Source organism: Taudactylus pleione, unplaced genomic scaffold (assembly GCF_031769625.1).
Source record: "Taudactylus pleione unplaced genomic scaffold, aTauple2 ptg000290l, whole genome shotgun sequence".
Lineage (NCBI taxonomy): Eukaryota > Metazoa > Chordata > Amphibia > Anura > Myobatrachidae > Taudactylus > Taudactylus pleione.
The window spans coordinates 12,243,853-12,315,941 of NW_028284692.1; the positions used below are offsets into that span (position 1 = coordinate 12,243,853).

Genomic DNA, 72,089 nt, shown 5'->3' on the forward strand with positions numbered 1-72,089 from the left:
TATGTCCTATGCTCAAACAGTAAGTTCTATGCTCAAACAGTACGTTCTATGCTCAAACAGTACGCTCTATGTTCAAACAGTACGTTATATGCTCAAACAGTACGTTCTATGCTCAAACAGTATGTCCTATGCTCAAACAGTAAATTCTATGCTCAAACAGTACGCTCTATGTTCAAACAGTATGTTCTATGCTCAAACAGTACATTCTATGCTCAGACAGTACGCTCTATGCTCAAACAGTATGTCCTATGCTCAAACAGTAGACCCTATGCTCAAACAGTAAGTTCTATGCTCAAACAATATGTTCTATGCTCAAACAGTACATTCTATGCTCAGACAGTACGCTCTATGCTCAAACAGTATGTCCTATGCTCAAACAGTATATTCTATGCTCAGACAGTACATTCTATGCTCAGACAGTACGCTCTATGCTCAAACAGTATGTCCTATGCTCAAACAGTACATTCTATGCTCAGACAGTACGCTCTATGCTCAAACAGTATGTTCTATGCTCAAACAGTACATTTTATGCTCAGACAGTACGCTCTATGCTCAAACAGTATGTCCTATGCTCAAACAATACACCCTATGCTCAAACAGTAAGTTCTATGCTCAAACAATATGTTCTATGCTCAAACAGTACATTCTATGCTCAGACAGTACGCTCTATGCTCAAACAGTATGTCCTATGCTCAAACAGTACGCCCTATGCAAACAGTACATTCTATGCTCAGACAGTACGCTCTATGCTCAAACAGTATGTCCTATGCTCAAACAGTACGCCCTATGCTCAAACAGTACATTCTATGCTCAGACAGTACGCTCTATGCTCAAACAGTATGTCCTATGCTCAAACAGTACACCCTATGCTCAAACAGTACACCCTATGCTCAAACAGTACACGCAATGCTCAAACAGTATGTTCTATGCTCAAACAGTACGTCCTATGCTCAAACAGTATGTCCTATGCTCAAACATTATGTCCTATGCTCAAACAGTAGGTTCTATGCTCAAACAGTACTTCCTATACTCAAACAGTACGCCCTATGCTCAAACAGTACGCCCTATGCTCAAACAGTATGTCATATGATCCAACAGTATGTCCTATGCTCAAACAGTATTACGCCCTATGCTCAAACAGTACATCCTATGCTTAAACAATATGTTCTATGCTCTAACAGTACGTCCTATGCTTAAATAGTCATGTACTATTCAAGCAATTGACGATTTTCTAAAAAAATTTCAAACCCTCTTGATTTGTTTCTGTCTTCACATTATTCCTATCTCTTCATCCGCCCCCTATCTATCTCCAGCCAACCTTTTCCTTTCCCCAGTTACCCTGTAAATCTCTCTCAAGATCTGTATTATGTTGAAGTCCCTATGCAATTTTCAGGAAGTCTGTACATCCCTGCTCAAATTATTCTCAACTTATTGGTGTATGCACATTAAAAGTGAAAAGGCTCATATATTTATTTATTTTTGTTATAAACAAGTTAGAGAAAATAATTTAGTGGGGACATGGGTTAATTCATGGCAGGCAGAACAGTAGTGGAGACTTTTCTAGTTTCATGGCAACACAGAGATAATCTGTAATATAATATCACATCCAACACAAAAACATGAACATCAGAGTCTTGTTTAAAAGTTATAATGTAGAAAACATGACCCAATAATGCTTTCAGTTAGATGTAGGCAAGGGTTTGTTAATCTAGACTGTTAAATGCATTTTAAAAATACTTTGAGCCCAAATTCATTTAATACTTAGTTGTGCTTTATGACTGTGCTTATTTGGTTTACTGGAATTTGTGAATTGTTATATCAGAACTATAGATAGAGAGTGAAACATGAATCACACAAAAACAAAATTATGATTAGATTTGATGGTCTGACAAATCACTGCTATGTAAAACAGGGGAAAAAATTGAAAGCTAGTATATAGTTTTAAACACAAAATAATAGTTTACGTGGAAGTAATTACCAAAAATAAAACAAACAATAACATTTCTCTGTGGAACAGTATTATTCCATAGAGTGCTAGGTTCAATTTTCTACCCAAACTGTGCTGGGGAAGAATGCAGACTATCCACACGCTGTTTTTTTGTAAATCTAGTGATGTTGACAAAAGACAGAAACTTCCAAGTTCTTGCAAAGTTCTACATATTTATTTATTACTAGAAATTTAAGATCATTTTGTGACAAAGATTTCACATTATGTGCATTTCTTCATTCACCGTCTGGCTCAGTTGCTCCTTCATTCTTCACTCTTTGAGATCTTGGTGACTTCTCGTGTTTTAGCCCGAAGTTTATTGACCTGAGACTCTGCGATATCGGCCCGCTCTTCAGCTTCCTCCAACTCATGCTGGACTTTGCGATACTTGGTCAGGTTGACATTTGTTTGCTCCTCCTATGTTTTTGAACAAAAACAAAAGTAATATATGTCTAGGTTTCATGACATTATCTAAGCTGCCCCTCTGATCTATCATACAAGGATCTAAAGGTTGTTAGTTTTAATATAAAATTATATATGATCAGAGAACATATTAAATTATAAATGAAACAAAACAGAACATGAGCAATAGCTTCCAAACTATTATACAATTTTAACTAATATTAAAAATATTAAAAGTTACCACAGATAATGAGCATATAAAATCATGAAATTGCAGATTGTTATAAAGGAATAATGAAATAAGTAGTCACTGGAAATAAGTGATGGCAACACTAAGAAGTAGAGATGAGCGGTATAGTTTTTGAGAACAGCGAACACTCCCAAATTTAGGGGTTGCGGGTCGAACCAAGTCCCAGTTCAGAATTACTTTGGAGTTCCGAGAAGAACAGACTACCGACTCAGGTCTTTTCGCAATTCGGAAATCGTATTTTAAAAATCGGATCCAGCATGTTTTGGATTGCATTCAAGTCCCTTCCCTCTGATTTCAGGTGGTCAAAATTGACTGGAAAGGACAACTATTGATGCTAATAATACTATAGGAACAAAAACAGGTCCAAGTTACATGATTTTAGCTGTTTTTAGAAGTTTTTAATGAGAACCAAAACCGAATCTGAACCAAAACACCTGTGGTTTTGGTAAAACCAAAACCTTTTGAGGGTGGTTTTGGCAAAACACAGGGATCCACGCACATCTCTACTAAGAAGTTTATAAAGATATGTTTTATAGATGTTACTGTATATGAACTATAATCATATGAAAGTAATGCTGAAACTGGTTATTTTATTCAACATGATCATAGTGATCATGTTGCCATTTCCAATATGTTTTGTTATATGTGCTACAATGTGTTTAATTGCAAAAGACTACTTACAATCTCCTCAGCCTGCCTCTTGTAGGCCTTCACTTTCAGTTGGAGTTTGTCTACAAGGTCTTGGAGTCTGAAGATATTCTTCTTGTCTTCTTCAGACTATAGATATAATTGATAGACAGAGTCAATGTCATTCACAGTGTATGAATGATTGCAATTGCAAGGGTCTCTGTAAATGCTTTAGGGATTTTAATTAACATTTATAAGAAGACAATATGGCTCATTTATTAACTTTGCATTTAGGTACAAAATTGGCAATAAGCCACAGCAACTAATCAATCAGATACTAGACAGATAAAAGATACATGCTTCATCCAATGTTAGTCAATATATTACTATAGAGAGTGCTCAAAAAAGCTATAATAAGGATGATAGAATTATAATGCAAATCACCAGTAATGCAAGTTTATTATCTATTAAGGGGGAAAAAAATAGAAAATTATGTAATGATTACCTAAAATTGTGACAAGAGGTACAGACCTGATATGTGAGCTCCTTTACACGTCTCTCATATTTACGGACACCCTTAATGGCTTCTGAGCTGCGTTTCTGCTCTGTCTCCATTTCATTTTCAAGTTCCCTCACCTAAATGAAATAAAGGTAAAAATTATATAAAGTTGATGCTTAAGTTGGTTTTGTATGCACAACTTGAGTCAGTTCTTACTACACACCCTGGCCTCCAATTTCTGGATTTGTTTCTTTCCACCCTTAAGGGCCAATTGTTCAGCTTCATCAAGACGAAGCTGAAGATCCTTCACAGTCTGATCAAGGTTCTTCTTCATCCTCTCAAGATGTGCACTGGTGTCTTGCTCTTTCTTTAGCTCTTCAGCCATCATAGCAGCCTAGAAGTTCAAATGACAGGTATTTTAAGAAAGTTCATGTATCAAATTTAATATTTTGAAAGGTGGTGCTGGTCAACCAAAATATTAATGAAAACATTCATAAGTTGTAGATCATTATAGATAAATTAGGACTATGGGCTTTATTTGTAAAAAATATAAAGACCTTTTTAGCAGGAGAAAATACTGTTTGCTATTAAAAGGAGCTGAAGCAGCAAAGAAACTGTGAACTCCACTGTTTTTCTTTGCGCTCTTCAAGAGTACCTGCACTATAGCGAACAATGGGCCCCGGCACTTCCACAATTTAAAACTAAACATAGCGTTATGTTTACTAGTACTGGAGAAGAGCAGGATAAAGTCTTTATGTTCTCTCCTACAGTGAATTGTTCCCCCTGGCTCCCTGGGCTCCTGACACATGCGCTGTTATCATTCTTTGGAACCAGTTCTATGCATGTGCCAAAAGGTGCATGCACAGTGGGCAACACCCAGACAATGCTAGGTCTATCCCAGTAGTCAAAAATATAAATAATGCATCATTTATTAAGTAAAATGCGGTGGTTGTTTTTTATATGATTTTTCACTTTTTATTTTAAGTAGACCCATATGTCTATCACCAAATTAGGCAAAGCGCCTCTGACCACAAGCTGGATAAGGCCTTATATAAAAAGAAAATTCTGTCACTTACGTCAGTGATTGCCTTCTTAGCTTTTTCTTCTGCATTGCGAGCTTCTTGTATGGCTTCCTCCACCTCTGTCTGCAGCTGAGAAATGTCGTTCTCTAGCTTCTTCTTAGTGTTAATCAAGCTTGTGTTCTGTATTGAAATTATGGATTGGTACAAAGTTAACAAACATTCTTAATTTGAGACCTGTTCCAGCCATACATAAGATTAGGTTTATTTTTGTACTGCATTTGTTGGAGTTTTGTTGTGATAATTACCTGTGAGTGTAAGAGTTGGACACGCTCATTTACATCCAGAAGTTCTTGCTCTGCTACCTTCCTGCTCCTGTCTGTTTGTTCTAGAGCTGCCCTGATTTCTTCTATTTCAGACTGCATGAGGTTTGCTCTGCGCTCAAATATAGCCACCTGTTCTTTCAAATCTTCTTGTGTTCTGAGGGAGTCATCTAGGTGTATTTGAACATCCTGTGGGATGTAAACATATAGGAATATGAAATATGGAGACTGGTGATCCCACTAACATCTTACCCCCATCTAAAGACAGTTGTCTACCTTAAGCAAACCCTGGACATTTCTCAGCTGCTTTTGAGACTCTGCGGCCTGGCGGTTTGCATGGCTTAACTGAATCTCCATTTCATTAAGATCTCCCTCCATTTTCTTCTTCAACCTCAGAGCATCATTCCTGCTCCTGATTTCTGCATCCAATGTGCTCTGCATGGACTCAACCACCCTGATATGGTTCCTCTTCAGCTGGTCGATTTCTTCATCTTTCTCTGCAATCTTTCTGTCAATTTCTGATTTCACTTGGTTGAGCTCCAGCTGAATTCTGAGAATCTTTCCTTCCTCATGTTCAAGAGATGCCTATAGAGTAGGGGGAAACCGGGACAAAGTATGGAATATGTTTGATGTTCATTTCCTTCTTGTTTTATGTAACACTGAGATGCTGATTTTTCTTTACCAGGATTGAAATCATACAGCTTATTCTTTTTAACAAATGATTCTATTATATAGTAGTGCACAAAACAAAAAGCCACATACATCTTATAGTCAAAGAAAATGTTCAATTAAAATTCATCAGCCATGAACATACTGTTAACTAAATAAATACCTCAGCTTCTTCAAGTGCTGTCTGAATTTCAATCCTTTCTTGCTCAAGCTGCTTTTTGGCCTTTTCCACTTCATGTAGGGTCTTTGTGCTTTCTGATACCTGCTCAGTAAGGTCGGAAATCTCCTCTGGAGAAAATAAAATAGATGATTTATATTACTGGTAGCAGTTATGTTCATGGTATGTAAACAACGGAAACACTAAAAATTACGCATAAGGCAAGTTTGCACCATCTATTTTTAACATCTGAATATTTAATGGCAGATCATGTGGTTACATTTCCACCCTGTACATAGTGTACACCAATCCAGAGCTTTCCAACTATCGAGAACATTTTAGTTTGTTTACTTGTGGTAAGAGTAGAATATACTGACGCTCACAGTGACCACTGATTTGATGCTTTGGGCAAAGTCACCATGTTTTTTTAGGTGGTCACCTATAGATCACTGGAGCAATGTGTATAAAAATGGTACAGGGTTTATTGCAGGGAACTGTGGCTAAATATTAAAGGCTCCATTTATCAAAGATACCAAATACTAGTGGCATATTTCATTTAGTATCACTGTGATACTTCAGAATATAGCACTGTGTATAAACATCACTTACCTGTCCATCAAGGTCCCGCGGTGTCCAATCCACGGTAGTGTCTCCTGCTTAGTCGCCAGCAGCTTAATGCTGCCTGTGGTAGGTTGCTGAATAATGCTAATCAACAATGACTTTCTGTGCATGTGCCAGTGGGGACTCTGCTAAGCTAGGAAGAGTTAGCTGAAGCGAGAAGGGCTTTTGCTGGGTTCTCCATGCTGGCAATGAGAACCATATCGCTGACATCATCTATAGATTGCATTAGTTTACTGCTGTTTGCTAAATACTGAATGAATGGGATAATTCCTTTAGCTAAAGGGGTTATAACTTGTTGTTAACCACTTAACTGGCGTGGTCGCATGAGATACGACTGAAGTCAGCTGTGCTTCAGCTGACACGGTCGCATACCATTCCACTGCATCCTCTGGCTTTTAAAGTCCTCTGATTTCCTAGGCCCCAGGCAGTAATGACCCTTCTCCCTGCCTGCTCCCCTCTCTCACACCTTGCTCTTACTGATTCCCTCTCTCTATCACCCCCTACAATAGTTAGCCTGCCTCCCTCTGTCTGCCCCTCTCTCTAGTCCCTCTCTCACACCCTCCCCTCTCTCTAATTCCCTCTTACCTGCGCTGCTGGAGCAGAGCCACCGGGATCCTCGGGTCTTCTTCACTGCAGTTTATCAGGCGCCGCTACGAGCCAATGAGAAGCTGCCATTTGGCAGCTTCTCATTGGCTGGCGGCTGCGAGCCCTGCGATTGGCTGGCGGCCGCGAGTCCCGCGATTGGCTGGCGGCTGCGAGTCTCGTGATTGGCTGGCAGCCGCACAGTGCATGGTGCTTACAGTGCAGCCGGGACCAGGTACTTTGTCCCGGCTACATGTCAGCGCCTCCGCTGCCGCGATTGAGATGTGTCCCCTGTGGGACACATCTCTACACATTGCTGCCACTGTTTCAGCGCTGGGATCCCATACTGGATCCCAGCGCTGGTGCATTCTCTAAAATGAAGTGGGGCCGGGAAGTGGCGGTATGTCATACCGCCGTATACCGCCCCACTTCGACCACTGGTTAACTATATAATGTAACCATATCACCTGATTGTCCGGTAGTATGTACACACTGTACGATCTGAGGGGAATCGTTAACGAGATTGACAGATCTTCCTGCATATACAAAAGATCTGAAGGTGCGACACACTTGACGATTTGAATGATTTATTGTTCTGATGCATCGGAATAGGCCAAATAGTTCAAAATATCGTCTAGTGTGTACGTGCCTTTAGAGCAGCATTTGTAACCATAGAGTAGTTTTGTATGCATTAGACATTTAAGTGGTGATTGGTTGCTGTGGTTCAGTGAACATTTTGCACCTAACTTTTTGAGGCCTTCTGATTAGTGTAGCTGTAGTTAGCATGGAATCATGTGACTATGGTGAGCAGTTTGTGTAGTTTTTGCTATTAGAATGGAAGCACATAAAGCTGCAGTCCTGCGTGTTGCTGTACTAAGTATTAGGAATCAGTTCCCCCCTGTAAATGAACAGGGAGAAGGAATCATATAGTTGGCACGACTCCTAAGAACAGAGCAGAGCAGCCATTAGCTATTATTAGTTCATGTAATATTGAGTTTTCTTGTTTGACAACTGAACTGTCATTCAGAGGTTCAGTGCTGAATATTGGCATATATACTTTATGAAACTAAACAATTGCTGCACTGTCATAAATTACTATTTATTAAAGCTATTATTAAGGGAGAGAGCAATTTGCAATTCAGAGGAGGCATCTGGCTTCTATACTTATGGTAACCTGTATTTACATTATAGACATTTCTGCCATGAATCATTCCCATGAGTATTTTTATAAACTGATATAAATTAGCCAAACTGGTGACACTAGTTAATCTAACACAAATGGGACTTAAATTGGACTCTTGTCTGCCTTCTATCTTGTTCAAAGAATACAAATAATCATACAATAGAAAATGTAATAGTTCAAACAATTCTACAGTAGACAAAATAATAAAACTATTCTTAAAAGGAAGAATAAAACTGAGGATGAATTATTATGGGTGAAAACACTGGCCCATTGATCAAAAGAAAGTTATTACGTTGTAGATTTTTGTTCTCCCGCTTGATGGTTTCCAAGTGGTCCATGGATTCTTCATAAGCATTCTTCATCTTGAACAGCTCAGTGCTCATGGAGCGGGACTCCTTCAGGGAAGCCTCCAGCTCAGCTTGTGACTCCTCAAACTTCTGCTTCCACTCTGCCAGAATCTATAGCACACAATGAAAATGAATAGTTTAATAGCAGTCTAAGCACAAAATCACAAAAACAGCAACACAACTAGTCCAGAATAAATGCAGAGTCTCTAAATATAGAAACCGATTAATTATAAACATCTCTATGGGTTTACGGTCTCACCTTGTCAAAGTTCTTCTGCTTCTTGTCCAGAGCAGCACATGCACTGTTTGACCGTTCCACATCAACCATGAGATCCTCAACTTCATTCTGCAGCCTCTGTTTGGTCTTCTCAAGGGAAGAACACTTAGAATTCACAGCCTCGATCTGTTCCTCAGCCTCTTGTAGTCTCTGGGCCAGCTTCTTCCTGGTTTTAAAGAGATATATATATATACATACATATGTAATCTATGCAATTTTGAAATCACCCTCACTTTAAAAACACAATTTTAAACTGGTCAAACATATTATATACACACTGTCCGGCACTCCACATAAAACAAATATATACTTAGCTGGTTGCCTCCACAGGGATAAACAGGATATGGTAAGGGTGCTGCACTCCAAGCAAAAAAATCAAGACTCTCAGATGGCAGGTACTGTATAGTCAACGTTTCAATGCCTTTTTAATAAAGTGGAATTTTCATCAGGATGCTGTGAGTAGAAAATGTGTGTACGAATGTGTGTACGACCGGCCAGAACGCAGCTCATTTTCCACCGATTCCTTGCCACTTCGAAAGCGTGCAAACCAATCGTACACATTTTCTACTCACAGCATCCTGCCCGTACACGTTCACCAACATTTTGTGCATCTCCGTTGCTGATTTACCTAATTTGAAGCAGAACTTAATGTTGTGTCGTTGCTCCATTGCTGTTCGACACACACTGCTCGGGACACTCTGTTTAATGAATGCAATGGCAGTTGGCGGTGGCGGCTTCCTGAAAACCCCGTCTGGGGGCAGGTACAGACATGTCCATGCATGTCAGCACGCATGAGCGACCTTGTTGCATACAGATATATCAGAGCATTCACCGAACTCTTTAGACAGACTTGTGTATATATATAGATATATATATATATATATATACCGTATATATATATATATATATATATATATATACATATATAAATCATAAGGATTTTGAAGGTTACAGTATTAGGGTCAGAGATGACCAGAAGATCCTTATACTTTGTTTAAAGCATACATGCCAACATTTATTTCACTCCCTGATGGTCTTTCTCGGTGGGGGGGGGGTCACGGTGGAAAAGGGGGCGTGGCCCAGTGGCGCCACGTATTTGGGGGCGGAGCATGGGGGCGTGGCATCGCAATCGCGTCATCACGGCTCTGCCCCCCTCTTCACAATGTTAGTAATGGCGTCACAGGCCCCTCCGCTGCCGGGATTTTTACAGTAAGTGCAGTGGGGGGGCGAATGGGTTGCTGTTGCCCGGGAGGCTTGCCTGTCTTTCCGGGGGGCCGGGAGCAGCACCCGATTTTCGGGAGGCTCCCGGCCGAATTGAGAGGGTAGGCAAGTATGGTTTAAAGCAGTGCATTTTCTGTGATGGTCTCAGGGTACACATTACCAGCAGCTTTTAGTTTTGGCCTATTTTCTTTTATTATAACTAGTTCCAGAAACAGGAAGAAATCAGTGAAATAATTTCAGAAATCATTAAAATCAGCATCTGCACACTTATCCAGAATGTGGAAGCTACTATATATTATGTATCAACCTGTAACTTTAGTTGAGTAACTCTACCTTTTTTTCTGAGTATTGTCACTCTTTTTCATATAAATAAAAGTATTGCTTTATTGTACCTAATGGTTTATTTGCATTCCAACCTTTAAGAAGGCAATGCGAATCTGGAGATGTAGGGTTGTTTGAATAATGGTAGCCTACCATCACACATTTTTCTATGCATCTCTATGGAGTGCAATGTAAAAGGTGACTGCGTGGTACAGTGGTTAGTATTGCCACTAACTGAAATGCCCCTTCATTGTCAACTAAGATCTTCTTGATGTGTTTAGTAATTTTCCCACTAATGGCTGCAGACACTGTAAAAAATAAAAATCTACAGTATATGTATAATATATATCCCCAGATAAAGAGATTTATTATGGCAAACCTATACAGTATATATATAGCTGATGTACCTGGTTTCACCAGGGTAGACCTTAGATATTTTAATTTCCTTTATAGCATCTTAACGTAACTTATGTGATTAGTTTATGTTATGCCTCTGATGTAAAGGAGCATGGCGACTCCAATGGTGGAGCTGCAGCGCAGTCCAAAGATCAAACAGGGGAGCCACACCAACTGTCACTCCATATGCTGCCAAACATCACTGGCAGTTGGTGTGGCTCCTCTATTGAATATTAGCAAAGCCACACCTCTTAAGCCACCACTCGACCCAGACAATGTAAATGTTAACGTGCCGCTATACCGCTTCCCGCTTCGCCTCTTTACCGAGGCGAAGCAGGAAGCACTACCGATGAGATGTAAGAACATCTCATCAGTCGGAGAGAGGGAGCGTTAACTCCCCCCTCCGGCGCTACCCGCAAGAGACCACAGCGCATCAGCCTAGTGCTGATGCGCTGTGTCTCTGTCCCGGCCGGCTCCACTGAGCATGTGCGGGATCTCGCAAGTATCGCGTGATCCCCGCGCGCAGCCTGGAGCCGGCAGCAGCCGCAGCAGGGACAGCGCTGTCCCTGTGTGGGGATAGGCTAGTGCCAGGCTGTAGCTGTCGATAACGACAGCTACAGCCGGCCGAATGGTCATGCGATATTACCGTTCGTACATGGCCCTGCTGCTCGGCGCTGCTAGCGGTGATAATGACAGGGGCGGGGAGAAGCGGTATCAGCGCACATAACGTGCGCTGATACCACTCCTGGGCCTCATACATCTACCCCAATGAGCTTACAGTCCCACAACATTTGGGACATGTTGCTTTGCCACCCAATCACCTCGGTCAAGAGGAAACATTTTACCACTTTTCACCCTCTTAAGGGGTCAAATTTTAAAAACTCCCTGCCTAGTGGGTGTTTACATCATTGAAGCAATATACACCTCAATTCTCATGTTTCTAGGTCAAGGGGTTTGGGCAGGGCAATGAGTCAGTCAAGCAGAACATTGCACAGTCGGGGGAAACATTTTAGCCCTTTTCACCCCCTTAACAGACAAATGTTGAAAAATCCCTGTTTAGTGGACACCTACAGTATGTCATAGAAGGCATATACTCCCCAAATTAAATGTTTCTAGGTCTAGGGTTTGGGCTGGGCGTTCAGGAGTCAGTCAGTGATATACAGTATATATACCGACACACACACTGTATATACACTTATGCTGCATATGTCTCTAGCTATCTATATATATATATATGGTAACAGAAACTTGGGCTTGTAAATAATATAACACATACTTGGCTTCTTCCAGCTCCTCAGTGCGCTGGATGGCATCTGTCTCGTATTTTGTTCTCCACTGGGCTACCTCACCATTGGCCTTGGACAGTGCCCGCTGAAGCTCAGCTTTAGCTTCCTGCTCCTCTTCATATTGCTCCCTCAGTAGGTCGCAGTCATGGCGGGCAGACTGCAAGCTGTGTGCGAGGGCATTCTTGGCCTAACAAATAAAGAATTTTTATTATTTTGATTTCACACATATTACAATTAACACAAATAACAGTAATTGACCCTTTGAGCAACAGAGGGTTAATTTGTGCCTTAACATATACTATATGTACAATTCTGATTATTTTCTAATAAACTGCTTGATTTGTCATTTGCAGTGAATTTCAAATTATGGATCTCCTTCAGCTGAGTGGCTTTACAACTGGAGCAGATTTCACTTTCAACTATAAATATCTCAACCTGTAGGTATATTAAATATTACACACCTTAACTTCCTCCTCCAGATGCCTCTTCAGCTCTTCAATTTGCTGAGTGAAAGCCTGTTTGCCTCTGGAAAGCTGAGAGATAAGGGCGTCCCGTTCTTCCAGTTGCCGGGAGTATTCACCTGTTCAAAATATTTATTGGTTGCTCACACAAAGTGAATAACAAAGGATATATAACATTTAATTACTGTAAAAAAACTATCCAGTTGGTGAACTAGACTTTCCCAGCTAGAATTTTGAGATCTGTTGTTATAAATAACCTTTTATAAATAAAAATACAAAAAAAACCTCAGAAATAGTGGCATTTGGGAAGAGCTACTATCACATTATACTTACCATTTTCAGTTTGCAGACGAGCTCTTTGAGCACTGATGTCATTAATCTGTCTTTGATGTTCTTCCTCTTTACTCTTAAGTTCACTCAGCTGATCTTCTAGGGTGCGGCATATTTTCTCAAAGTTGGCCTGTATGTGACATAAAGCACCCAATAAGTCTGTAACACAATTCAATCGCATTTGTTGCAATAATAGTGCTGTATGGCTCTATTTTTAACTGTATTCAAGCTCTAAATGCAAAAATGGTTTCTGCATTTTTAAGAAACTCCTTGGTTATAGCTTCCAACATGTTTCCTAATTAAGAAGAATCATGGTAGTACATGTACTGGCACATCCAATCCGATTGGATCCCTCTCACAGAAGAATGCATAAAGAAGCCCATAAGCTTCTATTGGGCAATTCCAATAGAAGCTTAGATGGCGTTGCACACCGAGTACAAGCTCCAGAAAGTAACTGATTCCGATACTTGGTACATATGCGAAATGCGCCCACAACTCCAAAAACAGCATTTTTCTGATGTTTGTCTGCATTTTCCCTTTAGTACAACCTACCCTTTAACTGAAATAGGAATTATACACTGCACAACTACCAATCACTGTCCTTGTGCTCAGACATCTTTCACCATGTACCATCAATCCCACCTCGTCCTCCTATTAAATTTAGCTGCCAATCCAGGAAGTGCAAACATACGGTATGGTGAACCAATGGGTGACCTAAAATAAATGGAAGGTTAGTACAGAATGTTGCCTAAAGCAACCAAATGTAAACGTTATGGTTGCCTGCTGGAGGTAATGTGCCACTCCTACTACTATTAGTAGCTATGAACCCACCAAGATAAATCACTATTGGTATTGGGGGGACACTATGAAAAGAGACTGTCAGTAGAGGCTGTCATAAAGTGGACAAATACTATAAAAGATAACATAACAATCTTTACACCAACTTTTTTTGCCTCTGCGAAAAAAAAAAGTCTAACATTTTTTAAACACTGCGAATGTCACCACTACAGAATCTCTGACACACCTTTGCTTTGGAAACTGACTCCAAGTTGCTGGCAAGGTCATCAATTTCCATCTTACATTCACTTTTTTCTTTCTCCAGTTTCTGTTTGACCCGCTGAAGGCTTTCAATTTGTTCTCCAAGCTCAGCAGTGCTGTCTGCATGCTTCTTTCGGAGAGCGGCAGCAGTGGCTTCATGTTGTAAGGTGGCCTCTTCCAGGTCACGCCGCATTTTCTGAAATTCAGCCTCACGCTTTTTGTTCATCTCAATCTGAGCAGAGGTTGCTCCACCAGCTTCTTCTAGGCGCTCACTGATCTCTTCAAGTTCCCTGGAGAGATCTGAACGCTGCTTCTCTGCCTTGGCACGAGCTGCACGTTCTGCCTCAATTTCCTCTTCAAGCTCCTCAATCCGAGCCTTGGATTTAACAATATGGCCAATGAGAAAAAAAAATGTTTCATATTAACTGTGCACAACTAATACTATTGAAGTGAATTATACCTGCAGCTCTTTAATTTTCTTTTGTAACTGAGCGCCAAGTATTTGTTCATCCTCAATTCTGCTCAGAAATTGGCTAACTTCAAAATCTTTCCTTCAGAAACATTAGGCATGTGTTAGTTATTTGGAAAGTAGCAAAATACACATAATACTTTTAGGTGTCCATAACGTAAAAGCATTGAATAACAACAGGGATGAATCTATACAATAAGTAACTAACATTCAAAACTGTTTGAGATTGCAGTAAACATTTCTTAGAGTTTAAAAAGAACAATAACAGCTGAACATCCTCAATTTGTATATTTGAAGAAACAAAAAAGCCAAAAACATTTGTAACTCGGACCTACTTTATATACAGTACATATTATTGCAACATTTCTACATCGCCACCATAGAAAATCTAGTATAGTATTGCTGAATTTTACATACTGTATCTATTATAAAAATAATTTCAGAGGCTGCTGAATGATACACAGCTTGCTGGCAATTTTCACTGGCAGCAAAGTAGAGTCTTGTCGCTCTTATAAACCTGTCAGTGAAAACTTTTCCATGTGTTGCCCAATATAACATTTAGGATGTGTCTTCTTTGTGTATGCCTGTACATATACCTACTTTTTAAGTCTCTCTTCCATCTGTTGCTTGTCATTTTCTATATCCATGATGGTCTCCTGGGCTAATTTGAGATCACCCTCAAGTTTCCTCTTAGATCTTTCAAGGTCCATGCGTAGTTTCTTTTCTTGCTCCAGAGATCCCTCAAGCTACAAGCAATATTGGTGAATGTTAATAATCTCACTATAATCTCACTATAGAGCATTAAGTGAATGATTTTAAGTAACATTAATCTACTCACATCATCAACTTGCTGTTCGAGCTTGGTCTTGGCTTTGGTCAGTGTGTTAACTTTGTCTTCTTCGGCCTGAAGGTCATCTAGAGTTTGCTGATGAGCTTCTTGAAGAGCTTTCTTCTCTTTTGTAAGTTTAGCAATGTTCTCATCCAAAACAGCCATCTCCTCTGTGAGGTTTTTAACCTTTTTCAGAAAAGAAACATGAATCATTTTATTGGTCCTTGTAATTGGTGTGTTTTTACTCTACTTAAACAATAATGGTATAAGAGTACTTTAGCTGTTAAAAATATTCTATGTCCATAAACCGTTGAAACTTGTTGAGCTATAATTAAAGTGTCCACCATGTTTTAAGTTACATGTTCTTTCTTCTACAATGTATAAAACTTACTACTCAAATGGGATATGTGTTATTATTAAAAAATAAAAAATAAATGTCATGCCTTATTTTCTGTGGCATGTTTCTCCTTCTCAACCTTGGCCAAAGTCAACTCAAGGTCATCAATATCTTTTTTCAACTCTGAACACTCATCCTCTAGTTTCCTCTTCTTGGCGGTCAGCTCAGCATTTGATTCTTCCTCATCCTCCAGCCTCTCGTTCAGCTCCTTGATCTTTGCCTCCAACTGGATTTTGGTTTTGATCAACTGATCACATCTCTCCTCTGCATCTGTTAAGCTTTCAGATTCCTTGGTGGAAGTGAATAAAAAATGTGTTGGTACGTAAGTGTTTATATTAGGAATGGTAAAAACATAATTACTGTAAACAACATAAGTAAATTATACAGAAAGTATATTAAATTATGCAACTTTGTCAGAAGAAGAAGTGGGAACTCCTTTGGTTTGGCCATTTCATGCATGTGGTCACAAAATCACCAATGCATATTATAATATCTGAATGTATAAGACTCCACAGTCTCATTGAACAGATGCCTATACAAAAAAAATATGATATAACAGATTTCAGAATGCTTATAAATATATGGCTTGCAAATATATCTTTGTAAGACTAATCCCAGGTCCCTTACCTTGTGACATTCATTATGTCTTTTCTAGTCTCTCTTTCCATTATGCACATGGTAAATGGTAAGGGTATGGGATGCCGGTGCTCAAGATTACGGCGCTCAGAATCTCGACGCTGACATCCCGACTGAGTAGGATACAGACACTTGTCGGTAGGTATCCTAACCCTACCCCTACACCTAACCTTTCCTCCCCAGAGCCTAAACCTAACCTCCCCCCCACTGCCTAAATCTAAACCTTCCCCCTATTATTTAACCCTAACCCTTCCCTTAGTGCCTAACCCTAACTCCTAACCCTCCTCCTAAACCCACTACTTACCATTGGGATGCCGGTGGTCAGGATTCTAGCAACGGGATTATGACAGGTATCGGGATTCTGGCACCGGCATTCTGTGCATCGGCATCCCGTGTGCTGGGATTATGACTACATTATGACTACATCTCACTGAAACAAATATGAAGGTAAGACTCACAGACTGGACTAGGAGATGCAGATCATTTTTTTCTTGGACAATTTTAACCATTTTCTCCTCCAGCTCCTTCTTTTTTGCCTCTGACTTAGCCAGAGCCTCCTTTGTCTTTGCAAACTCTTCCTTCATGTTCTGCATTTCTTTTTCTGACTCGGCGCTCTTCAGTAGAGGTTTGATCTTGAAGTAGAGTTTCATCCATGGCCAATGTTTGACGTTCATGAATGCACGAATGTTATATTGGATACTATATATCGCTTCTCTATAAAGGAAGACAAGTGGATTGGTTGTCATGATCATTTTCAAAACCATAATGAGACTTACAATTAGTTTCCCTAAATATTCTTATACTATAAACAAGATATAAATTTTAGAGCTGGTGCAGAATTAAATGCAAGTTGGCTGTAATTGCTTACACATTGCGTGCACAGAACTAAATACAGTATGTATGTTCCACTGTATGAAGAGATTTACACTTCTCTGCAACAGGACCACCCCTATCAGTATACTTGGTTTTCTAGCCATTATCACACCTACACCACCTCTCTACCTGATGTATAAGATCCTTCTAAAAACAGGCATAATTATATCATGTATATGTAATTATACTGTATGTACACAAATGTAATTATATGTACCCACAACTCTATATAAACCGCTGTTCCATTGACACTGCCACTGTGAACTTTGCCTTATGTGCAAATGGCCTGTTACCACCCAGTTATGCCCTGCAGCTATAAGTGGAGATGTGACTGAGTTACGCACGGCTTGTGTACGATCATATCACATGTGCAGCACAAAAACACATAACTGACTTGCATTCAATTCTGCATCAGCCCCTATATGTTTGTTATTGACTACTCTTATTATTAATTGAAAAATACTGGGATAATCTATCGTTTGAAAAACACTGAATGAGATATCACTACTCCACAAAATACAGTATATATGGCTGCCCATTAATACCTCCTTTCCATCATCTTCTTGAATTCCACCCTCATAAGGAATCCCCTGCACATAGCTTGTGTACGAGTGATGATCTGTGCTAGACGGTCATCTCGCATCTCTTCCAGTGTCCCCAACAGACCAGCTTTAAAGAACACCTTAAAATATTGTAGATATAACATTGTTATTAATGACTAGAACAAAGTTATTTATTTGATTACAGTATAAAATATACATATTTGGAGCCACATATATGCACCTTTGTGTGTCCAAATCTGTACTGTGTGTGGTCAATGTCGATAGATCCAAGAAGCTTTTCTGAAGCCTTTTTGCTGTCAATAAATTGGCCTTCTGGGATAGCGCTGGCATTTAAGATTTTGTATCTGGAAAAGCAAATACAAATGTCTGATTATTGAGTTATGTTTGTATTTGCAGAATAACAGTATCTCATAAATAGCAGTTTAGAAAAAAATAAAACATTTTATTTAATTAAAACATATTAGAATTCAGAGGTGAAGCTCGTATACTGATAGATAGAGTACTGTATATCATATTTGTATCTGAGGCACCTCCCAAATGTAGTAAAAGGTTATTGCTTAAGTCTGAATAGCAAGGCCCTTTATATCACAAACCATACTACTAGTATAGCAATCTTCATTTTTCAAACCTTTTAAAATATTACATTCACAATTTTAGTTTCATTCAAAGCCATGCTCACATTACAGTTTGTGAATTTGCAGCTATGATAATGCAGCTAGTATATGCACTAACTATGCTCTATATAATAGATACAACTTCTGTGTTCTCTGTGCCACAATATTTGCTGCAAATTAGTTGCATTTCTACACTTCTTTTATAAAGATCTCCAAAATCTATATTTCTGCACCAGTCCTTGCACCAATCTTTGCACCAGTCCTTGCACCAATCTTTGCACCAGTCCTTGCACGATATATCTGTTTTACTTTTCTTTTTTTTTTTTTTTCCAACATATATTTATTAAGGTATATTAGAATGAAAATACACAAAAAAGAAGCAAGGCATTGCAGACCTCATAACAAATACAGAGTTATAACTTATAGAGTAAGTTAAAAAAAACATATCATCTAGAAGTGTTTCACAATCAGTGTATATAAATATACCAAAATTGTCCAAACTTCTATATATTTAACTAATCGTTACTATAATATAGAGATTTAGAAATTTATAATTATCTCTATTGGATAAAGGCCCTCATTCAGAGCCACTCGCTAGCGGCAGTACGCTCGTTCCGAGCGATGTTCGCACATCTGCGCATGCGTACGGTTTTTAGTACACATGCGCGAACCAGTCAGTGCGGCCGAAAATCGTTGGTACGCAATATAGCGAGGGCCTGCTATTTTGAGTGACAGAATGAGGCGTATGTGGGTGGTAACAGGGGAAGGTGCTTGAAAACGGGGAGTGGAGATCCGAACGCAGGCGTGCTTAAAGGTCAAAACGGGCGTTTTAAGGGAGTGCATAATTAATACAGCAGCGTCATTGACCACGTCACTTGGTTTTTTTTAACTCAGAACTGCTCGCAAAATAGCGGTTGAAAACACCAACCACAGAATAGCGAGCAGTTCATACACTGTACGATGTACTCGATTAATCTAATAAATAGCGGACATGACGTATGGTGCGTGCGGCCAGGGGGCGTTTTTATCAAATAAACGAGCGTATGTTTTGCTCGCTTGTTCAGACTTAGAGGTGGGAACAGACTGCAATTTGCGAACGGATCATTTGAATAGCCACCCCTTGTTTTTGAACGAACGACCACAAATAGCGAACGGCTCTGAATCAGGCCCAATGTTGAAATAAAAATAAAAATGTAACAATTTCAATCTTAACCTGTGCTCATCTACACCCAAGGTCGTCGATCCATCCATGGGATAAAAAGAAAAAAAATAACATGACAGATAGAGAGAGAGAGGGTGGAAAATACAGGTGCTTGGCTGTGATATAGAGAAACAAACAATTTAGGTGGTGATAGGAGTTTGTTTATCCAATAATTGGTAAGAGTACCACGAAGTGAATTGAAAGCACTGTTGTATTGCCAGTTTAGTTGAAGAGGGTAATGTTTGAATATATTTGCCCCAGCACTGAAAAAGCGCAGGGGTTAGAGTTTCCTTATCTAACGATGCCTCCAGCCAATCCATATTAAACAAAATGAGTAGTCTAGAAGTGGCCATACAAACAGTTGGCGGTGAGTTATGAATCCACTGTTGTAGTATGGCCTTCCGACCCACTGCGGATAGATTACTATAAGTTTTTTATCAGATTTGGGAATCTCGGGTTGGTCAGCTAGATGGCCAAATAGACCCCATGACGCAGTACATCTAAAAGGTATGCCTAGCACCTCAGACCCATAATGATGTAACTCACTCCAAAACTTCCTTATGTGTCGGCATTCCCAGAGGCAATGCATGATATCTGCGTCTGTAGATATCTACATATCTACAGATATCTGCATTCCCAGAGGCAATGCATGATATCTGCATTTGGTGCATCTCGACTCATCCGATATACCCATCAAATGGCGTTTTTTGGGCGACAAATATGCCCTATGTAGTAGTTTATATGCCATCTCTTGGTAGGAGCTGGCAGGAATGAGCTTTAAGTTAGTTTGAAAAGTCTCCAAAATTAAATTTGGGGACATAGAGGGGATCTGGGAGGACCATTTACCTAATTCAAAAGTTCGGTTTCTGGATCTATTTCTGTGCGTATACGTGTATATATTGTTGAGCTGGAATATGTAGTGGTGCGTGTGAGAGAGTCTAGGGGGTTTACATAATCCTGTTCATCCAATTGGGGAAGGATAGAACGTAGATAATGGATAGCTTGGTAATAATAGAATTTGTGTTGGGGTCTAAGTCCATATTTTTCCATGGCTTCATTGAAGGTGAGGGGGAGGTGTGAGTCGTTTAAGAGTGTTCGTAAATTTAAGATTCCAGAAGAGCACCAGGCGGAAAAGGGCAATGATATCTCACCTTTCTGAAAGTCTAGATTGGCAATAAACGGTAGTGCTAGGGAGTGGAATTGTTGGAGTTTGAGTAGTTTTCTAGAGGATTGCCATGCCTGAATGGTAGATATGAGGAGAGGGTTATTAAGATTAAGTGACTGCAATCTCGACATCCGCATATGTAGTAAATAACTAAGAGATAGAGGAGCGCATAACTGAGACTCCAACTCAACATCTGTGTATATATTGTTTTCAGTGATCCAATCTATAGCGAAGCGTAGAAGACAGGCTAAATTATACTGTCTAATATTCGGTAAGTTTACACCCCCCCTTGGTATGGTTTGAGACAGTTTCTTTTGGCTAATTCTAGGCCTTTTATTATTCCAGATAAATTTAGAGACAGTGGCGTTGAGTAAAGATAGATCTGATTTTGTAAGTAGAAGAGGAGTCATCTGCAGGATATATAGCAGTTTTGGGAAACAAGCCATTTTAAATAAATTACAGCATCCTAACAGGTTAACAGGTAGATTTTGCCACAGACTAAGTTCGGTTTTCATTTTGCGAATAATTGGATCAATATTTAGGGTATATAAATGGGCTAGATGAGATGGAAGTGCCACCCCTAAATAAGTAAGGTGGTTGTTTGCCCACTGAAAAGGAAATGTATTACTCCATCCCCTCTCCACCTGTCTGAATATGGCCAAAGCTTCTGATTTTTCAAAATTAATGGAAAAGCCTGCAAAGGAGGAGAACCGATTTATTGCCCCAATTAAAAGGGGGATGGATTGTCTGGGGTTGGATGTAAATATGAGGAGGTCATCTGCAAATGCTGTGACACGTATCTCTCGTTCACCAGTTTTAATGCCAGCAAATCCAGGCAACTGTATAATATACTGAATAAAGAGTTCCAAGGCCAGGTTAAAGAGGAGGGGCGAGAGAGGGCACCCCTGTTTTACTTTTCTATATACCAGAACATCTGATGTACCTCTGCTTGAAGTCACCATATTGGATTCTGCTGGGGAAACCTTTTCTGCAAATCCTGATTCCCTCTAGCACACCATTGCACCTCAACTGATGCAATACCAGATCATGTTCCATTGCACCTTTAAGAAAGCATATTACAGTATTTTAGAATACATTTCTAAGGGCCTACTTATCCAGTTTTGCAAATGTTACCATAAACTATTGTACGGTATAATTTCTTATCAGTACATAAAATGTAGCCTATAGAAAGCTATGGGGACTGCTTTTGCAAACTAAAACAGAATGGGCGGGATATACTAAGCATCGAATCCGCGATGCTGTACATCCCACCTCTTATCGAGTACATACCAGGGTTGATTATCGCGGTATGTACTTAGGAATGCGATTAAAATCGCAAAGGACAGCTCTCTATATAAGAGCTGCCCTTTGCGATAGCCTCAGCTGGAGGGACTTCCTGGTTAAACACCCAGAAGTCCCTCTAGTGTCATTCTGCGCATGCGCAGAAGGATGTGCGTGAGCTGGGAGGGATCCGAATGGGATTATATATAGCCAATTACTAAAAAAAATTAGCAAAATGGTCATTTTCACTCAGAGGATTGAATGTAAAACTATTTCAATAAATAGGACTGTTAGCAGGGCCGGACTGGCCAGCTGGCACTTCTGGCAAATGCCTGAAGGGACGGTTGCCTGATTGGCCATTCCGGTTTGAAACGCTGACTGAGCAGCTCCGTCTCCCGGCACACTGCTCAGCAGGGATACTGAAAGAGGGGGGCGTGCAGTAAGGCCATGCCCCTGTATGGCCAAACCACACCCCCGTGACACGGCCACGTCCATCCAATGATGCCACACCCCTTTTTTATGAGCGCACTCTTACAACACGCGCACAGGGACTTTTGCCAGGGCTGTCTTGCAGCCCAAGTCTGTCTCTGGCTCCTAGTAAACTTGTATGTGGCTGAGTCTCTTACCTGGAGTTTTGGTCTCATTGGGAATAAGGCACCGTACAAAGTGAGGATGCGTTGTCCTAAGATTGGACATCAGTTTGTTTAAATTTTCCTGAAACAAATGAGAGCTAAGCATCACTGTTTAGCAAGTATAAGCATGGTCTTTTGAGCTGACTGATCCAACAAGGCAATTCAATTGTCGGCGATTTGCACAAACGCGGAAGAGGAACAGCACAGATTTTCTTGAACATCTCTATGGGAAAATCTGTAATGCTTATGGGGAAATGGTCCAAATACCTACTCATAGACATAGCTTTTAATTGAATTGCCTCCATAGAAACAGTTTCTCCATTACTTTGTGGCCAGTGCTAATTGTATTGCCCCATAGTGACCATGTAATGCTTAGTATTAAGCTGGTAGACAGCTGGAGATGCGATGTAGCTTACATTATACCATGGGGTGTAGTAGGTATTACCGCTGGACGCAGGGCCGGCGGTTCAAATACCGACAGCGGCAGCCCGGCAAGGGTGAAAATCCTGATCATCCCTAAGGTAAGTATCGCTAACCTAATTCCCCCCCTAACCCTAACCCTCCCTTAGGGGTGCCTAACCATAACCTCCCCCCCAAGTGTCTAACCCTAATCCCCCCTCTAAGTGCCTAAACCTAACCCCCCCTTCCCCGCAGCCTAAACCTAACCCTCCCGGGGGGGTGCCTAACCCTAAGTCCCCCCGGGAGCCCTAAACCTAACTCTCCCCCCCTCCCCGCGGCTGTCCACGCCCGGTGCCTGGTTTACCTTCGTTCAGTATGCCGGGCGTCGGTCTTCCGGCATCTGGGTAAGGACAGGCGTCGAGTTTTCGATGCCTGTCATTAGTACCACGCCGGGATTAAAAAGTCTGAAGCTGGCGGTTGGCATTTAGACCGTCGGCTTCCAAACTACATCCCATACCATGTAATAGTGCATTTTACAGTGCTGACTTACCCGGAAAAGGGCAGATACTGTCTGGAAAGAGGAACCCTTCTTTTTGCCACCTTTCTTTCCACCAGAAGCATCTGAAGTATAAATATACATGTTCTATTCTTCTTATTATTATTTATGCTATATCAAATACAGTTTGTTGCATTTAATGGAGACTAGGAAATCTTTCACTTGTTGATCTTAAGGCTTACTTTCCTGTATCACATGTAGTCTGTTAAAATGATGAGAAATGGTTTGCATATGTCTAAAAGGCTGTACTTACATTTCCGCTGCTTAAGAGTTACCGTAGGTTAGGCAGAGTTTTGTAAGTTGGGGGAGGGTGAGGGTTAGGGGGTATAGTATGGTTTGGGTTGTGGGAAAGGAACAGGTGATGTGTGTTCTCCCACAGTATGGTTTGGTATAAGAGTATGGTGATTTATGCAACAATATCTTATGTTTTAAATATTTATGTATTATATGGAATTTTTATTAGGTATAGTTGCAATTCCCGCTTTAATAAAACAAAGACTAGTCGTTCATTCTGTAATTTTTTTGTCATTGATTTCTAGGGGTATATTTATCACAATTCACATTTGAAATGCGTTCCTGGTGTGAGAATTTTGCCCCAACTCGCAATTTGCTAACCTTAAATATACTGCCAGAATGTATCATAATTGAAGTGCCAGACAGAGTTTGTCTGTACCTCTCATGAAGAACACCGCTCTGCGCACCCATAGTCGGCCACATCACAATTGCAAAAGCCTTCAAATAGATGTGTGCCGATCTTACTTCAGTCATACACAGCAGCTCATACCATATGATAATGAGATACACAGGGCTTAAAGTGGTCCTGGAGAGGTGGTCGAACTCATTTCTCCTGCCACCTACTACCCTGCCACGCTAATCTGACAGGCCAAAATAAGTGTGAAAATTGTTCTTTACACACACACACTGTTGTGTATAGGAAACGGTAAAGTGATTGGCTGGGGGCCGCCTAGGCCTCCAGAAGCTTTTGGGGCTATGACAGTGTGAAATACATTTTATATGCTTTTCTTAGCACTCCTGCCATCAGCTGAAACTACAATTTTAGATCACTTAAAAAGAAAAAAAAAGTTCTATATCATCAGTGTTATTTTTCTGCCGTGCATCTGAGTTTTTTATGGGGTCCCCACAAACTAGTCTGTCACTTGGATGTCCAACGGTTTTAGCAACCACTATGTATTGCCCTCGCTTGATTCTTTCCTTACCTACTGTATATGCTGGTTTCTCTGACGAAATTGAGCCTCCCTAGGGAAACAGTGAGTGGCTCTCTGTCTGTGGGACTTCTGTGCAGGGACTTGGTGGAGGTAGAACTAGTTCCACCTACCATTAAAGGTGATGGAACTCAGTTCCACCCCGTTCCTGCCCACTTTAACCCCTGGAGATACATTATATAAATATTGTATATAGGATGATACATTCATTGAAGTATGTGTAGAATGAAATAAAAAAATATGATGCTTATAATCAAACATTAATGTTTAATTGGGCAGCACAGATGGTGTAATGGTTAGCATTACTGCCTCACAGCACTGAGGTCATGGGTTCGATTCCCACCATGGCCCTACCTGTGCGGAGTTTGTATATTCTCCCTGTGCTTACGTGGGTTTCCTCCGGGTACTCCGTTTCCTCCCACATGCTAAAAATATACTTGTAGGTTAATTGGCTCCCAACAAAAATTAACCTTAGTGTGTATGTATGTGTGTGCATGTGATAGGGAACATATATTGTAAGCTCCACTGGGGCAGGGACAGATGTGAGTGGCCAAATATTCTCTGTAAAGCGCTGCGGAATATGATACATCTTGGTGATACTTCATTTTTATGAAAACAATGTGAATACAAAGTATTCCAGCAAAGTATTGGTATGAAATTGAATGATAAATATGTCCCTTGGTGATCCTTTAACCAATAACTATCATAAATAGTTATTTAGAAATTCCATACTGCATCCAATAAAATACTACTTTTAAATCAGTGTAAAGGTCAGTCAATTACTGCTGCAAGTAAGCCTAGCATGACTAGTTCTTTGTCTGTTAGACAGTAAATTGTAGACTATACTCATAGTTAACTGCATGCATATTATTTTAACCTGCATCAGTTGCGGAATAGCTGGAAAAAAGATAGGCCAAGGTTTTCAGGGAAGACTTCTGGTAGAGCCCAATGACTGTTTCATTCAGTGGATCCTTATTCTTGTCAAGCCATCCAGTGATGTTGTAGTCTACTGTCCCAGCATAGTGGACCAGAGAGAAGTGGGCCTCGGCTTTGCCTTTGGCTGGTTTTGGTTTCTGGAAATTGTTGGACTTGCCAAGATGTTGGTCATACAGCTTGTTTTTGAATGAAGTGTCTGTTGCCTTGGGGAACATGCACTCCTCTTCCAGGATGGAGAAGATGCCCATTGGCTGTGTAGAACATAAAATATAGGCTTTATTAATAATACATTCATAACTTGGTCAAATGGAAACAATTTTAATAACATATCTGAGAAGCAATAACAACATTTACAAAGGACAAAATACCTTCTCAATAAGCTCAATGCAGGCAGCCAAGTCCATGCCAAAGTCAATGAACTCCCACTCGATTCCTTCCTTCTTATACTCCTCTTGTTCAAGCACAAACATATGGTGATTGAAGAACTGTTGCAGTTTCTCATTGGTAAAGTTAATACAAAGTTGCTCCAAGCTGTTGAACTGAAGAAACATATGACAGTTAGTTGATAACCAATGACCACCGGTAATCAACTAATACCATTTAACAAGGTGTGACAGACATTGACTGAAAGTAAGGCTGACACAAGCAGGGTTTCCATTGTGTGTTCATATGACTCTGGTTCATTGGATTAATGCAACATAATGATCACTTACATCAAATATTTCAAATCCAGCAATATCCAGGACACCAATGAAAAACTGTCTTGGCTGGTTTGTGTACAATTGTTCATTGATCCTTGTGACCATCCATAAGAACATCTTCTCATAAACTGCTTTTCCCAGGGCACCAACATTGTTGTTTACCTGGTTAGAGATTCAAAAGTTCCATTAACTCCCTTGTCATGATGTAAATACTATAATTTTCTTTCTAGTAGTGCAACATAAAAATATTAGAATTGGTTTTGTATAAATATGCACCGACATTAAAGAAGCATCCTGAGTATTTTTAGTAACAACATTTATTAAATTCATGTTGATGTTTTTTCTTTCTTTTGTTTTGGAAGAATTTATTTAGAGGTCAGCAGATACAAAAAGAAACAATACAACAATAAAAAATAACAATGAAATGCAGGATAAGGTGAAACTATATCCAGTAAAATTACCACTTTTTAATGATAGGAGGAAAGGGAACTAGCATCAACGTTATGGCAGATTGTACAGAAAAGCAGAAAGGAGAGAAGAGATATCGAGAGGACAGTGGGAAAGGAAATTTGTTTTTCTTTTACAGAACCCAACACTATAGCTAGCCACACACACACCAATCTGTTCCTACGGGTCAACTGCTGAAAGACAAGATTTGTGGTCAGTTTCTCCATACTTTAGAAGGTGAAATTGTCAACCAATATACTGTGGTTGTTTCTGTCTTGTTAGCTGATTAACACACACAGATGCAGTAATCAGCTAACAGGATATTTTACTCACTAAAGGTCCTCATACATCTGCTATGGATTGACGCAATATTGCGATGGGATCGGAAATGGCGATCCGCCGGTCAGAAATGCTGACCGGCGGCCATCAATGCTCCGTGATCCGTTGCAGGATCGGTGAAATTTTACATGTTAAATTTCACTGATGTGCCAATCATGATAATTTTTTGATCGTCATCAGCATATCGCAGCGATCCGTCTCTGATGTATGGGGGCCTTAAGTAAAAAATGTCACTATGTCTGATGTTGATTGGAATTGCAAAAATCTTAGATACAGACAGAGAGAGCACATATAGCAATAGGGTCATAAATTCAACACAATTAGGTATGAATTGCTTTGAAACTGTACCAGCAGCAGTTACGTATAATGAAAAGTTTAATAAGGATGGTATTAACCAATTTTAATGTTTCATTTTCATGTGAACAATCGATACGGAGAAAATAAAGAAGGTTTGGTGCTAATCACTGAGAGAGCTTATAGTGGTAAAAGGAACACTTACCTGCTGCACAGTCTGGCCTTTAGTGACATATTCATTTCCAACTTTGACTCTGGGGTAGCAAAGCGCTTTAAGAAGCTCAGAGGAGTTTAAATTCATCAGGTAGGCGATCTTATCAGCGACTGGAAGGAAAATAAACAACTTTGGGCCTGTTTCATCATGGATCGCAATTGCAACAGCGTACGCAGATCGGCCGATGGTGTGTACTGCGCATGTGTATGCACCGCAGTGTGCGTGCGCATGTCAGTATTGCGATCGCACTGCGATCACATACGCAGATACAAAGCCATCGCAGAGTGAGTGGCGGGACGTCAGTGTTTGGGGGTGGTGACAGGGGAGTGGTCAGAGAAACGTAGGCGTGCCTGTCCATTTGAACGCCGTTTCCTGGTCGTGCATAAATTAGCCACTGCGATGGCATACGCAGCTTGTGTACTCACTGCGTGCGACGAGACTTGCAATTTCTGAGACAAGTTAGAGCTGCTGCAATTGTGCGTGAGGGGCCAATGTTACTCGATGTTACCGATGTATACGCAGGACTGCAAGGTATTACAGATGTGAGAAAGCGGTAGTGGGCGTCTCTCAGCTGGCAGTGCTGTTGCAAACATTTGCATATTTTCGCAGCACAACTGCAATAGCGATCTGTGATGAATCAGGTCCTTTATCCACAGTGCAAGAATGATTTACTCAGACCTAATACACAACTTCGCTGAACAAATTACTGATATTTTCTGCTAGATGTTAAAGCCTACAACTAAGATAGACAGACAGACAGACACACACACACACTTCAAAAATGTATAGGATAATCTGCAAGCTTTTATCACATGGGAAAAATGTAAGTGTTTTAACTTCAGAAACATCAAATATATATGGGTAGACAGATATATTATATTCACTTATTCCCCTTACCCTGCCCCTATACTGACTTCAGTACATGTATTTATATTTAAAATAATGCAGTGGACCTCACAAAGAGGACCCCCTCTTCTCTCATACAGACTTTGCTAGATGTGTCCCCCCTGTCCCTCCTATGGGTGGTCCTTCCTCTGGGACATATCCATAGACATGCTAACATGGACATGGAGCTCAGAAAGAAGCAATAGGAAGAGAAAGCTGATGCATTGATTATAACTTGCGGCTTTTAAGATGCAAATAAGGGAAGGTACACATCAGAACGACGTGTATCCCAGCCAACCCGACGGCTGATGGAAGGATATATCACTTGGCCATATACACTGCATCATCCATTGTATGTCCGTTAGATATACCCTTCTATCCTGCATTCACCTGCATGTGGTCGTCAGTGAGGTCAGCCCATCTGACGTGCAGCACATGAAATGGGACAACATAGCTGATGACGCACGTGAACGCACAATTGAGATTACACACTGAGCGATATGGATGGTATATCGTTCCGATCCACATGGGAACGATATATCATCCAATATATCACCTGATGTGTACCCGGCCTAAGATACTAAAGGTGCGTACACACTGGGCGATCAGGAAAGACAGTACGATTATGACATCGTAATCGTACTGCCATTCCTGATCACCTGTAGTGTCTGCACTGAACGATCAGTCGTTCAGTGCAGGCACAGTCCATCATTCCTGAACATGCCAATCTGTCATTATCGGCAGATTGGCCTGCATGTTCAGGCGATGGACAATGTCATAAACGACCAGCGGGAGCGCGCATCGATGGTCGTTTCTGACATAAAAATGCACCATTTGTGCACGATTACTGAGCGATTGCACGATTATGATGTCGTAATCATGCAATCGCTCAGTAATATCGCCCAGTGTGTACGCACCATAAAGGCAAACTTGGGATTGTGTTCTTTGCAAAATCATAGAAAATTCGGTGCTCATGCTGAAAATAGTTACACATCCTTCACCCATGCAACTAATAATGACAAGCGGGGGCGTAGTTAGTGGATGAAGCAGGTATCCCTAAAAATATGTTATTGCACACTGTGGCTCCCCGGCTATTTTGTTTTATCTCAAATCCTAAGTCCATGCTGGGACTTGTAGTTCCACAACAGCTGGGGTGACGTATTATAGGTTACCTACTTCTGTTGTAGAGTAACCAACAGACAAATTAAAATTTTTAAGGTAAAAATACATCCATCCAAATGAAGTCAGGCATGCAACATTGAAAATGTAGTTTTCCCTCATTTTCTATTTTATGTGTACAGTAGTATTACTCCTCCCCTTCCATGGACAAGCTCTTCATATACTCCTCAGTCTATACGCATTCTGCTGGAATCTCCTAACCTTCTGTGCCGTCAGGCTCGGCCTGCTCCTCTCTTTGCTTCTGCTTGAACTTCATGTTACCATAGTGCATTACAGCACCTGTCAGCTTGTAAATGGAGACCTTTTCATCAGAGGAGAATCCCAGGATATCGATGGCACTCTATGGATTAAAATAACATAGCTCACAAACCTAGCCTTGTTCACTTAGAGTCTCTCTGTGGTGAGGTCAAAAGCTACATGCAAAGGGGTGGGAGAGGGTGAAAAAGCAAAAAAATTTAATGCACAATATATTTTGTACAAATGGTGAAAATATAATGTTTAATGCTGTACATTTAGGAAGTTCTTCTCTATCTTGCAATACCTTAGGATACACAGGGAAAAGGGAAGCGTGGAACAGTGATGCACTCAGCGATTTGTATGTGGTCCGCATAGGATAGGAAAAGTTCTGTGTAAAATAGTGTTGGTTGGATTCGAACACCGCAATTTGAGAACTTTAACCTATTCTATCAGTTTACATTTTTATTATGTTCCACTTTCAAACAACTCTGCAATGGGTAGCACGGCTATGGAGGAGATGTATGAAATCTTGGAGGTAGATAAAGTGGAGAGAGAAGTACCAACCAATCAGCTTCTAACTGTCATTTTTTAAATACAGCCTGTAAAATGGCAGTTAGAGATTGATTGATTGGTACATTATTTCTAACCAAGGATTGATACATCTTCCTCTACTGTATATGTCCATACATCGCATTATATAGTAAACTTCGAGATTAGGCTATTAGATGTTATTTGGATTCATTTTGCATTAAATGAGCAAATAGTTTTTGTTGTCTAACTGGGCAATGAAACTAATTTTGTTATGTCTCAATGTCTGTAGTTATTTGGGGAATTACAGTACTGGAAGTTTACATTTATTTTAACACATTTTGCAAGTATCTTGTCAATAAATAAAATAAAACTGTGTTTGAAGTTTAAACTTATGAACATTTCTGAAACTTTTTAGAGCGCATTGTAATACTGTAGCTTTTATTGTTACATTCTACCATAAAAATTTAATTTAATTAAAGATAAAGAAAACAACTTCATCATCAGTGATGGCATCACACTTATTTTAATTACCAACCAAATGCTACATTTTCTAATAACCAAAGTACAGAAATGCTACGAATATAATTTACAGACTCAGACTTACATCAGTAGCTATCAGTTCCTCAGTGTCATCGATGCTAGCCACTGAAATCTCCCCTTGGCTTACAAAGTGGAAGTCGTATGGGTTAGTGGTGATCAGAAGCATTTCTGGAATGACATTAATAATGGAAATAACTTTAGAATAACTTTAGAATTGGTACAAGTGATGCTGGGTTCCTGAGAAATGAAAACACTCTTTTTAATTTTTTAATTCAGGTTTATGAGTAAACACACAAAAACAAGTGGATTTAATGCAAGGTTATATTATTATTATTATTACTATTATTATTACTATTATTATTATCATTATTGTCTTTTATGTATATCATGAAACTAAATGCTGTACATAGAGATTAAACAACACACTTTTCCATTAACACAAGGGATAAAATAAGATAACAAATGACAAAATTATACAAATAAAAGCAAGGCGGGGGGTGCGGAGGAAATGAAGGGTGGGGTATAGGGAATAGAGATGGGGAACAAAGGCAAACTTGTAACAGTGATAATGCTAAGAGGAGGAAATAAAATGGAGAGATCAACAGGCCCCGCCTGTCAGGGCAGTCTAAAAGGTAGGGGTGTAACCAGAAGGGTAAACCGGAAGAGAGAGTAGGTGGGTTGTCATATTGACTGAGTAGGGAGTTATGAGGAGGGTTGATAGGCTTCTATAAAGAGGAGAGTCTTGAAGGTGTGTATACTGGTAGAGAGTATAATAGAGATAAGGAAGGGGCTGTACTGTAAAATATTAAAGAAGGAAAGCGGGATCAGTGATTTTTCATCTTTAATGGCTGTCAGCATCTTCAGAACAATAAAACACAATTACGGTAAGACCCCGTGTTCACAAGAAAATATAAAAATATATAAATTGAGTACAAATATTTTATAATTAGAGATGAACGGTTTGGTTTTAATTCTTGTTTTCGCCAAATTAGTGCAAGTTCAGATTAGTTCAGAATTATCTTATTGGCTATCCAAAACACATGAGAGCCAGTTAGCAAATATAATGCCTTATTTGGGATCCAATCATAAACAAATAAAACCAAACTGCTCATATCTGGCTTTGCACAGATCAAAACTCAAAAATCAATTAATTAATAAATAAAATTTATAATAAATTAATTAATAAATAAAAATTGGTGGTCCTACGAATAGAGAGAATACCTTTCTTAAATAAATAAATAATATTTTTTTCTTTAAATACCCTCTGCTATCACCATCTTGTGCTGGCAATAGCGAATGGAAGACTGCGACCGTCCATCTACTGCCACAGTCCTTGTTAAATAGACTTCTAACGGAGCTATCACTATATGGGGATATGATTTAAAAATGTAGGTTTCCTTCAACTGAGTTTTGATAAAGACTCATTGAAAATGTTCCATACCGATCAATTCTGGCTTCTTGTTGGACATGATCTGGTAGAAGATGTGATAACTCCTCTCAGCCTTCAATTGAAAAGTTACTCTGGATTTCTCAAGAAGATCTGACAAAACAAAATAAGTAATGGGCAACATGAACATTGTACTGAAATACATTTTATTTGAAAAACAATATCTCAGATGTATGTGGAATCGGATACAACAAAGATGCCTGCTAGTAGTAGGCATGTTTGAGAGATACTTTGTTTGCTATTCTTTGTCATCATTATGCCAATATTCTACCGTTTTATATGACCTATAGAAAGCTGCCGCCTATGGTTATATTTTAAATGTAATACAAATATTTACTGAACAGTGGGAAAATAAACCAAAAATATGTAATTATTAATGTTAAATAATAAAATTACTCTCCACATAACACTGTTTAGTATGTATATAGTTAATCTCAGCAAACTGTATGATACTGTATGGAAGCTCACACTTATATCACACAGAAATAAGATCTGTGCAGAATTAGCTAAGATTGCATTTATAAGGAATTACAGGGACAATTGAGATATATTTTACTTAAGTATGCTTTTCCCCTTAAATCAATGATAAACATCTATGTTAGCTTATATAAAAGGTAATTTGTAGCTCTCCATATTTTGTGGGATTACAATTTCCAATGTATGTACTGTAATTAATCTCTGATTGATGGTGGGGATTTATAGTTCCGCAACATTAGGTTGGCTATAAAATAATTTCTCCTTAATGTTGCTTACATGTTTCAATATCAGCAGAAGAAAGTTTTCCAGTGGTGCCAAAATGGATTCTAATGAATTTACCCTATAAAATAAAGAAGGAAAAAGATATCAGAATAAAGAAGTCGCCAGGTCTGAAATCCCCTTTGAGCAAAGTTACTAGTTGGCAAGTAGAAAAAAAAAACCACATTTGTTTCAATGCCATCTGTGGCCACGAGTTGAGGATACAAGGGCAAGCAATCTTCCATTGTTCATTTATTAAATACACTTAAATTTCAGGGGAAGTAGAGAAATGGTTTAAAGTAAATTTTATTCACTTTTTTTATTATTTCTTGCCCATGTACCTATTTTGCCCAGTGTAAAATAAAGGAGATGGGACTGTTGGAAAAAGAGCACATACATATTGGGTGTGTTAGAAACAATTTAGAGAATATCCGCTCACAATGCTTAGAAGAGTGTCAACACTAATTACAGCCCTTTGTATATGCCATTCATATTTGAAGAACACAAACTGTTGTTTTTTTGTCTTTCACTCTCTACAAAATATCAGCTACTTATGGTATTTATGAAAACAGAACTTACAAAACGGGATGAGTTGTCATTCCTCACAGTCTTGGCGTTACCAAAGGCTTCCAGCAGAGGATTGGCCTGGATAATCTGATCCTCCAGAGTGCCCTATAACAGAGCAATCGAATTACAGTAGATGGTCCTGTTATAAACAGTCATTGACCAATGGAGTTCACACCTTAACCATCATTGTGCTATTACAGCAGATGTTACTGTGCTAAAGACATGGAAAATTGTGATCACTGGAGACAACTAGTTGAATTGTTTTCCTCCTATTGCTATTTCCTATGCCAAAAAAAGCATTTTATGGAAAGGCAGTACAGTACAGTAAATTTGCTCTGTTCTATAAATATGAAATGTTTTTGGTGAGTTTAGTTATGTGTAAAGATGCAGTATATGGCAAATGCAGCTATACCTTGCTTTTGGTAGATTCGTCTTTCTTTTTGTCACCCGCAGCTGCAATTGTTGCAAAATACTGGATGACACGTTTCGTGTTCACAGTCTTCCCTGCTCCGGATTCTCCACTGGGGAGGAAAAATTAAATGTCATCTTAAGAGGTTAACTATGGCAAAACTGGTAATAAACCATAAATGGAATGACTCTGTTTTATGCATTTTCACAATAAGAATAGATTTTTTTTTTAGCTTGTTTTTTTATGCATTTATCTTTACCGTCCTGTTCTGGCTGTTCTGGATATATTGAGGAAGAACTATTGACAAAGGAGAGGACAACTAACCTGCAATATTTGAGTAAATGACTGGTAGAAATCACACAAACTAGATACTGTACTAATAGAGAGAGAATGAGGATTGAATGCTAAATTACAAAACTGTATCTATTTTTTTAAGAGGAAATTCTTAATCCATAACAGTTTTTGAAAATGCTTTCACCTGAGCAGTCTTAATATATAGCAAAAAATTGGCAAAGAGAATGGCTAAGATGTTTCACACCTGCCCAATAACTAAGATTGTCAGAAACGAGCCAAAAATGGACAATGTTTTGCATTCCTGCCAACTCTACATTTTTGGTTAGGGTTCTCCAACATTCCAGTTTTCCAAAGGTCTAATTTTTCCCTATGATTTATGAGATTTCATTGTTAGTTTGACTTTTTGTTCTGCTAATTAATTTCTTTCATAGACATCCCCTCAAAGACAAATATTAACCTGTGTTTACATATTTGAAAATGCATGTAAATTTCTTAGAGACTAGTATATTTGCCTATTAACATCTCCCTGACTCTCTCCACAATCTTAAAGAGTAATGTAAGTATATAGAAAAATCTTGCTGTCCAAGTTATCTTAGTATGCATCACTGACATCACCAGTCAAGCAAAAAGAGACTGTAAAATATCTCTAGAGATCTCTTAAATTCTCATTCTGTTGAAAAAAATTTTAATTTTTGAACACTTAACAATTTTTTTTATACAGTATGAATATTTTTTTAAATCTCCATGTATTGTCAATAAAATGTTAAGGTAGCAGTAGCAAAATAAGGAAATTAACTAGAATTATACATACGTGATCAAGATAGACTGGTTTTCACGATCTGAAATTTAAAAATAAGTATTTAGTAATTATTTTAATTATTTAGTAAGTATTTATCTTTTGCGCTTATAACACTACGGTATATTATAATGTGGTGTTAAAGTACGTGGAAACTGAACAAAAATAAAATATTTATCACAATCTTGTCTTCTTATCCTTTCAACCTGAACCTCCATTTCCACTATCTCAACCTTTCTGCTATTCCTCTTATTGTCACTTTGCCTCTGCGCTAATTGCCTCCTTACATTTCCACATCCAATACTTCTCCACTGCTGCTCCTCTCCTCTGGAACTTACTTTCTCCCCCTCAGGCTGTTTACCTGCTTGCTTGGATTTAGATATTTCTTGAAAACACAGCTGTTCAATAAAATACTCCCCAGCAGGGACGAATTATAGGCAGAGCGGCAGGGGCAGTCATCCAGGGGCCCCCGCACACACAGGGCCCCCACAACTAGAACAAAAAAAAACAGTGTGTGCACTCAGGTCCTCCTTGGCGGCTGCTCAGCTGCTTCCTAACAGCAGCCGCCGACGAGGACCGACATTGTAACACAGCAGTACATCTAGGAAGCTCCTCCGAAGAGCTTCACTGTACTGCACTGGTCCCGAGTAAGCAGCAGTCACAGTCTCGCGAGATCATGATGTCACATCTCACGAGACTTTGACTGCTCACTCAGGACCAGAGCCGGGGCTATAATTAATCGCTGTAAGCAACTCACAGAGCACTGCAGGGGAGACTCCGAGTCCTCAAAGATGAATCAGACGTCCAAGCTTATTCCCCGGGTGTGGTTGTGAGCTGAGCTACTGTAGATAGCTGACAAGCAGGTACCACACATTTCTACACATATAATAGGCACACATTACAGGTCACATTTATATCATTACAGGTCACATTTATATCATTACAGGTCACATTTATATCATTACAGGTCACATTTATATCATTACAGGTCACATTTATAGCATTACAGGTCACATTTATATCATTACAGGTCAAATCCAATCAAGGTTATACACATACATATATAAAATATATATATATATACACACACATACATATTTTATATATGTATGTGTGTGGATACATGTATTTATATGTATGTGTATGTATATATGTATTGATATGTAGATGCATATGTGTGTGTGTGTATATATATATCTATGTATCTATATGTATGTGTGTATATACATATATATATATATATATATATATATATACACATACAGATATACACACACACAATATAGAGAGAGATAGAGAGAGAGATTTCCACCTAACTAAAGATTCCACCTACTGTAACTAAAGATTATTCTGGGATACAGAGATATGTCTGTGTGATTTTAATTGTTTTTAGTTAACTTTAGAAATATTGGAAAATCACTTGTAACTTTTTTTATATTTGATAATGTAATTGATGGGGCCCCCACCAGTTTATTGCCCAGGGGCCCCCACAGACCTTAATCCGGCCCTGCTCCCCAGACTCTTAACTCACTCCCTCTGTTCTCCCTCCACATCTCTTCCCAGTTTACCTCCCAATTTTACCTCCATTCGCCTAGACTGTAAGCCCTTATGAGGAGGGTCCACCACCCTCTTGGATCTCACCCTAGACTATCCTTGTCTCCATTGCACTGTTTGTAACTAAGTTGCATAATTGTAATTATAATTAATATATGATTCTTTTTCCTCTGTACTGCCTGTTTGAGCCTTTTAATATTGCATTGTCTGTACAATGCTACAGACACTTGGCAGCCCCATCTAAACATAAATATATATATATATATATATATATATACAGTATATATATATATATATGTATATATATATATATATATATATATATATATATAGTCCAATATACTGCACTCACACCTTAAAAGTTATATGTTCAGGGTGCTCTCCAAACCCTTGGGTTCCAAAATATAAGAAATATCTGTGAATTTCTCAGATGAAGGCACTCACTTTGTCTTTCAAATCACAAGTTTATAGATGTCGAAATCATATGTATGTTCAACATACTATATCAGAATCGCTGCCTGGCACAATGAGGATATGGACGTGCCAGGCAGCGATTCTGATACAGTATGTTGAACATACATATGATTTCGACATCTATAAACTTGTGATTTGAAAGACACTAGTCTTGAAAAAGGTCATAAATTGGACCGAAACGTCGACACAACCAAATATGGTGTCTGACTTTAACGTCTAAAAGTTTTTTGAAGAAAAATGTCTCAATAAAATCAATAATTTTTAAGTGAGTGCCTTCATCTGAGAAATTCACAGATATTTCTTATATATATATATATATATATATATAATTGTTTGTATGTTTGTTCGCGATAACTCAAGAGATACTAAACCAATTTTGATTGGGGTTTCACTGAAATGTTCCTTGATATCCTCCAAGTAACATAGGCTACACACACACATACACACACCAATCCTTTCTTCTCATCAGGAAACGGTAACTTACTGGGCTTCTTCCATCAGCTCTTTATGTAATCTGGGGGATGGATCTTATTACTGACAGGCTCTGGAGGACCCCAGTGCAGGAGAGGACTGAAGGAGAGGGAAGGGGTGGCCATTACACTGTCTGCACGGTTCTAAGCAGGCAGACTGACTGATCTCACTGACAACCAGGTGAGAGAGTCCCCATCCACATAATACTCTAATCGTCGATTTAGTATCATTGAATAAAATTAATAATCACTCTGCATCATTGAATAAAATTAATAATCACTCTACATCATTGAATAAAATTAATAATCACTCGGCAACGACGGGTAGGCACTGTTAGTAAAATAAAATAACAATTGCAGTTGATCTCATCTTTAGTTAATCTTTAGTAGGTATATTTATATGTTCATTCACGCATTTGGCATATACATTTCACTGTACAGATGTCATTATGGTCCTATTGACTCACCAGTCAGCATGAACTGATAGGCGTTATCAGAGATGGAGAAGATGTGTGGTGGGGCCTCCTGACGCTTCTTCCCTCTGTACCCAGCCACCACCTCGGGGTTGTACACCGGCAGCCACTTATAGGGGTTCACAGTGACACAGAACAGGCCTGAATATGTCTGTGCCGGAAATATAATGAAACCAGATTTAAGATGCCAATAAATCACGCTGATAGTTAAATTAATGGATGATAAAAAATGCCTATTATAGATGGAATTTAGGCAAATGCAACCTCTTTTTACATGACAGCTATTTAATTTGAACACATACATAATTAAGCCACACTTGTGAAATCGTATCCTGACACTATTGGATAAAATAAGGACACTGCAAGTGTCAGATTATGGATCTCAAACATAAGATGTCTTGAATGAATGTTAAGGTCATGTAACACTGGGGAGATGCCTAACCATTAGCTAGCTAATGTGTGCTTATAACACTTAGGGGGAGATGTATCAAGTCTTGTAAAGAGTGGAGAAGTGGAAAAGTGGAGAAATAGCCCATAGCAACCATCAGCTTCTACCTATTTTATAGAATGTGCTTTAGAAATGTTATCTCAAAGCTGATTGGTTGCTAAGGGCAACTTCTCCACTCTTTGATAGACCTGATACATCTCCCCCTCAATTCTCCACCTGCTGACAGATAGGAAGCAAGTGTTTCCTCTACATGGTCTTGAAGATAGTGGAAGGTGAAACTTAGAGAAGAATCTCTTGTTATATGCTAGCTTCCTCCATCAACTTCTGCTAATGCTTCTTTGTCAAGAGTACATAAAGTTAATACGAAGATCCCGTCACCTTCATTCAGCTTAAATTTACTTCTACAAAAGTTGCAGTTATCAAGCTCTAAATTAAAGTATTTGATGGATTGACCCCTGTGAGGAAATGTGTTACCATTCTGTATTGGAAATAAATACCACTTGTGTGTGTTATGAATTATTATATTAGTGTGCTTCCTCACTTTCTTTTGGTGCATGCCTACTGCTGATTTTGCTAAAACCACTACTTTATTTTTTTAGCTTCTTTTGACTTTCTTGGGATATGATCCAAAACTGCACGATGGGTACAGTTGTACATAAAGTAAATAACACAAAAGTGTTGCGTTATATAATACAAGCACTGCAAATAACTCTGTCTGATAATCTAAATTACATACTTGAATATCACAGAAGGAAGACAGACAGCTAAAGCAAAGTGTTTGATAAAAGTAGCAGGGGGAGTGCATAAGCCAAGAAATTTAAGTTAACTGAAAGTGGAAAACCCCTTTATCTAATACAGGTTCTTTTTCATATCACCTTCATTTTTCCTTTGCCCTTTCCAAACAGTCAACTTACATAGATCATCCAGGCTGCATAACGCTCTTTGAGGTTATACAGGACAGCTGGCTCATTCAGGTGAGTCATCATCGCCATGTCTTCAATTTTATCATATTTAGGTGGATTCATGGGGAAGATTTGGTCATCCTTCACTGTTAAGGTCTGCAGAGAAGGTTTTACAAGTACATTGTTAATTAGAAAGTATTGTAAATATTTTTTATACCAGAGTAGAGAACAAAATAATATTTACACAGTCTAGACTATACATTTAGTGGTAACATATATTTACACTGATATCTAGAACAAATAAAAGCTTCTATAAATAACTTTTGAATCGTCATGAAAACTAGTAATTTTATATTGCTGATATCACAGATGTGTCTACATACATATTACTTCCTTGCACGTTTAGCAGCCCTTCTAGGCGTGATTCGGTAGCACAGAGTTGTGACACTGTAACGTAGCATTTCGCATGCAGAAACTCCCGGAGTCGCATACAGAATATAGACATGCCGCATAACTGTCACAAACTCTCGGACGGATTGTGGATGCATCCCGTATTTAGGGAATTGGCTAGACCTATGCCTGAGGTGCGGAATCTAATGTGCCGGCGGTATTCACCAGGGACCCTCGCAAGAAGATTTGAACTTGGCTGCGTCCGACACACAGGTCGTGGCCTTCAGGTTAGGTTCCCCTATACAGGTGCTGGTGAGTACGGGATGTCGTGCAGAAGAATAACGTAGTAGACAGGCTGGGTCAAAACCAAACAGACGAAACAGTACCAGGGAGCAGACGTAGACGGGCCACAGGGAGTAGCCGAGGTCAGAACCAGATATCAGGAGCAGTACAAGGGATCAGGCAAAATCGGAGTCACCAACAAGCCATGGTCAAGATCAGGATAACCAGGGGCGACGAGAGGGGGGGGGAGCGGGTACAGATTACCCGGGCCCGGGTTCCTGAGGGGCCCGGTGGGGGCCCGGGTCCGGCGCCAATCCCCCTCCCTCACAGCAGCCCAGCACAGAGCGTGTGCCACAGCAGTCTCCTAAGCCTGTGGGGGGAGCGATCACACTGATCATGCCCCCCCTGGCTTTGCGCCAGGCCGAGGGGGCTCAGAGCGCCCCCCCTCCCCAGGCTCTCAGCGGGCCTGAGGATAACAGGTGAGTACTTGGAACGCTGGAGTATGGTATGGAGCCTATACTCTGGCACAGGAGTGTTCCCAGCAACTTCCTTTTAAAGGCAGGGCTAGCATAGATGCCTCCAGTGATGTCATCACAAGTAGTGCACTGGCCCTTTAAATCTTCTGCAGAATGGCGCGTGCCGCAACAGCAGGAGCTGGAAGCAGCCAGCGCTGGGATCTCCCTGCTGCCGTCCGCTGAGGGAAGGGACAGAGAGCCGGAGGAGGCTCTGTCGGCAGCGGCGCCGGGTTCTCCGCGCCCGCTGCCTTCCGGAAAACCAGTACTGCCGGACCCGGTAAGAGATGACCGGGGTCTGGCACACTGTGACAATAACATTTTAATCAGCAGAAGCAGCTTGAGCATCCTATTCTCATCGTTTTGCGAATAAAACGCATTTGATGGTAAAATGTAGAAACCTATGGGGGCTGCGGCTGCCTGCGGGAATGGAGGGATCGCAGCAGGTATCTGAGATATATGCTGCAGTCCCTCCTTCATGCATGGGGGTGATACTAAATATTTGCGGTTACCCCCATAAAATGAGTGTCTTCGGGGAATAAGCAGCAAATATTTAATGATAAATGGGCCCCTACACAAGAAAAAGGATGGACTATGCAAACATGGTGGTGTTCCCATCATGTGCAAACAGCAGCAAACCTTTTACATGGGGTTATTTTGATTCAATAAGCCAAATATTTAATGGCAAAACTGTTTATTGTGTACACGCCTTGTGAATGACTCACAGATTTCAACATAAAATGAGTATTGATACAGTTTAAAATACACTTTTTGACAGTCATCTTACATTCTTACCAGTGCCTCAAGTGTTCCATAATCTGTATAAAAGCATAACCTGCCTGAGGCTCTATTCCACTGGGGATATTTAAGTCGAATGATTACAGTAGGGGGAACACTATCCTATATGAACTTCATTTTTCTTTTTACATCATGCCTATGCTCATTATTTTAAAAACAATTGTGATAATGGTTTTTATTGTTGATTCCAGACAATAAAATAGGTCTAACTCTCATAAATTCATTGATATTCACGTTATATTGTCATAGATTTGTTAGAGTGAGAAAAACACATGCAATGTCTTCATTATCTCTAATGTTGGGAATACACTATACAATTATCTGTCAGATATCTGGCAACCTGGTAATGTATAGGAGCAAATGAGATTCGACCATATGGTCCCAAACACATGAAAATGGACAAAAACGATTGTTCAAATAGGTTAAATATGTTTGATTTAACTAATTTGTCTGAACAACCATTTTTGTCTGTTTTCCAGTGTTCATGAGCAAATGTTCAATTATCATTTGATCTCATACATTACCAGATTTTCATACCAAACAGTCAGATTGGACAGATGTCAGACAGATAATTGTATAGTGTATGCCCAGCATTAGTAAATGTTCTGTTTATCAAGAAAAACACCTCATTGGGGACATTTCCAACTATAGATCAAAGGAATTAAAACTCCAAGTTCCAAAATGTCATCTCGCTGGAATCTGGATAACATTTAATACTTGTAAATTAATCTGATTACAGTTTGAGAACTTCCTCCTGTATCTGAAATATGTTGAGACGTACTTACCTGCCCACCCTCCGTCTTTACAGTTGCCTTCCCTCCTTCCTTGCTTTGAAGTGTACCCTTCACATAAGCTTCCTTAGCTTCTACCACGAACATAGATGTCTTTGCATCAAATGGTTTGTTTTGGGCTTCAATTCGCTCCTTCTCATTTTTCCGGAGATATTGGGCAGCCACCCCAAAAATCGACATCTCCTGGTCCGAACTCATGGTTGCGGTTTACAAGATGGAGTTTTGTGATGAAAGAAGATGCTCTGCCAGGTTTAAGAAGAAAGAGGAAAAAATAACATCAATCTTCTCTGCTGGTCTTCTATATGTCCCAGTTCTGACTTGGACAGGGATAGAACAACATGGAGTCTTATCACACTTTGACAGCATTGCAGAGCGTTTAAGGAGAGGAGTGAGATGGTGTGATCTGTCCACCCATGTGATTATATTAGTGAGGACAGAGATATATATGAACACGAATAATGCCACAGTGTCAGAAGGAATATGGAGACTGATAACATAATGGAAAGCAAAGGGTCCACCAACAGTGCAGAGTAGTGATGGGAGGCTCCTGTCACACTGACACAGGAAGATTGCAGTGTCTGATGAAGTTCTGACTGAAACATGCTTCATACATCCAACTTGTCATTTGTGCAGGATAAACTCATGTAATGTGAGAAACATGCATCTCAGAATGCCTTCTACTTATATTCCTTACTTATTTAAATATCAAATATGTGCATTTTATTGTAGGGGAAACATTGTATATAAGTTAGTGTTTTCTTTTTTTTGTTAATCTTACTCAGGGATTCACTCATAAAGTCAATATAGACATCAGGGACACTATAATCAGATCTTAATGTTTCATTGTCATGTGTCTTTTGATTTTGCTATATCTGATAAATGGCTTATAACAGACAGTAAATTCATAGAACTAATCAATAAATAGAAAAAAAGAAGAATTGATCTTTGTGTCACTGTTACAACCGTGACAGGAGATGACATTACTGGGGGTGGGTACCGTCAGGATGTCAGCAGTTGGGATTCTGGACCCAGGATTCTGACTACATTCCCATTACTGTACCAAGATTCAACCTTATGTAGAAGTCCTGCATTCTATGTTATACACATAATTCTATCTTCGTATGACAGTAGAAGATTACGTGTGAATTTAACATGTACTTTATTAATGATATGATTTATTTTCACTATTAAACTGTTTAGTAAATATGTGGACACATTTTAGAAAGCTGATCTAATTGTTTCTTTTCAGATTACATAATTTATCCAGTTTAATGGTCTGCCTTGCTCGTGCGTTCATGCAACTTTTACCAATACGCTGCATTCTCCTTTTAGCTACTATCTGCTCATTTGCACAATGTCTTTATATCATCAGGCAGAATTGGGACAATAAAATTAAACACCTCTACCTAAAATAAGGGCATAGTAGAAATTGGGAAAAGTAATCTAGAAAGTAATGTAGAAAGAAAAAGGTAATCCAATCCAAAAGTTACCAGAAGCTAATACATCACATAAATAAAGTCATCTCAGAGTGGAGAATACTTTTAAGTATATTCCTCGGATTGCCCATGAAGGAGCTGAATTATCCCCTGGCCTCTCCCAGCTTGGAATGCTGTCATGTGTCAGCTGTTGATCGCTGATCCCCATCCTCTAGTACTAGTAGCATTCTATCCATCTATTTTTAATAACAAAGCTTCTTCAGAAACACAATTCCATGATCTTTATAGAAGAATGGAATTTCTAGTCAAGCACACTGGAATACATGTTATGTTCTACACTCTCTTCTGAAAAATCCATTTTTTGCTCTGCAAACAGACAGAGAACACACAAGATTCTATACTCTCTATTGAGAATTCCATGCTCTAGCTCTGCAAATATACTGTCAGACAGATAAAATTATATTATGCTTTTTACAAACAAGTTGATTTTCTTATTAAATGCTCCTGACAAAGAAGCCAGTTTGTTTGCAATATATACAAATCTGGTCAATAGGTAAATTAAATGTTTCTATGCTTTTAAATGTGCTGATATTTGCTGTTTTCATGAAGTTAACATATCATAAACAAAACTATTCTAAAGGTGCATACAGACTAGACGATATCTTGAGGGTATGCAATCGGGAAGCTGGCGGACCTAATCCCGACCGCTGGCTTCCCGACTGTCATATCCCGGCAAGGGTCTAAAGACAGGTGTCGATATGCCGACGCCCGGCATCCCGATCGAAGGGACGCTGGGCGCCAAGCACGGATAGCCGCGGGGGGGAGGGTTAGGTTTAGGGTTCCCGCGGGGGACTTAGGGCTAGGCACCCCCCCCCCCGGGAAGTTAGGTTTAGGCTAGGGGAAGGGGGGGTAGGGTTAGGCATCCCCGGGGGGGAGGTTAGGGTTAGGCACCCCCCCGGGGGACTTAGGTTTAGGTACTTAGAGGGGGAGATTAGGGTTAGGTATTGGAGGGGGGAGGTTAGGCACCCCTAAGGGAGGGTTAGGGTTAGGGGGTAGAAAAGGTTAGCTAATACTTACCTGAGGACGATCGGGATTTCCACTGCTGCTGGGATGCTGGTGTCAGGATTCGAAACGCCGGACATGCGTCCAGCGGTAAATCACACCGATTCCATCTTGAGCAATTTGGCTGATTCCCGACGCATCAGAATGACATCGTTCAAATTGTCCAGTGTGTACTCACTATCATGATGCCGATGTGCGCTCCCGTGGGTCATCCTCAGATCTTTTGTATATGCAGAAAGAGCTGAGGATTTTGCTAGCGATGCCATGCTGCTAAATGCAGCATGGCCCCCGCTACCACCCCGCCGTCGCTCCGTCGCTGCCGAAATTGGCAGGTTATGTTGAATTAATCATTTTTGAGCTGCAGATTGTATAAACTTGTAACATCCCAAACCTCAATCTTTCCCATTTGCAGAGCAACCACTTTACCATTTAAAGTAATACTTTGTGGATTTATTAACTCTCAAGAGATCTGCAGGTCATTTTTCTTGTGGTACCCCTTAGAAATGTACAGATAAAACAATAGTTATCCCAAAATATTCTATTATTCAGTATCATGAGACATAGTAAGGCTGAAAAATCAGTTTGGGATAACTAGTGTTTTTACTGTATACTAACCTATTAGGGCGAAACCAGGAATAGCCATAAAGCTGATTTTATTTCTTAAACCCTAACACCCTTATCTTCTGCAGTTCTTACAGGAACTGTATTGCTACATTGAATTCCTTTTATCATCTCCATCCCAACTTAAACCAGGAACAGTCTCCAGGAGAACCAGGTGTCTCTTACCTGTGGTGGTTCCAGTTACGCAGACAGCTGGCCAGTCCTGTAAAAATTTGTATATTTTAGTAACAATCTTAGACTATTTACTTTCAGATCTTGAATTCAATAGAAATGATATGGATCCCAGTGCTGAATCCTGATACATACCTGAGTATCAGACCAGGAAGGACACAGACCAGAGGCATCAGCTACTGATACTTTTATAATTGAGGTGGTCCATCATGTCACAGAAGAATACACCCTTATTCTTAATAAGGGCAAAACAATTTTGGCAATCTTGCCCTGTAGCATCACCCTATGTGTATTATATGGAGCTGGATATAATTAGATTTCATTTTTTTAATCTCCCTATCTGAAGTTATCCCCTAAAAATAATTTCACAAGGTGAACCTCAAGGGACACTACGATTGTGCCCTTTACACATCCCAGACAATCTTACTGTTGCCCAGAAACCATAGTACGCATACCAGGGACACAAGATACTCTGTCATTATGCAAAGCAGAAGGCACTGTCTCTTCTTCTGCTATGAAACACTGGAGGAGATCTTTTTGTACATGAAGGGTCCAAACAATCTCTCTTTATGGACAAATCCATAAAGAATAATACACTTTCTCTATGGAAATCTTTATTTTACACTGCAGAAAGCCCTTTAAGGTACAGTTCAATAGCTTTAAGCCTGGGGTAACCTGTCTGTAACTGATAACCCACTAACATCTCTTCCTAATTATTGATTTAATGCATTTTATTGTGTACTTGAGGTGTTAGACTGTGAAGGAAACGGGATCATGACCTTACAAACTTATTGATAGCTTGCGGTAAACAAATCTTTTGAGAGATCCTCACATTACACTAAGCGGCTGCTTGCAGGGAGAGCTGGAGGGCTGGGAAGTCCATTAGCACCCAATTAATAACACTGTGCTTTCTAAGTAAAAGCCCATATGTGTTTTCAATACCGTTCCTCGAAGTCTAATTGAACACAAATTATTTGTGCAGATGGCAGATGGAATACTAATATCACAGATTTCTTAAAGAGGGTAACTCCAGCTGATTATTCTATTAAATAACTGGTGCAATAAAACTATGATATGTTTAGTTCTGCTGCTAAAGCTGCAATAACCTTAAAAACAAAGCTTTCACGAAAACTGGGCTATAATAACATCAATAGGATTCTTATTTTTATTATTATTACTATTAATTCTAGATTGTAAAAAGAAATTAATGACATTTATATGTACTTTTAGGTATTTGGGAATTTAAATTTCTGTTGTAATAGATTTAGAAGAACAAACAGTAAAAATTTATTTAATTTGCCTCACTATGAGTGTTACATGTTGCCCCCTCTAAGATACACAAGCTATAATTGGTAACCTTACATTCTTATTGTAAAGTCCCTTCACTTAGAAGGGCTGCACTGAGAATCTGCTGTTCAGCGTAACCTTGTACAACAGGTTTTCCCTACACATTCAGCTTTTAAAACTATGATTTCCAGATCAATTTCCATAGAGAGGATAGTTTACCCTTTATTCCCTGGAATGATATTCTCTCTTTAATTACAATAACCTGGGAAGTAAGAATATTTAATTTAACATGAATTACCTAATTATTCTGAAGGTATTTTAGATTGAAAGAAATGAGGACAGCAGATCCAGGCTATTGGGCATATAATCAGTTTAATAACAGCAAAATGAACATAGATAGGGCTCACCAACAGTTACAACAAACCTGTGTTATATGTTCCAATTTATAAACTAAAACATGTAAAAATTGTGATTACCTGTGTCAGTCACAAATTACCCCTCGCACAGTGTGTACGCCACACATGAAAAAAGTGTATTTATTTTAAATGTATGTATAGATCTGGTCACTTCTCAGTGTAGCATTTGCACTAGACACATGGGGGCATGACAGCATGATCATGTAATCATGCCCCCCTCTGCCCGCTATACGATTCCACTATTCAGGGCAAATTGTGCCATCAAGCCAACTGGACCGCCCACTTCCTGAGTGAAGTGGGCAGCAGCAGGGGGGACTTTGCCACCCCCCCCCACAATAACAGAGGTAGCGTAGAGATGAGGCTTGACAATGTTAGCAGTAAATACTATAGGCACATTACTATATTTGTACAAACTAAAATAATTTAATTTGCTATATTTGCAAGAGGAAATATTGTCTTAACTGTTTATTAATAAATAAGCTGAGAGTCACTTTAGACGGGAGATCAGGTGTGCTATAACAATTGAATACCGCCCAATGTATCCTAAATGGTATGTGATCAGTGTAACCTTATTAAAGTCTAGAAATAAAACTTAGCAAATAGTTTACAAGGACTATTCAAAATTGGACGTATACATAATCTCAAAATGCATCTGAAAGAAGTTGAATTTTGCAGTCTATACAAAATGTGACCAATTGAGAATAGGTAGCAAAATGCAACTACCTGGGCCATGCAAGTAGTGGGGCCAAAAGCACTAGGGATATTAGAGGATGTGTTGCTTACTTACTTATGTGTACAAAAGATGCTGAAAGTCACAGTTTGCAATGCATACGTACGTACTACAGTAAATGCCCTGAGAGTACCCAAGTGGCTCAGAGCATTTGAAATTCTTAGCGAACAAGACACATATGTAACAAAATGCAAATTTGGTACCATAAGTGTGGCATACAGCTGCACTTACTAGCGAGTGTGAGGGACTGGCTCAAGCTCATACACTAACAAACCTTGGAGAGAGATAAAGTACCAACTAGTCAGCCTCTACATAACTGCCATTTTACAGGAAGTGTTTGAAAAATGACAGGAGCTGATTGCTTGGTACTTTATCTCTCTCCACTTTATATCTCTCCAAGATTTGATCAATCTCCCCCAAAAGGCTCCACAGCTAACCCAGCCCTCCTCATACAGACCTGGCCATTGGATAATAATTCCCCCCCCACCCCAGTTCCTCAGTACATATAAGGAATGACACTACTACTCCATCCGGAACATCATTATTCTGTGTGGATTTCTATTAATTTCTTGTCAGTTTTCCTTATGTGCAATTTTTGTATGTATGTTTTATCTATTAAGTTGTATTTTACTTTTTGTCACAACTTCTTTGGTATTCTATTTAATATTAAACAGAATGTAGTTTCATACAACTATCAGGTCTGTTCAGCGCCAACACATTTTTTTTTCTTTCTACATGTTTTTGAAGGGCATTTTTTGTGATTATACATTTTTGCAAATATATCCAATATGAAATCTGAGCTGCTTATGCATGCATGTATATCTGCTGCTAGGAAGTTTATTATATGCCATAGACCTGCTTATTATACTGTTTTCTCTTAATACCTGTGTTGCATATGTAATTTATGATTTGTGATGGATCGCTAAATGCCTTCTGTGTTTCAACACAGTTTTCTTTTTAATGATGATAGGTCTACTGTGTACTGCTAGACTTTTTGGTGCCCTGTGCCAGAAAGAGCATTGGCGCCCCCCTCATTTTTCAAAGGTACATAATGCACCCAAAAAAGGGGAATGTACTCATGGGGAAGGGCCAGGGAAGAGATAGGGGAGGCCAGGAGATGCTGGGGATGAAATAAGAGGAAGCTACAAGGGAGAATAATAATAAACAGAAATTTGAAACAGTGCCCCCTGGCCTGTGGTGCCCTGTGCGATAGCACCGGCCGCACTACCCCTAGCTACGGCCCTGCTGTTTACAGCAACACCAAGGACAGCCACTGGTAGCCATGAGCATCATCTTTAGGTGTATCTGATGACATCAGCACAGACTGGATAGGTGCGAGTCTGGTCATGAGCTGCACCTGGATGTATTGTATGTAAGGTAAGAATTTATTGAAATATATATATATATATATATACAGTGCCTTGCAAAAGTATTCACACCCATTTGCATTTTTCATGTTTTGTTGCATCACAACCTGGAATTAAAATGGATTGTTTGAATGGTGTGCCTCATTTAATTCACAGAACATGCCTGCAACTGTGAAGTTGTGTTTTATTTTATATTGTGAATCAAACAACATTTAGGACAACATAACAGAAAACTTCAGCGTGCATAACTATTCACCCCCCTAGTCAGTACTTTGTTGAGCCACCTTTTGCGGAAATTACAGCTGCAAGTCACTTTGGATAAGTCTCTATGAGCTTGCCACATCTTGGCCCTGGGATTTTTGCCTATTCCTCAAGGCAAAACTGCTCCAGCTCCTTCATGTTGGATGGTTTCCGCTTGTGAACAGCAATCTTCAAGTCTGACCACAGATTCTCAATTGAGATCTGGGCTTTGACTAGGCCATTCCAACACATTTAAATGTTTCCCCTTAAACCACTCGAGTGTTGCTTTAGCTGTATGCTTCGGGTCATTGTCCTGCTGGAAGGTGAACCTCCATCCCAGTCTCAAATCACAGGCAGACTGAAACAGGTTTTGCTCAAGAATATCCCTGTAATTAGCACCATCCATCTTTCCCTCGACTTGAATCAGTTTCCCAGTCCCTGCTGCTGAAAAACATCCCCACAGCATGTTTCACTGTGGGGATGGTGTTCTTGGGGTGATGGGATGTGTTGGGTTTGCACCAGACATAGCGTTTTCCTTGGTGGCCGAAAAGTTACATTTTAGTCTCATCTGACCAGAGCACCTTCCTGCATACATTTGATGAGTCACCCACATGCCTTTTGGCAAACTCAAATCGTGTCTTCTTATTTTTATCACTAAGTAATGGCTTTTTTCTGGCCACTCTTTCATAAAGCCCAGCTCTATGGAGTGTATGGCTTATTGTGGTCACATGCACAGATACACCAGTCTCTGCTGTGGAACTCTGCACCTCCTTCAGGGTTACCTTTGGTCTCTGTGCTGCCGCTCTGATTAATGCCCTCCTTGCCTGGTCTGTGAGTTTTGGTGGGCGGGCCTCTCTTGGCGGGTTTGTTGTGGTACCATGTTTTTTCCATTTGATGATAATGAATTTGATGGTGCTCCGGGGGATCATCAGAGATTTGGAAATTTTTTAGAACCCAACCCAGAATTGTACTCCTCAACAACCATGTCCCTGACTTGTTTGGAAAGCTCCTTGGTCTTCATGATGTGATGCCTCTTGCTTAGTGGTGTTGCAGCCACTGGGGCCTTTCAGAAAAGGTGTGTTTATACTGACAGACAGATCATGTGACACTTAGATTTCATTAATTATGTGACTTCTGAAGGTAATTGGTTGCACCAGTACTTTTGAGGGGTTTCATAGCAAAGGGGGTGATTACATATGCACATGCCAATTTTCAGAATTTTATTTATAAAGATTCTTTTTTATACATATTTTTCTTATTTCACTTCACCAAATTAGACTATTTTGCAGATCCATCACATAAAATTAAAATTAAAAAAATAAATAAATAACAGATTGTAATGTAACAAAAAAGGTTAAAAGCCAAGGGGGTGAATACTTTTGCAAGGCACTGTATATATATATATATATATATATATATATACACACACACCACCATTCAAAAGTTTGGGGTCACTTAGAAATGTCCTTATTTTTGAAAGAGAAGCACTGTTTTTTTCAATGAAGATAACATTAAATTAATCAGAAATACACTCTATACATTGTTAGTGTGGTAAATGACTATACTAGCTGCAAATGTCTGGTTTTTAAAGGAATATCTACATAGGTGTATAGAGGCCCATTTCCAACAACCATCACTCCAGTGTTCTAATGGCACATTGTGTTTGCTAAGCGCGTTAGAAGACTAATGGATGATTAGAAAACCCTTGAAAACCCATGTGCAATTATGTTAGCACAGCTGAAAATGGGTTTGCTTGTTAGAGAAGCTATAAAACTGGCCTTCCTTTAAGCTAGTTGAGTATCTGGAGCATCACATTTGTGGGTTTGATTATACTCTCCAAATGGTCAGAAAAAGAGAACTTTCATGTGAAACTCGACAGTCTATTCTTGTACTTAGAAATTAAGGCTATTCCATGCGAGAAATTGCCAAGAAACTGAACATTTCCTACAACAGTGTGTACTACTCCCTTCAGAGAACAGTACAAACAGGCTCCAGAGTAGAAAGAGAAGTGGGAGGCACCATTGCACAACTGTGCAAGAAGACAAGTACATTAGAGTCTCTAGTTTGAGAAATAGACGCCTCACAAGTCCTCAACTGGCAGCTTCATTAAATGTTAACCGCAAAACGCCAGTGTCAACATCTACAGTGCAGAGACGACTCTGGGATGCTGGCCTTATAGGCAGATTGGCAAAGAAAAAGCCATATCTGAGACTGGCCAATAAAAGGAAAAGATTAATATGGGCAGAGGAAGATTGGAAAAAAGTGTTATGGACAGACGAACCAAAGTTTGAGGTGTTTGGATCACACAGAAGAACATTTGTGAGATGCAGAACAAGTGAAAAGATGCTGGAAGAGAGCCTGACACCATCTGTTAAGCATGGTGGAGGTAATGCGATGGTCTGGGGCTGCTTTGGTGCTGGTAAAGTGGGAGATTAGTACAAGGTAAAAGGGATTTTGAATAAGGAAGGCTATCACTCCATTTTGCAACGCCATGCCATGCCCTGCTGACAGCTCTTCATTGGAGCCAATTTCCTCCTCCAACAGGACAATGACCGAAAGCACACCTCCTAATTATGCAAGAACTATTTAGGGAAGAAGCAGGCAGCTGGTATTCTGTCTGTAATGGAGTGGCCAGCGCAGTCACCAGATCTCAAACCCATTGAGCTGCTGTTGGAACAGCTTGACCGTATGGTGCGCAAGAAGTGCCCATCAAGCCAATCCAACTTGTGGGAGGTGCTTCAGGAAGCGTGGGGTGAAATTTCTTCAGATTACCTCAACAAATTAACAGCTAGATTGCCAAAGGTCTGCAATGCTGTAATTGCTGCAAAAGGAGCATTCTTTGACGAAAGCAAAGTTTGAAGGACAAAATTATTATTTCAAATAAAAATCATTATTTCTAACCTTGCCAATGTCTTGACTATATGTTCTATTCAATTTGCAACTCATTTGATAAATAAAAGTCAGTTTTCATGTAAAACACAAACTTGTCTGGGTGACCCCGAACGTTTGAACGGTAGTGTATACAGTCAGGTGCATAAATATTGGTGACATTGACAGAATTTTCATATTTTGGCCTCTATTCACCACCACAATGGCTTTGAAATGAAACAAACAAGATGTGCTTTAACTGCAGACGTTCAGATTTAATTTGAGGGTAATTACATCCAAATCAGGTGAATGGTGTAGGAATTACAACGGTTTCTATATGTGCCTCCCACTTTTTATAGGGCCAAAAGTAATGGGACAAACTAAACAATCCTAAATCTAACTTTCACTTTTTAATACTTTGTTGCAAATCCTTTGCAGGCAATTACAGCCTGAAGTCTGGAATGCATAGACATCACCAGACGCTGGGTTTCATCCCTGGTGATGCTCTGCCAGGCCTCTACTGCAAATGTCTTCAGTTCCTGCTTGTTCTTGGGGCATTTTCCCTTCAGTTTTGTCTTCATCAAGTGAAATGCATGCTCAATCGGATTCAGGTCAGGGGATTGACTTGGCCATTGCATAACATTCCACTTATTAGCCTTAAAAAACTCTTTGGTTGCTTTTGCAGTATGCTTCGGGTCATTGTCCATCTGCACTGTGAAGCGCCGTCCAATGAGTTCTGAAGGATTTGACTGAATATGAGCATATAATATTTCCCAAAACACTTTAGAATTCATTCTGCTGCTTTTGTCAGCAGTCACATCATCAACAAATACAAGGGAACCAGTTCCATAGGCAGCCATACATGCCCACGCCATGACACTACCAGCACCACGCTTCACTGATAAGGTGGTATGTTTTGGATCATGAGCAGTTCCTTTCCTTCTTCATACTCTTCTCTTCCCATCACTCTGGTACAAGTTGATCTTTGGGGGTCATTCAGACCCGCTCGCAAGCAGCAGTACGCTCGCAAGCAGGTCGATGTTCCCCACTGTGCATGCGCACAACGGAGGGAGCTCCGTCGTGCGCATGCGCGAGACCCGGAGAGCGACGGGCTTTCCATCGCTCTGGATCTCGCACCAAAGGGGGCATGTTGTCGATGTTGATTGACAGCACGCCCCCTTTGGTGGGCGTGCCTGCCAGACAGAGGCGTTCCCATGGGAACGCCTACCATCTAAAGCCGGCCCCACTGACATCACTAGTGATGTCAGTGGGAGTGATTTTGGCTCTGATAGAGCCCAAATCACTCCAGGGCTTGTGGCAGGGAGACCCTACCGCAGGGTCTCCGTCGCAAGTCCGATGGTCGCGATGGTCAAGACCATCGCGACAATCTTTTTGGCCGCTCGCATATGCTGTGGGTGGTCACCCACAGCTATACGAGCGGCCAGGAGGCAGCTTCATTTTCATGGAGGAGGGCCCTGATTCAGAGCGAGCGCTCTGGTCAGAGCGTCTGGCTCTGAATCAGGCCCTTTGTCTCATCTGTCCATAGTATGTTGTTCCAAAACTGTAATGGCTTTTTTAGATGTTGTTTGGCAAACTCTAATCTGCTCTTCCTGTGTTTGTGGCTAACCAATGGTTTACATTTTATGGTGAACCCTCTATATTCACTCTTATGAAGTATTCTCTTGATTGTTGACTTTGACACATATACACCTACCTGGAGAGTGTTCTTGATTTGGCCAACTGTTGTGAAGGGGTTTTTCTTCACCAGGGAAATAATTTTTCTGTCATCCACCACAGTTGTTTTCCGTGGTCTTCCGGGTCTTTTGGTGTTGCTGAGCTCTCCGATGCGTTCTTTCTTCTTAAGAATGTTCCAAACAGTTGATTTGGCCACACCTAATGTTTTTATCTCTCTGATGGTTTTTTTTTATTTTTCAGCCTAATGATGGCTTGCTTCACTGATAGTGACAGCTCTTTGGATCTCATATTGAGAGTTGACAGCAACTGATTCCAAATGCAAATGTCACACCTAGAATCAACTCCAGACCTTTACCTGCTTAATTGATAATGAAATAATGAGGGAATAGCCGACACCTGTCCATGAAATAGCTTTTGAGTTGATAGTCCCATTACTTTTGGCCCCTTAAAAAGTGGGAGGCACATATAGAAACCGTTGTAATTCCTACACCGTTCACCTGATTTGGATGTAATTACCCTCAAATTAAATCTGAAAGTCTGCAGCTAAAGCACATCTAGTTTGTTTCATTTCAAAGCCATTGTGGTGGTGAATAGAGGCCAAAATATGAAAATTCTGTCAATGTCCTAATATTTATGCCCCTGACTATATAAATATATATATATATATATATATACAGTATATATTGTGATAACTTGGAGTAATTAGCACAGTAGAGTGTGGATTCTTGCAATGTTTAGGTGCTTAATGAGGGTCCACACACAGCTTCCAAGTAAATAAACTCAATGGTGCTTTACTTCCAGCATTGAAATCAGGAAACAGAAATAGGAAATAACAAACAACCTAGCCCTTGTTTAGGGCATTAGCTCACTTCTTGAATCCTCACTATCAAGTTGCAGCTAGTCTGCCAAAAAGTCTCTGCCTGCTTCTCTGCATGTCTGTTGTCAGCTCCAGCCTGGCTTGGCTGCCACAGCTATACAAACATCATCAGTCTTAGTGGCCTTCCCTGTATCCCCCAGGTGTAGGCCCTGGCTTCCTCAGCCTGCAGCCCAGCTGCTTCATTGTAACACAGTCTGAGAGGTTTATGGTCCACCCTTTGCCTCCTGCAAGGTCCAGACACAGGCCTCCTAGCCCCCAATGGCTTGCTTAGCTTCACTGGGCTCTCTGGCTGCCATCCCACATAGACTGTCTCCACAGCAGCATGACTGGTCTGCCTTCTCATCAGTCTACACCTGAGCTCTCTCCCCAAGGCAATTGTCAGAGTTCAGCCGGGGATCGGCCATCCCTTACCGTCCCGCCGGCTTCCTCTGACTTCCCGGGCAGTCGGGCGGCTGGCGCAGCGATGTGGGAGGAGCTGAGCATTCACCCTGTAGCTGTGGTGTCAGACGACCCGGTGAGCGGGGATCGCAGTTTCCATCATGGGCGCCGCCATGACACTTTCCCTATGTCAGTACTTCCTTCCCTGAGTGGCCCGGCTGGTCAGCTGACGCTGTAGGCCTATCAGCAGGCTTCCACGGGTATATATATCCGGCTCCTGTGCTCCAGGTAGTTGCCTGAACAATCATTGTCGCTGCTAGTGTAACTAGAGGAGTCTCGTTCCAGGTTCCTGTGCTTCCAGTGTGTTTCTTCCAGAGCTTCTGAGCTATCTCATCACAGTGCCTTTACTATCAGCAGACCTGTGTGAAAGCTAATCTCCATCTCTCCACAGTGCCTTTACTATCAACAGTCTGTGTGCAAGTTTAACCTCCATCTCACCACAGTGCCTTTACTAATCAACAGCCTGTGTGCAAGTTTATCCTCCATCTTACCACAGTGCCTTTACTAATCAACAGCCTGTGTGCAAGTTAACCCTCCATCTCACCATAGTGCTTTACCATCACAGCCTGTGTGCAAGTTAACCCTTCATCTCACCACAGTGCTTTACCATAACAGCCTGTGTGCAAGTTAACCCTTCATGTCATCGCAGAGCCTTTACCATCACAGCCTGTTTGCAAGTTAACCCTTCATCTCACCGCAGTGCTTTCACCATCACAGCCTGTGGGCAGGCTAACCCTTCATCTCATCGCAGAGCTTTTACCATCACAGCCTGTTTGCAAGTTAACCCTTCATCTCATCACAGTGCTTTCACCATCACAGCCTGTGTGCAGGTTAACCCTTCGTCTCATTGCACCCTAGTGCATGATCTCCGGCTGGCAATCCGGTATATATTCGTGGGATATCTAGCTGTTACCTCAGCCTACCAATAAATCTCCACACCTCTCTAGCCAGCACCTCAAGTGCCTTTCTCCAGCCAGGAGTTCTATCCCACTCCCCACGTGCCTATTCCAGGCATTACCCTTGGGCCACAGGTGTTTTTGATTCTCTTTTCCCTGCAGGCCTTGGTCACCAAGTCAAAGGACCGCGACCTGCTTACAGGGAGCTGCACAAGCCCATATCCCGCTTGGAGGGGTCACTGGCGAACACCTCCTTGTGAGTTAGACTCCGCACCATTGACTAGGTCTAGCCAAAGACCAAGTCTGGTGGATGGGGAGATCATAGGTACAGGCCCTTCGCCTTCGCCTCCTCCCGCAGCCTCAGACCTCGGCTTTCAAAAACCCGCCTCCCAGCGTGACAGTTTGTTCAGGCCAAATGGAGGCCACAGGTGCCCAAGGTAGTGGGACTCTTCAAGAGTTAACAAGCCGTATGGATAACCAAGAGATAGCACAGCGACATGTGGCTCAGTACCTGCAAGAATTGTCCGGACAGTTAATGACCATACAAAATACACTGGCATCTATGTCCACGGCCTCGCCACCTGTCGTTCCTGCTGGTTCTCCAGGGTTACCTCAAGGGGCTACACCACAGAAGTCTCGTCTCCACTTGGCCACCCCTGAAAGGTTTGACGGTACTCCACAACGTTGTCGTGGTTTCATAAACCAATGTGAAATCCAGTTTGAGTGCCTCCCCCAGAATTTCCCTACCTCTCGGTCCAAGGTTGCCTATGTAATTTCATTACTGACTGGGGCTGCATTGGACTGGGTTTCCCCTCTTTGGGAACAGGCTGATCCGTTAGTTTCTAGATATGAAGACTTTGTGACAGCCTTCAAACAGATTTTTGATGAGCCCGGCAGATCGGTTTCTGCTTCCTCCGACTTGCTCCGTGTCCGCCAAGGTACTCGCTCGGTGGGACAGTAAGTGGTGCAGTTTCAGACCCTTGCATCGGAACTTAGATGGAACGAAGAAGCACTCAAAGCAGCCTTCCTCCATAGGTTGTCCGAAAGGATGAAAGATGAATTAGCATCCAGGGATTTACCTACGTCTTTTTCTGAGACTATTTCCCTCTGCATAAGGATTGATTTACGCCATAGGGAGCGGTGTGGTAATAGAGGTCATGGGGATTGCCCTCAAGATCATCCGGCCTCAGAAAGTCAATCCTATTCCCCCACCTCCAGGGGTGAGGAACCTATGCAGATCAACAGAACCAGGCTAACCACGGCCGAACGCAATCGGCGCTTTCAAAATAAATTGTGTCTTTATTGCGCCCCTGAGCACATGTTAAAGAATTGTCCCCTGCTGGCAGGAAATGCGAGACCCTAGTTGATGTCGGGAGCATTCAATTAGGGATCATTTTTAAGCACTCCCAATTAACTGACATTTTATTGCCTGTATCTCTTTCCCACCAGTTCAGGACAAGGGATGTTAAAGCCCTTATAGATTCCGGTGTTTCGGGAAATTTTATTTCCAAATCTTTAATCCAGTCCCTTGGTATTTCGGTGGTACCTTTACCTGACAAATTACTGCTCTCTGGTGTAGATGGTAAAACCGTGCTAGGTGAATCCATATCCTTGAAATCCCAGCCCGTGACTCTCAGGGTTGGTTGCCTGCACCAAGAGACCATTGAATTCCTCATACTTCCTAACTCTGCTTATGAGCTAGGTCTGGGTTTACCTTGGTTAAGGAAGCATAATCCTACCTTTGATTGGTCCAATATGCAAATTGTATCATTGGGACCAAACTGTTTCCATCGGTGCCTAACCCAAGTACTTCCTGTACATACCCACTCTGTGCACCCCAGTACAGGTGCAAAGTTCCCCCCGACCAACAAGCCAAAAGATCCTTCTGTCTCCAGTCTACCACAAGCATATCGAGATTTTGCCGATGTCTTCTGCGAGCAGGCTGCTGATCAACTCCCTCCTCAAAGGTCGTGGGATTGTGGAATAGAACTTCTCCCGGGGAAGATTCCCCCTCGGGGGCCGGACCTATCCTTTGTCAGTTCCAGAAACAGCCGCCATGGCAACTTACATTAAGGAAAATCTAGCCAAAGGGTTCATACGGCCTTCCACCTCCCCTGCAGGGGCAGGGTTCTTTTTTGTGAGCAAGAAGGATGGAGGCCTCCGGCCCTGTATAGACTACCATGGCCTCAACCAAATTACTGTAAAAAATCGGTATCCTTTACCTTTAATTCGTGAGCTTTTCGACAAGGTCCGTGAAGCTAAAGTGTTCTCTAAACTAGATCTTCGTGGGGCATACAATTTGATACGAATCAAAGCTGGGGATGAGTGGAAGACCGCCTTCAATGCCAGAGATGGTCATTTCGAATATCTGGTGATGCCTTTTGGACTCTGCAATGCGCCGGCTATATTCCAAGGCTATGTAAATGAGATCTTTCGGGACATTCTCTACAGCTTTGTCATCGTCTATTTAGATGATATTCTAATCTTTTCTAAGGATCTCCAAACTCACCGCCAACATGTTCGAGAAGTTCTAGCTCGCCTTCGAAAACACCACCTTTATGGAAAGTTATCCAAGTGCCTCTTTGAACAAACCACAGTTCCTTTCCTAGGACATATAATTTCTGGGGAAACCATTCAGATGGATCCAGAGAAACTGAAAGCGATCTCTGAATGGCCATTACCAAAATCTTTAAAAGCTACCCAACGTTTTTTGGGATTTTCAAACTATTATAGGCGATTCATACCTAATGTTTCTACTGTGGTGTCTCCCATTACTAGTCGCACACGGAAGGGTGCTAACCCAGCCCAGTGGCCGGACTCAGCCATACAGGCCTTCCAGAGATTGAAAGAGGCATTCTCTACTGCCCCTATCCTTTGCCAACCCCAACTGGATAAACCATTTTTTGTGGAAGTGGATGCCTCTTCATGGGTGTAGGGGCGGTATTATCCCAAATTTCCAGTGACGGGAAGAATCATCCATGTGGATACTTCTCTCATAAATTTTCCTCTGCGAAGAAAAACTATGCAATTGGAGATCAAGAACTCCTAGCTATGCGTCTGGCGTTAATGGAGTGGCGTCATCTTCTGGAAAGGGCCAAGTTTCCAGTTACCATTATTACTGACCATAAAAACTTAATTTGTCTTCAGATGGTTCATCACTTAAACGCCAGGCAGGCCCGCTGGTCCCTGTTCTTCTCAAGGTTTAACATTAAGCTTCAATTTCGCCCCGGTAATTTGAACAAAAAAGCAGATGCTCTCTCCCGGTCTTTCTACTCGACACACAGGAAGAAGATCACCTAAGATCTCGCCCAATCCTGGATCCTATGGTCTTCGCTTCAACTCAAAATTTACTCCGCCTCCGGGGAAAATTTTGTGACTCCCGAATTACGGAAAAAGTTGTTAACCTGGGCTCATAGTTCTCTATTTGCTGGGCATTCTGGTATTTTCAAAGCATAAAAGTTTCTTCAGCGTTCTTATTGGTGGCCCTCGATGAGAAAAGATGTTCAAGAATTTATTTTGTCATGTGTAAAATGCTCACAGCATAAAGTTTCTCGAAAAAAAAGTGCAGGTCTTCTACGCCCATTACCCGTTCCTACTATTCCTTGGACCCTTATATATATATGATTTTATCTCTGAGCTTCCACGGACATAACACCATATGGGTAGTGGTGGATCGTTTTTCAAAAATGGCGCATTTTATACCATTAGTAGGCCTGCCTTCTGCTCCCCATTTGGCAAATATTTTTGTTAAAGAGATTTTTAGGTTACATGGTCTTCCTAGAGAGATTGTTTCCGACCGAGGAGTCCAATTCATAGCCAAGTTTTGGAGGGCTTTATGCAGCGCTTGTGGAACCAAATTAAAATTCTCATCAGCTTACCATCCACAAACTAACGGGCAAACCAAGAGGGTTAATCAGGAACTGGAGACCTTTATAAGACTTTTTGTGTCCTCTTCGCAGGATGATTGGGTGGACTTACTACCTTGGGCCGAGTTTTCACATAACTTCAAGTACCACACTTCCTCCAATTCCACACCTTTTTATACTGTGTTTGGTAAACATCCCCGGATTCCAGATTTCCAACATTTACCTTCGGTGGAGGTCCCTGCAGTTACTGACATTGTAGAATCTTCTTCAGCCATTTGGAAGAAGATACATGCCTCGTTGAAACAATCATCCAAGAATTATAAAAGATTCGCTGACAGACGACGGGTCGCGGTTCCTCTGCTGAGAGTTGGAGATAAAGTCTGGGTATCTACTAGGAACATCCGACTGAAAGTTCCCAGTATGAAGCTGGCCCCACGCTTCATTGGTCCGTACCGCATTCACAGAGTGATCAACCCTGTTGCGTATAAATTGGAACTCCCACCTCAATTGAAGGTATCTAATACCTTTCATATTTCTCTATTGCGACCTTTGGTGTTAAATCGGTTCCAAACCACCTCTCCTAAATTACCTCAAGTGCAAACTTCTCAAGGTACAGAATTCAAAGTTGGGAAGATTCTGGATTCTCGGTTCAGATCCAACATTCTCCAATACCTCATTGATTGGAAAGGTTATGGTCCAGAGGAGAGGGCCTGGATCAGAGCCACAGATGTTCATGCACCTCAATTAATTCGAGCCTTCCACATCAAATTTCCTGGTAAGCCTGGTGGGTGTCCAGTGTCCACCCTGAAAGGGGGGTACTGTCAGAGTTCAGCCGGGGATCGCCCGTCCCTTACCATCCCGCCAGCTTCCTCTGACTTCCCGGGCAGTCGGGCGGCTGGTGCGGCGACGTGGGAGGAGCTGAACATTCACCCTGTAGCTGTGGTGTCAGGCGACCCGGTGAGCGGGGATCGCAGTTTCCATCATGGGCGCCGCCATGACACTTTCCCTATGTCAGTACTTCCTTCCCTGAGTGGCCCGGCTGGTCAGCTGATGCTGTGGGCCTATCAGCAGGCTTCCAGGGGTATATATCCGGCTCTTGTGCTCCAGGTAGTTGCCTGAACAATCATCGTCGCCGCTAGTGTAACTAGAGGAGTCTCTTTCCAGGTTCCTGTGTTTCCAGTGTGTTTCTTCCAGAGCTTCTGAGCTATCTCATCACAGTGCCTTTACTATCAGCAGACCTGTGTGAAAGCTAATCTCCATCTCTCCACAGTGCCTTTACTATCAACAGCCTGTGTGCAAGTTTAACCTCCATCTTACCACAGTGCCTTTACTAATCAACAGCCTGTGTGCAGGTTAACCCTCCATCTCACCACAGTGCTTTACCGTCACAGCCTGTGTGCAAGTTAACCCTTCATCTCACCACAGTGCTTTACCATCACAGCCTGTGTGCAAGTTAACCCTTCATCTCATCGCAGAGCCTTTACCATCACAGCCTGTTTGCAAGTTAACCCTTCATCTCACCGCAGTGCTTTCACCATCACAGCCTGTGTGCAGGTTAACCCTTCGTCTCATCGCAGAGCTTTTACCATCACAGCCTGTGTGCAGGTTAACCCTTCGTCTCATTGCACCCTAGTGCATGATCTCCGGCCGGCAATCCGGTATATACTTCGTGGGATATCCAGCTGTTACCTCAGCCTACCAATAAATCTCCACACCTCTCTAGCCAGCACCTCAAGTGCCTTTCTCCAGCCAGGAGTTCTATCCCACTCCCCACGTGCCTATTCCAGGCATTACCCTTGGGCCACGGGTGTTTTTGATTCTTTTTTCCCTGCAGGCCTTGGTCACCAAGTCAAAGGACCGTGACCTGCTTACAGGGAGCCGCACAAGCCCATATCCCGCTTGGAGGGGTCACTGGTGAACACCTCCTTGTGAGTTAGACTCCGCACCATTGACTAGGTCTAGCCAACGACCAAGACTTGTGGATGTGGAGATCATACGTCCAGGCCCCTCGCCTTCGCCTCCTCCCGCAGCCTCAGACCTCGGCTTTCAAAAACCCACCTCCCAGCGTGACAGCAATCCACAGGTGTGTCATAACTCAGTATTTCTACCCTTTGTGGGAGGATCTCTCCAACCCCACACAGAATCTGCTGCTCACCAACGCCATGTCTGGTGATACTACCACAAAATATATATATTCATGTCAAATGTTTTGAAATAAATTGTAATGTTGGATTAAGAGGAGTCCGTACTCATACTTTCTTTTACATAGAACCATTTCTGCGAGTGTCACATGTGGGTCATTGAGATTGTGTATACAATCTATTTGGGAAGACACCTTAGCATTTGAACTGTTGGAAAGTGTGAGTGAGAAGTTAGATTTTCAACACAGATGGGGCTTCCATATATTATGTGGAAGTGATATATAGGTGCTATGTCTTCTTTTGTTTGAGATCCAGTAAAATGAATTCTGTGGATAGTGGGACAACAGTCAGAACATAGAGGACACTGCTGGGAGTGGTGAGGGATGAGGAAGTAGATGGTCAGACATATGAAATGGGATGACATGGTGCCAATATGTAGCATACATGCACTTGCTGGTAAATAAGGCAGGGAAGTGATTTGGAAGTCTTTTGTTAATGGCAATAACATTAAAACTGTAAATCTTTTCGAACCTATTAAATAAACGCATGGAAATGTCATATTTTGATCACTGCAGCCCATCAGCAAGGGATCCCAACACACCCTTAAATTACATTTAAATGCACTCACTCAATCAGGAAATTGGAGAAGGATGTGTTACGGTTTTGACCACCTAGCAAAATAGTATAAAAGATACGGGAAAAGTGGTGGTCTGGCCATGATAAAAAAAAATGGATTTATGGGGTAGATTTAACTTGTAACAGGGGCATATAGTTACTGGACATATTCAATTAAATTAGAAGGGGGTGTGCCTTTTTAATAGGGATTTCTCATATGCTTTGTAAATTAGATCTGCTGTGTGTAGAAGATAAATACACTTTAACATATAGAGACAGTGTATGTATATCTGTCCAGACCTATCATCATTCTCCTTCCCATATAACTTCAGTAAACTGTTCTTTTTTACCATTTTGGCTTTATATAAGCACCAAACTGCACTAGCAATCAGGCACCATTGTAATAAGGAGTCAGGAGAATACTGAATGTATTTGTAAATTCTATATGGTGGTGCCTCCTGCTATCACATTGTAAACACACACTAAAATATTGAGATGCTGTCTTAAACATTTGAAAGGAATGTGTTCCTTTAAACATGATACATAGTGAGGAGCATGTTTCTTGACCCGCATGACCTCTACAGTCTCAAGTACCAAATTCGCACTCATCACCTAACAGCAGAGTCTGTCCCAACCTCTAGAGCGTGTGCTATAGTATATGGCACATTCACTTTATCTGTACAGAACACAATTTTTAAATGGATTTGTTTGTTTCTTTAAAATAAAAATAAAATAAAATGAGGTGTTTACAAAATAGTATATTTATCAATGCAGCTCAGTTTTGACATTGCATTGCATTTCTGCAATAATATGCTGTGCCCAGGCATTTAAATTTGCCCGTTCAGTTGTGATATCAGTAAACAGCAGTTCCTGCGGCAAGTGTACGTGTAGTCGGGGGTCTCCCGTACATATAACCAGACATACTACCAATATATCTGTATGATAGATCGGCATCGGCTGTGCAGCATGGCCGGCCTGATACAGTATGTCTGTGAGAGATGTTGTTAACAAACTTATCGGCTATGCATACCTGCTGATGCACCAGCGATATATCATTCATCATCCACATCATCCAAATGAACAATATATCTACAAGCCTAGGAGGAGTTTATTACTCATGAATCACTTTGCAGCAGTGAAAACTGATGCTGACTGCCGAAGGCAGTAGGTGGGTCCCCCGTCTCTGCTGGGGTCCTAGGTCGCCTAGAGGTTAATCCAGCCCTGTTTATTATGGGGTCTATTTATTAAGCTGAAAAAAATCCTTTCTCCGCTATTTTAAACAGAGAAAGGGTTTTCTCAACTTTTCACAATTTACCAACACTTTGGGATCTATTTACTAAGCAGTGTTAGGAGACAGAGTGCAAAGTGATAAGGTGCCAGCCAATCAGCTCCTAACTACCATCTCACAGGCTGTGTTTGAAAAATAACAGTTGGAAGCTGATTGGCTGGCACCTTATCACTTTTCACTATATCTCTTAACACTGCTTAGTAAATAGACGCCTTTAACATCAGAGCTAACACTGCTTAGTAAATAGACCCCTGTAACATCAGAGAAATCAATGATTTCTCCAGTGCTCCATTGAAAAACCTCTATAGGGATGGAGGCTTACCACAATTTAGAAAGCAATGTAAAGCTTTATTTAATTATGTAGCTTGTATACTACTCCATCAATTGATATGCACACCTGTGAGTTGGCAGAGGTCAGCTCTGCTGTGGTTTTTGTAGAGCTTTGTTTATAACCCAATATTACCACTTTAGTCTAACAATGAAGGCCTCCTTGTTCATAGCAGACACTTTTTAACTATTTCCCAAGAACCATGAGATTTGCTGTTTGTGGTTGATAAAGAGGTAATCTTCTTTCCACCAGTAATAAGTCAAGGTAAGGCTGAAGAGCACACTTTGGGCCTGATTCAGAGCCGCTCGTAAGCGGCCGCTCGTTCGTTCCGAGCGATGTTTGCCCAACTGCGCATGCGTACGGATTTTAATACGCATGCGCGAATCAGTCAGTGCGGCCAAAAATCGTTTGTTCACTAAATAGCGAATGCCTGCTATTTTGAGTGATAGGAGGAGGCGTATGTGGGTGGTAACAGGGGAAGGTGCTTGAAAACGGGGATTGGAGATCCGAACGCAGGCGTGCTTAAAGGTCAAAACGGGCATTTTATGGGTGTGCATAATTAATACAGCAGCGTCATTGACCACGTCACTGGGTTATTTTATAGTCAGAACTGCTCGCAAGATTGTGGTAGGAAAAACCAACCACAAGAATAGTGAGCAGTTCATACGCTGGTAGATATACTCGATTAATCTAATAAATAGCGGACATGGCGTAGGATGCGAGCGGCCAGGGGGCGTAGTTATCCAAAAAACGACCGCAAGTTTTGTTCGCTCGTTCAGACATGGAGGTGTCAACAGACCGCAAAGAGCGAACGGTTAATTTGATTAGCCACCCCCTTTTCCGGAACGACTGTCCGCAAATAGCGTCCGGCTCTGAATCAGGTCCTTTATCTTCAAGGTTCACCAGCTTTTCTCCATGTACTGTTTGGGGTTCTGCTAAATAATGTCAATTTTTGTTTCATTAGTCCACTACACTTTATTCCCAAAAAATTCCTGCCTTATCCAAACATTGCTTAACACACTTCAGGGGCATACTCCACACCTGTCCTTACTTAGGGCCTGATTCAGACCCGGTCGCAAGCGCTGAGCGCTCGCAACCGGGTCGATGGTGGCCCAGAGCGCATGCGCACGACGGAGGAGTTCCCATGAGAACGCCTACGGTCTGGGGGCGGTCCCACTGACATCACAAGTGATGTCAGTGGGCAAGCTTTTCGGCTCTGTTTGAGCCGAAAGCTCTCTGGGGCTTGCGGCAATGAGACCCTACCACAAGGGTCTCGTCGCAAGCCCGATGGTTGCGATGGTCTTGACCATCGCGACTATCTTCCTGGCCGCTCGATATAGCTGTGGGTGGTCACCCACAGCTATGCAAGCGGCCAGGAGGCCATTCTAAAAAAAAAAAGAGACCGGCCCTGAAGATCTTGTAGATTTTACTTTGATTCTAAGGGGTATATTTTACTAAAGCACAGGTTTATAGAAGTTGAGGCGTTGCCCATAGCAACCAATCAGATTCTACTTATCAATTATCTAGCACCTTCTAGAAGATAATTGCTAGAATCTGATAGGTTGCTATGGGCAACACTTTTAGAAATCCGCACTTTAGTGAATATTCCCCCAACAGTTCTCATTACCTTCCAATTCTTAATGATGTTTCTCTCAGTGGAAGTTCCAAACTACAAGTGTTTAGTATCTTTTTATAGACTTCTCTTGCTTTATAACTGTCTCTTCTCTTTATTTTCAAGTCCTCAGGCAGCTGTAGAGATTAGACACAACATCCTTAAATATAGGAGGATCAGAGTTATTAAATTCTGTATTTGTCCTCACCAGGCCTCATAAAAGGACTAATGAATTAAGGACCTGATTCAGAGCCGCTCGCTATGAGCTATTTTCGCCCATCTGCGCATGCGTATAATTCACAGTGCACGTGAGCAAGCCATTCGTTGCGATCTGATTTTGGTAGCTCGTAAGCCACAATCAGGTCGCTATTTTGAGTGATAGTGCTGTTTACGGGTGGTAACAGGGGAAGGTGCTTGTGAACGGGGGAGTGGATGTGCAAACGCAGGCGTGTCTGCCCGCCAAAACGCAGTTTAAAGGGCGTGCATAATTAGCAATGTAGCGTCATTGTACACGTCACCTGCATGTATTAAAGCCCGCACTGATCGCAGTGCTTGTGGAGGGGAAAGGCAACCCCAAGGGCTGTTAGCAGCTCTGTTGGCTCACGATGGTCCCGATTAATCATACATTTCCCGGAGATGACGTGTGTTGCGAGTGGCAAGGGGGCATCTTCAGATACTTGCGACTGCACTTTGCCGTAGCTTGCTAACACACAGTGGGCGTTCTTACGCGACGCAGTGTGAGCACTTAATTTAAATATCCGGCCCCTTTTTGCCGGCGAGCGATCGCATCTTGCGAGCGGGTCTGAATGAGCTCCTAAGTTTTCAGTCTTTAAATAATGTTAATTATTCAAATGGCAGGGTGCCTAATCAGTTGCACATACAATTGTATTTTTCTCAAGATGTTAAATTCGCTAACACACAGTGGGCGTCGTGTAAGGGCACCCACTGTGTGGTAGCGAGCTATGGAAAATTGCGCTCACAAGTGTCGCCCCCTTGCCACTCGCAACACACGTCATCTCCGAGAAATGTATGATTAATCGGGACTACTGTGGGCCATCGAAGTTGCTCGCAGCCCTTGGGGTTGCCTTTCCCCGTCGCAAGCACAGTGATCACTGCAGGCTGAAAAACATGCAGGTGACGTGTACAATGACGCTACTTTGTTAATTATGCACACCCTTTAAACGCCGTTTTGGCGGGCAGACACACCTGCATCCGCAGCACCACTCCGCCGTTCACATGCATCTTTCCCTGTTACCACCCACAAACAGCACTATCTGTCACTCCAAGCAGCATCCTGATAGTGGCTTACGAGTTTCCAAAAGCAGATTGCAACGAATGGCTTGTGCACGCGCACTGCGAATTATATGCATGCGCAGATGGGTGAAAATCGCTCAAAGCGAGCGATCGCGCCTTAGCGAGCAAGTCTGAATCAGGTCCTTTATCTCCTAATACAGCTTAGTAAATAGACCTCAGAGTGTGTACCCTGCTTCAGTCAATTGACAGATCCCACGCATTTCTTCAACAGCCCCTACCACGTGTTAATAGCCCCACCATACTGTCTGTGCCCCCCCCACCTAGAACACCCCAGCAAGCCCAATCACAGTGCCCTCCAACCCAGTTCCCCACTTGTCCAGCCTAGTGTTCCTCCCCTCCCAGTCCATCTCACTGCCACCATTTCCCATCCAACCCAGTTCCCCCCTGCAGAATCACTGTCCCTCCCATCCAGGCAAGTGTCCCCCACACATCACTCCACCCCAGCTTTCCCCTATCATCCAGCCAGTAAACCCCACCCATGTCACTGCCTCCTAGCTTAGGAGGATGTCAACATGTGGGTCATCAGAGGTTAGATTATAAGATATATATATATATATATACACACAGTGTATATATATATATATGTACACAGTATATATATATATATATATATATTTAGGTCATGGGTTACAGTATCCAGTGACGAAAAATGGTGGTGTGTCATGTTGACGCCCCCATTTTCATTGATCACACCCCTTGTGGGTGAAATCTGACATTGAGTGAGTCAGGCTGGACCCGATACCAAGCTACCTTGATTTAGATTAGGGGGATGCACCTTATGAGCCGTGAGACTTTGGACACTTAATAGGATATGCTTGCCTTATGCAGTTTATACCCGGAGGTAATATACTGACTATTTCTCTTTATGTGCACATGAGAAAAGTCTGGATATCAAGACTGTCATTTAAATTGCTGCTAAGTTAGGTTTTGGAATTAATCACTTAGCTACAAGGAATTCATAATTGTTCAAGCTGATATTTCATATACAGTCATATGTATTCCTGTTTTATTGTCAATTTTATCGATGTTTCTTTGGTATACCTAGATTATTACTTCATTTTTAGTGAAGGATTCTATTTACACTGATTTTAGTGTTTATTCGAATTTAATAAGGAAATAAGAGCATTAGCTTTACATTTATATGCACTGTGATATCTATGGTGTCATTATAAAATAAATGTTATTCATTGAACCTACACTCCAGCGCAGAATGTTGTTTTTTCTTGAAATCTGACATTGGGCCTGATTCAGAGTTGAATTCCAAATCTAAATCTCTCTGCACATTTTACCTCTGTCCCACCAGAATTGCAGCATGGTTATACCAAGACATAGGCAAACGCGGGGGGGGGGGGGGGGGATCTGGAAAACATGCACTGTTAGGAGTGTACTGCTATAGACCATCAATATGGTTAATTATTAATACCATATAATAATACACTATCCAGTGCATAACGAGGCCAATATGTACATATATGCCCAGGGTAGTGCTGGGTTCTTCTGCTGCTCCCCCGGACAGCCGCTTTTGCTCCAATGCTCTGGAATGGAGCCCACATCTGAAATTAAAACATTCAGCTCATATATAATGGCATACTGTGATCACTGGTCCTGTGTATGCTGGAATTATCATGACACGCTATACACTATGTATGACACATATTAAAGCTGGTTAAGTGCTAATTATGCCCTCTTCATGGACTGGGCACACTTGCTCTAAAGTCAAGCAACTCTGCTTGTGTCGAGATTTTTTTTTGCCCGATAATGTGTCTTAGTCGTGTTAAATCGTAAATAAACCTTTAGTACATTCCTGCCTATAAACCTCTAAGATTCACCTGCCTAGAACCTCTAAGACAAAACCTGCCTATACCTTCTAAAACCACAAGATGTCGCTAATTAGCGTTGTGTTTAATTATACCATTAATAAAACTCTAAGACAGTTGAATAGCGGTCCAACGCGCTAAAGATTATTATTCAGGTAATAGTACAGATGTTACCACGCTATGATCTAACAATGAGCGCAAAATAAATTGTACAAATATTAGGTCATAAGGTACAGTCAATACATACGCATGCGCTCTGGGACCAGATATCAGCATCAATAATGAGACCTTTGTCGAACAGCATAACAGGAACACCGCAGACTGGCATCTTGTTTCAGAGCACTCACATATATACCCGTACTGGGATAAGCAATACAATAGAATACGTTGGCAGGTTCTCATTGGTTCCTCTTCTTGCTTCTTCCGTTACGGTACAATTCATAGGTCAGTGCAAAGACTCAACCCAGCCTCTAACAGCCTGATTGTGTTCACCTTCCCGCTGCATAATAAATCTAATCTAACTATGGCATACAACATTTCAAGAAGTTATTCTCTCTAACATTCATATTTCATAGCCGCATGTTCTGATCTCCTCACCGATGCCACCGGAACGCTGTGGGAACAGAGTAGATCAGTACGGAACCAAACACGGTCCAATTGCCATTTACTAAGCCATAGTTACAGAAAACATTAATTTCTTTATATGCTGACATTGCGATTAAACCAAGTAATAATCATTCCTTTCGCGCTGCGGGACCATTGCTTTTAAATGTGTATGCGGGGAGAAATGACACTAAATTGTGTTGTGTGTTTGAGGGTCTGTGGGGCACTTAGTGACCAGCACTAAGTTGGAAAGGCTTCTGTGTATGTGTGTGAGCATGCCAGTATGGGTTTGGGAAAGGTCACTAAAAAGCTGGCTGTGCGTCTAAATAGCTATTTTGCGTTGTCCTATGTTTAACATGAAGTGCAGGGAAAACACCACTAATTTGCTACTTTTTGCTACATCGCATGTGTTAATGTGAATGCAGGGGAAAACACCACTACTTTGCTACTGCTCAAATATAAGTCTGTGGTGATTTTAATGTGTTGCAAAGTTATTTTATGTCTGCTAAACACAGTCGGTAGGTGTTAGGGGAAGATTGCTAAAAAGCTGTTCATGCTACTTTTTTAGCAACTTTGCGTTGTGAGTAGCAAAATTGCTACTTTTATCAATTTTGCACTGTGGATTGTGTACTATGTAATTTTGACAAAATGGCGCTTGTGTAAGCTTTCTTTTCTAAAATGGAGTCTTGCTGCCATTCACAAGATGGCGTCGTGCATGTTTTCCTGATTGGCAAACAGATTCTGTCTTACCGAATTATTCGGTTTCGACAGTCCACCCTTTGATAGCCAATCAAGCGCTATCACATCCTATTCTGAATCTGTTTAGCCATGCATGAGAATATACCGTTCAATGTTATTATGGTATGACACAGTGTGGTCATTTGAACCATTCAGATAATGCGTCTCCGGGAGGGTCATAAAACTGCCCTCATATGCACACCGCGGATCCTTAAGGGATCATGGGAAAGATGTGGGGATGCACCTATCCTATAAGGGGAGCCTTGAAAGGGGTTGGGACTGCATTACCTAAGATGACTTAAAACAACATAAACGTTATATCCATGCACGACCACTCAAACTCAGGCTACATTGTTATACACTACATCATAACTCAGGATTGTAATACAGTTCTTCCTTAGTATTGTTATTCATATTTTCACAACAATTTACTGTACTGAAATTGGACCAGCACTCCCCTGGTTTGGTATAGCACTCCTCCTCTCGATTTCACTCCATTACACCAGCATCAGCTCCCACCTCCTCCATCTATCCTCCGTCACAAGAACCAGGACTCTCCAGATAAACCAATCATGATGGAAATTCTGAAAGAAGAGTACACACATGAACACAGCAGAATGGTTCTTTTGCTGTGACACTGATCTACAATTTTCTTTTAGCTCAGGTTTCTCACTGTCACCTTTTAATTTTCCAGGAACAGGTTCTCAATTGCCAGATCCTCATTATCTGCTTCAACTCTGCCCTGCTTCTCCACCGGTTGATTAACCTTTCTGCAGTGAGTGGTATGGACCCAGGTATCTCTCTCGGCCACCTTCAAGGATGTGGCACTCGTCAACAGCACCTGGTACGGCCCCTCCCATCAATCTATTAGGCAACCTGAGCGTAAAAATTTTTGGATCATAACATATTCTCCAGGTTTGACATCATGACAGTTTATCTCTGGCATATCGGGTGACAACAATTTCAATTTCTGCTGTTGTTGCTGCAACTGTTTGCTCATTGTTATAAGATACTTAACAGTGACCTCGCTGTTACTCTTCAGGTCTTCCTGTGGGCTTATAATTAAATGAGGTTGTCTACCAAACAGTATTTCAAATGGGGACAGATTAAGTGGAGGCCTAGGAGTGGTGCTTATGCTATGTAGGACCAAAGGTAGTGCTTCTGGCCATGCTAGTCCAGTCTCA

The 72,089-nt window shown here is 41.1% G+C and overlaps 1 protein-coding gene across 1 annotated transcript; it reads right to left on the minus strand.

Annotated features, from left to right (window-relative positions):
• Positions 1–2,219: 2,219 nt before the first annotated feature.
• Positions 2,220–45,803, minus strand: LOC148511906 (myosin-4). The gene is made up of 39 exons (XM_088482674.1): positions 45,764–45,803; positions 42,474–42,721; positions 39,719–39,862; positions 38,351–38,507; positions 35,401–35,428; positions 34,299–34,407; positions 33,899–33,991; positions 33,338–33,401; positions 32,579–32,677; positions 31,202–31,305; positions 30,031–30,169; positions 27,757–27,875; positions 26,484–26,633; positions 26,139–26,309; positions 25,712–26,021; positions 23,606–23,676; positions 22,651–22,738; positions 21,687–21,804; positions 17,984–18,107; positions 17,746–17,882; positions 16,786–17,041; positions 15,738–15,980; positions 15,304–15,480; positions 15,066–15,211; positions 14,457–14,547; positions 13,983–14,372; positions 12,962–13,088; positions 12,629–12,747; positions 12,158–12,354; positions 8,926–9,109; positions 8,612–8,777; positions 5,940–6,064; positions 5,384–5,692; positions 5,093–5,296; positions 4,842–4,967; positions 3,989–4,159; positions 3,798–3,902; positions 3,321–3,416; positions 2,220–2,404 (listed from the first exon to the last, which is right to left on the minus strand). Exons 2-39 carry the CDS (start codon positions 42,675–42,677, stop codon positions 2,252–2,254), a joined length of 5,814 nt encoding a protein of 1,937 aa, XP_088338800.1. The 5' UTR covers positions 42,678–42,721; positions 45,764–45,803; the 3' UTR covers positions 2,220–2,251.
• Between the last annotated feature and the right edge of the window lie 26,286 nt (positions 45,804–72,089).

What these genes read in the sequence shown, in the direction of transcription:
- LOC148511906 (XM_088482674.1), bottom strand. Translation starts at nt 42,677, where the DNA reads ATGAGTTCGGACCAGGAGATGTCGATTTTTGGGGTGGCTGCCCAATAT. An exon ending in AAGGCCAGACTGTGCAGCAG is followed by an intron (nt 26,634 to 27,756) that starts GTAAGTGTTCCT and finishes ATCTCTAACCAG; the next exon opens with GTAAACAACAATGTTGGTGC. An exon ending in AGAGGCAGGCTGAGGAGATT is followed by an intron (nt 2,405 to 3,320) that starts GTAAGTAGTCTT and finishes TCAAAAACATAG; the next exon opens with GAGGAGCAAACAAATGTCAA.